Raw genomic sequence first — 72,089 nt, 5'->3', positions numbered from 1 at the left:
GTAGCTGAGTTTTCTGCATAGTTGTATGTACATTTAGGAAATGCCAAGATATGTTATGAGCCATTCCAGATGTATGAGATGTCCTGAGTTTTGTCTACACTTGGTCTGAGAATGGTAGTGCCATCTTCTTGGGTTTGGGATGTTCAGGGTGCTCAGGGACTGCTGAGGCCTTGGGCTACCGTGTGTGTGTGTGTGTTGTGTGTGTGTGTGTGTGTGTGTGTGTGTGTGTGTGTGTGTGTGTGTGTGTTCCTTCGTCTCTCTCTGTCTCCTTCCTGGGTGCCTGTCTGCCTCTTTCTGACCTTGGATGGTGCTCCTCCTCCACACTGACCTTGCCCTTTAGCCCCCTGTCAGGGTCTACAACGAGTCCTAAATTGCCAGAGGCCTGCATTCCAGTTTTTCTTTGGGGCCCAAGTCCGGCCTGTCCAAATCTTTGGGCGCCTCCAGGGGATTCTGGATTCTGGGTCAGCATGGCCAGCTAGCATAGGGTCTCCCCTGCCTCTGGGGGGCCTCAGTCATGCGATGTCCTGTCCTTTTCCTTAGCTAGGTCTCTGGCTGCATGTCCCTCCCTGCACGCTGGCAGTGGAGTGGGGGATGGAAGTTTTCTGGTGGCTCTGGCCAACTCGAGCTTGATAGCTGACGGAAGGCCGCTCAAGCAAGGAGGATCCGGAGCTACATGTGTGGTGAGGCCAAGGTGGCTTGGAAATATCCGTCAGTGTCTAGGAAATGTCAACATACCTTGTTGCAGGAAAGTCTATCTCACCCCCCCCCATGCTTGGCCGCTCAGGCCCTTCTAGACAATTTGGATGCCCAGAATACAGATGCACACACTTTAGATTCTAAGTCCAGGCAACTGGGAGATAAGAGACCAATATGGCCAATACCTCAATGTTCTGGGGCATTAGCCTTGACCTGGCTCTGCTCCCCTTGTTGTACGTTCACTTCTTAATCCAGTGCTGGCCCCACACCGGCCACTTGTGCCAGTGCTGTGAAAGTGGCAGGAGTGGAAGTGAGATCCAGGGTGACCAAAATCTGGATTTATGGCCTAATTGGGGGTGGAGTGGGGGCAAAGGGTGTCTTAAAAAAATTTTAGAGCTGGAACTCAGGGCCTAGGCACTGTCCCTGAGCTTCCATTGCTCAAAGCTAACACTCTACCGCTTGAACCACAGCTCACCTTTCATCTTTTTTAGTAGTTTAGTGGAGAGATGAGTCTCACGGACTTTCCTGCCTGGGCTGGCTTCTTATGTAGCTAGGATTGCTGGTATAAGCCATTGGGATCTGCTAAGGATGTTTTTGTGTGTGCTTTGTGTGTGTGTGTGTGTGTGTTTGTGTTTGTGTTTATGAATTTACTGGGGCTTGAACTCAGAGCCTAGGTGGTACTCTTTAGCTTGGTTACATAAGATTGGTGCTCTACCACTTGAACTACAGTACACTTCAGCTCCCAGAAGCCCCTGACTATGTGGAGAACATAAAGCTCAAACCTGATCATATTTCTTTGTCCTCAGGGAAGGGTATGATCCCTCTGAAGCCTGGAGGAGTAGGGGTGGAGTAGGAGGGGTAACTGTAGATGGGTGCTAGGCTGGTAGAGAGGTACTCTGGTTTTAGCCAAGAAGGATAGTGATGGCTCATGCTCTCATATTCCTAGCTAGTCAGGAGGCTGAGATCTGGGCAAGGAGGGGCAGAAGCTGCAAGATGGCAGGGTAGGTAATGCCCACTCATCTAGGGATCACAAGAGTGCAAATCTGTCAGGCACACCTCGGGTGGGTATTGAGTTGGGCTCATGAAAGACTTGTGTGCTCACAAATCCACAGCTGGCTGGCTGCTGCTTCTAGCAGCACGTGGAGTCCCAGGGCTCAGAGCCCTTCTTTCCTCATCAGTGCTTGGGGGCAAATGAAGGTCTGCAATCATGGGCCAACTACAAAGGCGCATCTGTAGTGTTCTTTCCCTAGGTCCTGTGGCCCCATGCAAGGATGGAGGGGCAGGTTCCCTGGAACTTACTGCCATGGCCCAGACCCCTCAGCCCAAGAAGGACTTAGGGAGAAACCACATGATCTGGCTTGAGAGTTTACTATGACTATGCCTCAGGACTGCCCCCAGTTCTGGCTCAGCTCATCATTACCACCTTCCTGTGTGTGTGGGTGCATCTTGGTACTAGGGCTTGAACTCAGGTCCTGGGCTCTGTCCCTCAGTTTTTTTCATTCAAGGCTAGCACTCTACCACTTGAGTCCCAGAAGAATATGTCTCACCAGGCTCACTTTTTTTTTTGCCAGTCTTGGGGCTTGAACTCAGGGTCTGGGCTTGCCTCTGAGCTTCTTTTGCTCAAGGCTAGCCACAGTGCCACATTTGGCTTTCTCTGTTTCTATGGTACTGAGGAATAGAACCCAAGGCTTTGTGTGTGCTAGGTAAGCACTCTAACGCTAAGCCACATTCGCAGCCCAAGGCTGAATTGTAACAGGAGTTATGAGGGTGGGATTTATTGGCTTACCCCATTCAGCATAGAAATCGCTGACTATGTCATATCTTTGCCGAGATTTGGGACCAGTCTGTGACTCGGCAATGAGGAATGATGAAAGAGTGAGAGCCACCAGGCCCCAGAGGTCTAGGCTCACATACTATGGAGGGATACAGAATATGGATCCAGAACCTTCGACCACTCCTACAGCCTAGGAACTCTGAGGGCTTGTCCCAGCTTGCCCAGCTTGGGTGGGCTGAGCATGGACAACCTGCTGAATGCCCATCATTCATATATCATCCATCCATAAACAGAGACATGGAGTTACTGCTGCCTTTGTTTTTTTGGAGGGGGGGGCAGGTCTGGGGTTGAACTATGAACCTAGGCCCTGTCCCTGAGCTCCTTTTGCTCAAGAGCAGTACTCTGCAACTTGAGTCACGATCCCACTCATATTTTTTTTGTTTTTGTTTTTGTTTTTTTCCTGTGATCTCTTAGAAATAAATGTCACCTACTTTCCTGCCCTGGCTGAATTCAAATTGGCATTCTCTACATCTCAGCCTCCTGAGGAGCTAGGATTACAGGCAGGAGCCGCTGACACCTAGCTTTCTTTTCTTATTCTTTTTTTAACCATGACAATCTGAAATCTTCACCGTGTCATTCCAATGGTTTGCATTTGAAGTAAACTACCCTGGAGCTTGATTGCTAGGACTGTCACCCACAAATGGAGGGAGATCCTGACAAACTCATTCCTATTTGTGTGAATGTTAATGAAATATTAGAAAAATAATAATTAAATTTGCAGTTAATTCATGATTCTATTTTAGAATGCCACACAAATATTATTGGATTTATATCTTCCATTCTAGCACTATGGTATGATTTCCCTAATTGAAGGATATTGACTAATTTTTAATTAATGCTTGTATAAGTATCCAACCATGATACTTCATTAAATGGTGGCATAATGTAATAACTAATAATTGGTAATTATATATATATATAATTTAATATCCTCACATTCCCTCTCTTTCAGTATATATATATATATATATATATATATATATATACACACACACACATATACATATACATATCTATCAATGTATATATTGGGCACTACTGTGGCTTGATCAAAGGTCTTCAGAACTTCCTGGCAGCTCAGTTTTCTGGAGGCTGGTGTGCTAAGACTGTGACCCCCATTTATGGATTGGGCATTGTAGGCCATGAGTTGAAATCCCAGCATGGCCAAAAACTTATTCGTGGAGTATGAAGCCAACTTTGACACATTTTTTTTCCTTCTGCGTGAAAGTCCTGGGTCTCAGTATAATGTATAATCCATATGCAAATATAATCTAGGTGATATGATGTAATAAATGTGTTACATGTGTAACAATACTAAATAAATAAGGGTAGTAAACGTCATACACAGTAAACCCATGTATGTAAATAGATCTCATATGTGAATATTATTTTTTCCAGTGCTGAAGCTTGAATTCAGGCCCTGGGACCTGATCTGAATTTCTTGTTTTAAGGACAATGCCACAGAATTACCCAGACCCTGAGTTCAAATCCCAGGCCTGCCAGAAAAATGGTGCAAATTCCAAGCCAGGGCCTTATTATTTATTTATTTTTTGGCCAAGCATTTAGGTCTTGGCACCTCTGCCACAGCTGACCCTGGGATCCTAGGACCCGAGTTCAAATCTTGGGGCTGGCAAAAAAAAAAAAATAATAAGGAGAAGGATAAAACTGAGAAGTTCAAGGAGGTGGTTTTACTATTTTTTTTCCTTTGTGTTGTGACCATCCTGGGCCTAAATGACAAGGCCCAGAAAGTGCACCTTGCATTGCTGATGTTTGGTGGGCTATTAGGGAAGCCATAGCCAAAACTGGCAACTTAGGCCTGGAGGTCAAATCCCAGGACTACCACTAATGAATGGTGGGAGGTTCTAAGAAACCCATTCTGATGATACATCCATAAAAATGGAATGTTATAAAAGTAACAATTAAATTAGTAGTTAGTGTATGATTTTCATATTATAAAATTATACACTACTATACTACATTAACTAATTTTCAATTACTACTTTATTATGTATTCAATCATGATACTTAAAAAAGGAAGGAATAATTTAGTTGCCAATTGTAGTACTATCGTATATGCAATTTCATAATATATAGACATCTCTCTTGTTTTATACATATACATCTATCTGTCTATCTATCTACCAATCTACACTTTTATTTGTATATATACTTGTCACTGCTGGGGCTCAGTGTAGAGTGCTCCACTAGTACATACAAAGCCCTGGTTTCTATTCCTCACTACCACATGCACAGAAAAATTCGGAAGTCGTGCTGTCTGGCATCAAAAAAAAAAAAAAAAAAAAAAAGAATGTTCTGAGCACAATGATATAAGGATAGGATTGCAAATACCTCATCACAGAGCAAGCTGGGAGTCTGGTACTGACAACTGCCATCTAACCTGACTTAGCCAGAAGTAAACCACTGCAACCCAGCTAGCTCCATGGAACCAGATGCTGCTGGCTCATTCACCCCTGTCATCTAAGATACCTGGGGGCTGAGATCTGACACTGGTGGGTTTAAAACCCAGCCCTGGCAGGAAGTCTGCAAAAGTCTGAGCTGTGGCTCAAAGTTTTAGAGCTCTAGCCTTGAGCTAAAGATCTTAGGACAGTAGCCCCAACTCTAGAGTGCAATACCCATGGCTAACTCCCCCCCCAAAAAAACCCACCCCTCTAAACCATTAGATGTGAACTTTGTGCAGTTTGTGACATGTTTCTGAAAGAATGGTGATACTGATGAAAACACCCTAATTCTAATGACAGCTTGTGGGATACAGCTATGTGATGAGACCTTCATGAGGTGTTTTGTGCTGTCTTTCAGGGGTGCATGCTTTTTTTTTTTTAATTTTATTTTATTTTATTTGAGAACATACTGTACAGAGGGGTTACAATTACATGGGCAGGATAATGCATACATTTCTTACAAGCTTTGCAGCCTCCTCCTTTGTTTACCCTTCACCTCCCTTCCCAGCCTCCCCCCTCCCTCCCGCCCAATAATACCCCCCCTCCCCCCCACCACACCGACATTGTAAAGCTGGTTTTGACATGACATTTTGTACTTCTCATTGTTGCAACAGGTCCACCTGAATCCTTAAACGACTTGTTGGTCCCCGTCTCCTCCACATGTTATACTGACATCAAATATAGTGAAAGCGGGGGTTACACTGTGGGGGAGGGACATACAAAGCAACAAAGAAATAATCTTATAAATGCGTTAGAAACACATGCATGAAAGAAACAAAAACATTAAAATACATATTTGAGGGTTTGTTTTCCTAACATCACATTATCTGACTTTTTCTGCTTGACTCATACATATACTAGATATTGCAAATAAGGGAAACCATGGGAACTATGTTTCTTTGGGCCTGGCTTACTTCACTTAATATAATTTTTTCCAAGCCTTTCCATTTCCTAACAAATGGGGAAATGTCATTCTTTCTGATGGAGGCATAGAATTCCATTGTGTATATATACCACATTTTCTTGATCCATTCATCTACTGAGGGGCATCTGGGTTGGTTCCATATCTTAGCTATGGTAAATAATGCTGCAATAAACATAGTTGTGCTGGTAGCTTTAGTGTGGTCTTGTTTGTGATCATTTGGGTAAATGCCCAAAAGTGGGATTGCTGGGTCATAGAGGAGTTCTATGTGAAGTCTTTTGAGGAACCTCCATACTGCTTTCCAAAGTGGTTGAACAAGTTTACATTCCCACCAACAGTGAAGTAAGGTTCCTTTCTGTCCACATCCCCTCCAGCATCTGTTGTTGTTAGAGTTCTTGATTATTGCTGTTCTAACTGGAGTGAGGTGATATCTCAATGTTGTTTTGATTTGCATTTCTTTTATGGCTAGGGATGTTGAACATTTCTTCATGTGTCTATTGGCCATCCTTCTTTCTTCTTCAGAGAAGCTTCTCTTTAAGTCTTTCGCCCACTTACTTATTGGGCAGTTGTTTCTTTGAGGATTTGTTGTTGGGTGGTTTAATTTTTTGAGTTCCAAGTATATTTTAGATATGAGACCCTTGTCCATTGTATGGCTAGTAAAGATCTTCTCCCAGTCCGTGGGCTTTCTATTGATCTTGCTAGCTATGTCATTTGCCCTGCAGAAGCTCTGCAACCTTATACAATCCCATTTGTCCAGCCTTTCTTTGATTTGTTGTGTTTCCAGGTCTCTATTCAGAAAATTTCGGCCTGAGCCAAGGAGACCCAGGGTTTCTCCTATTCCATCCTGTAATGTTTTCAGAGTGTCTGCTTTGAGTTCAAGGTCTTTGATCCATTTGGAGTTGATTCTGGTGCAGGGTGATATATAAGGATCTAGCTTTAGTTTTCTACATGTAGTTAACCAGTTTTGCCAGCACCATTTACTGAAGAGGCTGTCTGTCTTCCATTCTATTGTTTTAGCTCCCTTATCGAAGATTAGATGGCTATAGGTCTGTAGGTTCATTTCTGGGTTTTCAATTCTATTCCATTGGTCCTGAGGTCTGTTCTTATGCCAATACCAAGCTGTTTTGATTACTATGGCTTTATAGTAGAGTTTGAAATTTGGTATTGATATTCCTCCAGCAGTGTTCTTTCCGTTGAGGAGCGTTTTTGCTATTCGGGGTCTTTTATTGTTCCATATGAATTTTTGGATTGCCTCTTCTATTTCCTTGAAGAATGAGGTTGGAATTTTGATAGGTATTGCGTTGAATTTGTAGATAGCCTTGGGAAGTATTGCCATTTTCACGATGTTAATCTTTCCAATCCAGGAGCATGGGAGGTTTTGCCATTTTTTAAGTTCTGTGTTGATTTCCTTTTTCAAGATTTTAAAGTTTTCATCATAGAGGTCCTTCACTTCTTTAGTTAAGTTAATTCCTAGGTATTTTATTTTTTGTGGGGCTATTACAAATGGAGTTGCTTTCCTAATTTCAGCCACACTTTTCTCATTGTTGGCATACAGAAAAGCCATTGATTTTGGGGGGTTAATTTTATAACCTGCTACTTTGCCAAAGTTTTGAATCAGCTTGAGTAATTTGGGAGTGGAGTCTATGGGATTCTTTAAATACAAGATCATGTCATCTGCAAAGAGGGAGAGTTTTATTTCTTCTTTCCCTATTTGGATCCCCTTTATGTCTGCATCTTGTCTTATTGCTGTAGCTAGGCATTCTAATACTAGATTGAAGAGAAGTGGAGAGAGTGGGCATCCTTATCTTGTTCCTGAGTTAAGAGGAAATGGCTTTAGTTTTTCACCATTGAGTATAATGCTGGCTGTAGGTTTGTCATATACAGCCTTTATTGTATTGAGGAATGTTCCATGGATTCCTAATTTTTCCAAAACCTTCATCATAAAGGGGTGTTAGATCTTGTCGAATGCTTTTTCTGCGTCTATTGAGATAACCATGTGGTTCTTATTCTTGCTCCTGTTGATGTGATGAATAATATTAATTGATTTGCTTATATTGAACCAGCTTTGCATCCCTGAAATGAATCCTGTTTGATCGTGGTGTATGATTTTTTGGATGAATTGTTGAAGTCGGTTGGCCAAAATTTTGTTGAGAAGTTTTGCATCAATGTTCATCAAAGAAATGGGTCTATAGTTCTCTTTCTTTGATGAGTCCCTGCCTGGTTTTGGAATGAGTGTTATGATGGCTTCATAGAATGTGTTCGGTAGTAAGCTTTCTCTTTCGATTTCATTGAAGAGTTGGAGGAGAATTGGTGTGAGCTCTGCTTTGAAGGCCTTGTAAAATTCCGCTGTAAAACCATCTGGTCCTGGACTTTTCTTAGCTGGGAGGTCTCTTATGGCTGTTTCTATTTCAGTGCTTGATATGGGCCTGTTAAGATAGTTTAACTCATCTTGGCTTAGTTTTGACATGTCAATATTTGCTAGGAAGAGGTCCATTTCTGTCAAGTTCTCAAACTTATTAGCAAAAAGTTTTGAGAAGTACTCCCTTATAATGTTCTGAATCTTGGTTGTTTCCGTGGTGATGTTTCCATTCTCATCTCTGAGTTTATTAATTTGGGTGTGTTCTATTCTTTTTCTGATAACATTTGCTAAGGGTCTGTCAATTTTGTTAAGTTTTTCGAAGAACCAACTCTTTGTTTTGTTGATTCTTTCTACAGTTTTTTTGGATTCTAATTAATTTAATTCTGATTTAATTTTTATTATTTCTTTCTGTCTACTCGATTGGGGTTTATCTTGCTGCTCTTTTTCAAGGAGGTTTAGATGTGTCATTAGATTGTTAGTTTCAGATCTCTCCAATTTGTTGATGTAGGAGCTCAGAGCTATAAACTTGCCTGTGAGTACTGCCTTTGCTTTGTCCCAGAGGAGCTGGTAATTTGTGTGTTCATTTTTGTTGAATAGCATGAACATTTGAATTTCCTTTCTAATCTCTTCGATGACCCACTCATGATTCAGCAGTGTGTTGTTCAGCCTCCATGTGATACCGGACTTTCTTTGGTGGCTTTTGGTGTTGAGTTCTAATTTTATTCCCTTGTGGTCAGAGAGAATGCAAAGTATAACTTCAATGTTTCTGAATTTAGACAAGTTTGCTTTGTGGCCTAAAATGTGGTCTATTTTTGAAAACGTTCCATGTGCTGCTGAGAAAAACGTGTATTGTGATGCTGCTGGGTGAAATGTTCGGTAGATGTCTGTTAAGTCTAGTTGATCTATGCAGCTGTTTAGATCTGCGGTTTCTCTGTTGAGTTTTTGCCGACTTGATCTATCTAGTGGGGAGAGTGGTGTGTTAAAATCCCCAACAATTAATGTCTTTGTGTTTATATGGGATTTGAGGGAAAGTAGTGTTTCTTTGATAAATTTGGGTGCTCCATTGTTTGGCGAATAGATATTTAGAATTGTAATATTCTCGTGAAGGAGAGATCCTTTAATTAGTATGTAGCGACCTTCTTTATCTCTTCTCACGAATTTTAATTTGAAGTCTATTTTATCTGATATTAGGATTGCAACTCCCGCCTGTTTATGGGGGCCGTTTGCTTGGTAGATTTTGTTCCAGCCTTTAACATTGAAAATGTGTTTGTTTTTACGGGCAAAATGTGACTCCTGCAGGCAGCAGATAGAATGGTCTTGTTTTTTAATCCAACTAGACAGTCTATGTCGCTTAATTGAAGAGTTCAGTCCATTAACATTAAGAGATAGGACTGAGAGGTATTTGGGAGTTCCTGCCATGTTATCTACCTTCTTGGGGGCTGCGAAAACTGGGTTCTTCCTATGGTTCTTGGATTCTCAGTTTGGGTGCAGTTTCTTGGCCTTTATTGCGGTCTTGTTGGTTTTCTATGTGTAGGACATCTTTAAGAATCTTTTGTAGGGCTGGTTTGGTGTAGATGTATTGTTTCAATTTTTCTTTGCTATGGAAGGTTTTTATTTGGCCTGCAGTTATGAAGGAGAGTTTAGCTGGGTACAGTATTCTTGGTTGATAGTTGTTTGTTTTTAGGGCAAGGCATACATGATTCCAGGCTCTTCTTGCTTTGACTGTCTCTGCTGAGAAATCTGAGGTGATTCTAATTGGTTTCCCTTTATAGGTGATTACCCTTTTCTCCTTGACAGCTTTAAGGATCTTTTCCTTGTTCTGAGTTGATCCTGTGTGGATTATAATGTGGTGGTGGGATGTCCTATTCTGGTCTGGTCTATTTGGGGTTCTAAAGGCTTCTTGTATCTGGACAGGCCTATCTTTTTGCATGTTTGGGAAGTTCTCTGCTAGGATCCTGTTAAACAAATTTCCTAGACCATTAACTTCTGTTTCTAGGTGCTCCTCTACACCCATTTTCCTTAGATTAGGCCTTCTGATGGTGTCTTCCAGGTGTTGGATAGATCTATCATATTTCTTGGACTTGTCTTGGATGGTTGTATGTTCTTTCTCTATAATATCTAGGCTGTCTTCAATCCCTGAGATTCGATCTTCTGCATGGTCTAACCTGCTGTAAAGACTCTCTACTTTGTTTTTTATCTCTTTTCCTTCTAATTGGTCAGCTTTGATGGCTTCAAGTTCTTTGTTGAAGCTCTGTTTTAGGTCTTGTATGAATTTCTTTACTTCCTTAATTTGGTGTTCTGTGTTTGTCCTCAAATCACTTAGTTGATTGGTTATGGTTTCTTTGGGCTCCCATTCCTTCTGTTGAGTTCCATTCATCATTCCCTTTGTGGTCTCCCTGACTTCCTTCAGCTCTTTGTTAATGGATTCCATGAATGCCTTTAGTGATCTTTGTGTGTTCTCTACCTGGTCTCTCAATTCCTGTATTACTCTTTGATTAGCTTCCTCCCGTTCGTGGGATTCCTGCAGTTCTCTTTGAGTGTTCTCAGCCTGCTCACGCCATTCCTCCCTTTCTCTTTGAGTATTCTCAAGTTGTTCACGCAAATCCTGTATCAGTTTTTGAGTAGCTTCCTCACGCTTATGATATTCCTGTATAAACTTCTGGGATGCCTCCTCTCTCTCCCTATCACGCTCATACAGAGTCCTTTGTACGTTGTCAAACTTCTCATTTATCATGTTTGCCAGCATTGTTTGTAGAGCTATTTGGGAACTCTCCTCTGGATTATTCATTATCTGTTCTAACCCCTGATTATCAAGATTGGGAATTGAGATACCCCAATTTGCCATTTTTCTTGTGTTTTTCCGGCTTACTCTGCCCATTTGAGATGAAGATAGCACCAGTTTTGTGCTAGAACACTATCTTAAGGCAACCATCAACCAAAGTTTGCATTTGTACAGTCAATAGTCTACAGATACAATCTAGTTCAACAGATACATCTATTCTACATCAAACAACTATATGTTAAAGGACTTCGAACCGAAGAGAAGAATTTGGAAAACCAGAAATTATTAGGGTTAGGGAGAGATGTGGGTAAAAAATAGGAATAGATTGGTGTGGGGAGGCACAGGGAGAGTTAACTATGTCCTAATCACAATGCAGGAAATAGGTTGGGCAGGATGCAAGTAGAGAGAGAGAAAAAAAGAAGAAAGGGAAAGGGGAATGAAAAGAGACCAGAAAAAAAAATAGAAACGTAAAAATTAATGTTATTATAGAGATTAAAAGACCATCTATTTAGAGAGGAATGTGAATATGTTGAGAGAAAGGGAGGGACATAGAGGAGATGTGAAAAACTTTAAAAATATGCTTAAAATATTATATAGGTATAAAGAGGTAGTACTGCTATTAATGAATTTAAGTCTCAGAGGTTTTGAATTGAGTAATTAGTTTGTGGATTAAGTGTGTACACAATGGGGGATAGGGTCTACTAGTTAACTACGGGTTTATCAGAGGATGTGCAGGACAAGAGTTAAGTCACATAAAGAAGAACAAACGAGGAAAATGTGGAAATGATAGGAAAGTGAGAATAAAAGATCAGAAGTTCAGTAGAGCTAGACAAAAAACAAAAAGATAATTAAGAATGAAAGAAAAAGAGAAAGAAGACAAGAAAAGAAAGGAAAACACACATTCACATATTCCTAAAATAAAAATTATAAGAGGAGAAAAAAAAAAGTTACTGGAAAACAATTATTTTTTCAGAAGAGGCAAAAATTAAAGATTAATAAAAGTTTTAGAAAAGGAAAAAAATTTTTTTATATATGTAAGGTAACAAAAAACGAAAAAAAAAAACAAAACAAAAAAAGAAAAAAAGAAAAGAAGAAGAAGAAGAAAAAAAATTCTTTGATTTTTTTTGGGGGGGAGGGGTGGGAAGAGTCCTGTATCTCCCTTTTGTCTGTAACCAGAGTCTGGTTGGAGTCTCTGGTCAGCTTGAGGTCCTGTGGCTTGATTGGTTTCTTAAGTCAGTTTGTTGGAACAGGCAGAAAAATGCTCTGCTTCACCCAAGATTTTGAGATCCCCCTCCCAGGTTAGTTTACTGGGAGGGTGATCTGCTTTGAGAATCACAAAAGAGGGGGATGCAGTGATGAGGCTAGGTTCTGGGTAGAGTTGAGGCCTTTCAACAAACAGTAGCTTTTCCCTGGGGCTATTTTGTGAAAAAATAACTCACAGCACCCAGCCTGGAGCCATCTCAAGGTTTCTGTTTTTCAATCGATTGTGATGGCTGCTCGAGGGAGGGGCAGCCTCTGGCTCTGGTTACCCGGTGAGGAGAGCCACTCTTATGGCTGGCGCCTGAGCTGGGTGACTTTTCCCTGGATGGAATTGAGTCTGTGAGGTCACTTCGCCGTTAAGTTCTTGTGACCTGCTAAATGACTTGTTTTATTCCAAGTCCTGAGCTGGAGCTAGCCACTCCTCCGAGCTTTGTCGGTATCCAAGATGGAGATCACCGGTGCTGGGGCGGGGGGAGGGTTGGCCTTCCCTCCTCTGCTCCCTGAGAAGGAGTGAGGAAATCGGGCTTCTACTCATGCCGAGTCTTGGATCCTGGGTTGTCTCTGGTCTGCAAAGTGCAGGATGCAGTTGTCCGCTCCTTGTCGGTTCTTGCTGGTGTTGAGTAGAATCCGCTTGTCCACTGCGTCTGGCTCCTTCATCCCGGACTGTGTCTCAGGTATGCCCCCGTGGCGGTGGTCGCCACCGTGACCCTGCCGCTGCAGCGGCAGCTGCTGGCAGGCGCTCAGATGTGTCTGCTTGGCTTCCCCTCTCTTGACTAACTCTCTGTCCTGTGATGGCACACTTGGTGTGATTCTCTGGCTTGGGACTGTTCACTGGAACTCTGAAACTGCTTTCTATGCAAGAGCTTGTTCAGATTCCAGCTGCTCCTTCGCCATCTTCCCAGAACTCTCCACAGGGTGCATTCTTTCATCTGGTCCACAAATAAGATGATTGTGCACATAAGAAAGTTGAAGCTCAAATATGTCCCCATATCAGGGCCAAAATTAAGTATGTATTGAACTCTAATGAGTTGTCTCCTGGCTTATTTTTCTCGGTTGTGACCCTTCCCTGTTGGGCTCATGGCTAGTGCCCTATCACGTGGAACCAAGGACCCTAAGCATCTGTAGCTGAGGTCTGTCATCCTGCCTACTCAGGAAGCTGAGATCTGAGGATCTGGGTTCAAAACTATCCGGGACAAAAAAGGTCCCATGAGACTATTATCTCCTACTCACCACTTAGCAACTTGAAGTGGAAGCCAGCGTTGCTGACTCGTGCCTGTTATCCTAGCTACTCAGGAGGCAGAGAGCTGAGGATCACATTCCAAACCAGCCTGGGCAGGAAATTCCTTGAGATGGTTATCTCCAGTGAACCACCAGAAAGCCTGAAGGAGTGCTGTAGCTCAAGTGGTAGAGCTTGAGCTGAAGAGCTCGGAGACATAAACCAGGCCTGACATGGGAAGTGGCACAAATGAAGGCTTCCTGTCAAAACAGAGCACTGGGGAGAGAAAGAGCTTGGGGTACAAAGAGGCCTTTTTCTCCTGGACTTCAGAGCCCACCCACGTTCATCCTCACCAATTGCCCCCAGATGAATTGCTACAACGCTGTACAGGAGTGAGGCTTTTGTTCTGCCTGTTCCAACAATGAAGCAGACTTCCTCCAGCTGCCTGGGGTGCACAGAAACACTCAGGCTACACTGGGAACAGTGAGGGGAGCCCCGGAACATGCACTGTCTTGAAAGCACTCTCTGTGCTATGAAATCATTCTATTCAAAGCAAATTTCCTAGCTGGGTGCTTTTCTTCATAGAGAATCTGGATGTTCACCAATAGAAATACATGCATACATACACAGACACATGGAGTTACTGGCTTTTTTATTGTGTGGCAGGTCCTGCGGCTTGAACTGTGAACCTAGACATTTTCCCTGTGCTCTTTTTGCTCAAGGAAGCATTTTATTGTGTCTTAAACCATGATTACTCTAGGCTGGGGTGCAGCTTTTACATCCACAGATGATCCAGGGATCCTAGGATCCGAGTTCAACTCCCAGCACTGGCAAAAAAAAAAAAAAAAAAAATCAAACCAACACAAATGGAGGAGGAAAAAACCAGGAAGTTTTACATAACTGTTTTACCTTTGTTTCCTTTGCACTGTGACCATCCTGGGTCTCAATGACTTGGCTTGAAAATTGAACGTGACCTTGCATGGCTGAAAGCTGGTGGGCTATTAGTGAAGCTCAACTGACACATCTAGGCCCTGAGTTGGATTCTGGGACTGGCACCTACACACTGCTGAAGATCCTAGGAAACTTGTTCCTATGTATAGAAACACTAATAGGATGTTTGAAATGTGCTAACTGAATTACTAATTAGCTTGTCATTCTATAAGTTTGTATGCAATAAATACAACTCATTGATAATTTAATATTTATTAAGTCTTGTACTGTGATTAATTAATGGAGGCATAATTTTAGACCAAATAGTTGGTAGTATTAGAATATATAAAAGTAAGATATAGACATCACTTTATATAGAGTTTTACACTAAAATCTACATAAATGTCTATCTGTCTCTGTATACATTTATGGATGCATATACATACGTAAATACACACACACACACTGAAATCTACACATCTATGTGTTTGTATATTGGCCACCCCTAGGGCTTGATCTCAGGTCCTCAAAGTTGCCCGACAGCTTCACTTGCATCAGACTGGTGTGCTAACATTGACTCATTCATGAAGTGGGCCTTCTAGGTCCAGAGTTCAAATAACAGAACTGCCAAAAACTTGATCCTGGTGGAAGAAGCCAATTGTCACACTTATTTTCCTTATCGGTGAAAGTCCTGGGTCTCAGGAATGATGTACAATACATAGGCAAATTTATGTCCTACGAAATAGGATGTAAAAAATGTTATATGTGTAATCATACTCACTAAAATACATAATAAATAAATAAAACAGAATAAAATGAATAACTACACTAGCTGCAATATGCAGTAAACGTGTATGTAAATATAAACCATGGATTTAAAATGTATATGAGTGCTAGGACTTGAATTCCGGCCCTGGAGACAGGTCTGACTTTCTTGTCTTCCAGCATGGTGAGCTTCCCCTTCCCACAATGCTGCAGATTTACCCAGACCCTGAGTTCAAATCCCAGGCCTGGCAGAAAAAATGGCCTGAATTCCAAGCCAAGGAGCCTCAAAATATTTTATATATTTTTAATGTATGTATGTATGCATATATGTATGTATGTATGTATGCATTTTTATTTTGTCAAGCACAAGGCTTGAACTCAGGTCCGTCAACTCTGCCTCAGCTTCTTTTACTCTAGCCACTGGACCCACAGCGGAACCTTGGTTCCTGGGCCCCAAAGGCTGATAGGAAAAAAAATAACACAAGAAAAAAAAAAACCCTGGCAACTTGCATACGGCTGAAAGTTTTACATTTGTTTTCTTTGCAAGGTGACCTTCCTGGGTCGGAATGACACAGTTGAAAAGTGTTGGTAACCTAGCATTGCTGAAGGCTGGCAGACTATCAGGGAAGCCATAGGCCAACATGGCAACATAGGCTCTGGGTGGGAAGCCCGGTCCTGACCTTACCAATGGCAGGAGATCCTAAGAGTCTTGTTCCTATTCATAGGAATACCGATGGAAGGTTATGAATTTCAAGGTTGAATTGGTTGTTCCTGAATGATACTACTATAAAATTAGAGTTATTTTAGGAGGCCGATGGAGTTTAATGAATATTTTTGGCACACTAAATGAATACTATTAATTACATGGACGCAATTATTTTGGGACAGTGGTTGATTTAATTAATAATTCATTAAGGATGAAAACAATATTAATTACATGGAGGCATAATAAGTACCCAATAATTGGTAGGAAGGTAGCATATATAACTGAATATTATACAGACATCTCTGGCACTCTATAAAGATCTATATTTATTTGTGTACTACCATCTGCATGTCAATCTGTTCTTATTTTGTAAAACCCAGGGGCTTGATCTCAGGTGCTGGGAACTACTTGTGGGCTCAATATGCACCAGGCTGGCATGCTGACATTCACCCATTCATGCATTGGGCCTTGTAGGCTGTGAGTTCAGATGTCAGCACTCACAAAAATTGAATCATGGAGTAAGAAGCCCATGGTGACACATGTTTTCCTTTTCTGTGAAAGTCTTGGATGTCAGGTGTGAAGTTTCATACAAAGGTAAATCTATATCCTCTGTAATAAATGTAATAAATTTTCCATGTGTAATAACAGTCAATAAAATAAATGGCAAATAGATGCATAAAAGAAAAAAATTAGTGAATAGATACACTAAGCACAATATGGAGTCAACATATGGGGCTTGATTTCAGGGCCTGGGAACTGCCTAGGAGCTGAATTGGCTGCTGTGCTTACAATCACTCATTCATGAACTTCTAGGCCATGAATTTAGATCCCAGCACTGCCAAAAGTATAATCTTGGAGTGAGAAGCTGAGCATGACACGTTTTCTTTTTCTTTGAAAGTGCTCAGTGTCAGGTAGGATGTATAATTTGGATGCAAATCTATATGCTATGTAATAGGATGTCATAAATGTAATAAATGGCATAGGTGGAATAATTGTCACTACAATAAATGATAAAGGGTTGAATTAGTGAATCATTCTAGATTAAATTAGATGCAACAATTATAGGAAGTGTGTTAAGTTTTATTAATATTTTATTAAGCATTACCAGAATAAAAATTACATGGAGACATAATTAAATACCTAATAATAGGTAGTGACACATGATGCATAATTTAATTATATATAGACATCTGTCTCATTCTATAAAATATGTAAATATATGTATATATGTACATATATAATAAACAATAACAGGATATTGAGTAATTATTAATTAATGCTTTATTAATTGCTCAGCTGGGACGCATCATTAAATGGAGACATAATTTATTTATTTATTTATTTATTTATTTTTATTTTTATTTTTTGGTCGGTCGTGGGGCTTGAACTCTGGGCCTGGACGCTGTCCCTCAGCTCTTCAGCTCAAGGCGAGCGCTCTACCACTTGAGCTACAGCGCCACTTCCGGTTTTCTGGTGGTTTATTGGAGAGAGGAGTCTCACGGTCTTTTCTGCCCGGGCTGGCTTTGAACTGCGATCCTCAGATCTCAGCCTCCTGAGTAGCTAGGCATGAGCCACCAGCGCCCGGCTGGAGACATAATTTAATATCTAATAATTGGCAGTAATTCCTGCAACTACTGCTGCTTCCTTCTTGCCCTCATCACTGGCCTGTCAGTGCCAAAAAAGGCCTCCAGGAGAACCCCTGCACCCCTGCTCCAAATGTATCCTGTACTTCCAGTGTCTCCTGGTGGCCAGTATGATCTACATGACCACAGAAGAGCATGAGGATAAACGTTACACACAGACATGAAGAACTAGTATGATGGCTTGACCTTCACGGCCTCTGAAAATGAAGGTTTAACCTGCATAAATTTTGCTTCACTATGAATTTTCTATTTTCACACTGAACACCATATACTTTCCTTGTGCTTCCTTTATTGGTTTTTGTCTTATTCTCTCCAAACAAGTATATTATCATGGGTTGATACCACGTCTCTGGTGATGGCATCAGCAGATCCAAGTGGAAAAGGAAGTGGGACATAGAGTACCCATCCTTTTCACAAGAGTCCACCACAGGTCAGAAGAGCAAGTATTAGGAGAGTGGGCACAGCTGCTGCTTCCCTCTCTGAAGCATGGCTCAAGTTTGGAGAGGGATTTCAGGACATCTGAAATATTGAATTATTGAAATATTGAATTATCTCCAAGACCAAAGAAACAACCACATCTAGTAATTGAGCTCACAAGTATACCATGGAGATCCAGTGAAAATGATCAATCAGATGAAGATAGGACACTGTTTAAAATACAGAGAAACAATAGGATTGGCACTATTGGCAGGAACAATTTGTGTGCAGAAGATAGGGCCAAGGAAGATGAACTGTAGTTGATTGACTAGAAAATGGTGGCAGAGAAGAAACCAGTAAAGGCAATGAATGTGAAGATGAAGAGGGTGCCATGGAAATCTCAGATGGTGCTTCTACTGCAAGTACTTATTCTTTGGCAAGTGATAGTAGGAAACCTGAGCTTCCTAAGGCAAGACCTGGCTTTATTGCCTAGCTGGACTAAAAGTCAAGATCCTCCTGCCTCACATTGCAGAGTTCTAGGATTACAGTCATGCATAACCACATTTCTGTTTGAAACATTTAACTTTCATGTTAGATTATTTCTTTTTCACCTGTGGCCTTTATAAGCCTGACTTGGACATTTTTGGACCTTGGCATGAACATTTGTCTGGATTATGAGGAAAGAATAATTATTCCAACAGTTTCCCATATTGAAACACCCACTCCTTGGGTACTTGTCAACTCACTGTGTTCATCTGGCCTGTGTGGAGATTGTCCATTCTGCTCTGGTCCTTAAGAGGTCTGCTAGATTCTCAGCTGTGTACCAGAAGAACACAGAGATGGAGGGTTTTAGATAGCAACGAGAAAAAAGAAATTTACTTCACTGAAACTCGGTTATTTGCCTTATTTTTGCCTGTCATATTTACCTTGCTCACAGTTTACATTCTTTTATGGTATAATGAAGTAATAACATTTATTTTCCCCAGCATTTAAGTTTAATTCTTTGTTTTCATTGAGACAAAATTCTGAGAAAGAACAACTAACCTCATGCTCATTTCCACAAATGGATGTTTTTATTTTCATATTCCCTTGTAAGACAATAATTCTTGGTGTGGAAAGTTAGGAAATAGAAATAGATTAAAATTTTAAACATGATACATTTACTTGTGATGTCAGTAGGCTTTGGAATTTTAGTCACTAAAATGTGTGTGACTACTACGCTTACTCTTGCCCACTCTGGTGAGAGCATCCTTAATTACTAAGTTATTAACAAGTGAATGGATTGCCAGGCAAACTTTGAGAGTTTTTGTTTTCTTGGCAAACCATTAAACATTTCTTTAGAGGAAAAAATACCACACTATTTCTTCTCTTCATAGAGTCTACTATACTTCAGTTAATTCATCTGTAACTATTAGTATACAACTGAGTGAATTTGCTTTTGGGTTTATTGGAGCATTCTAGCAGCCACAAATAAGGGAAACCATGAAGCTTGTGTTCTCTGGGTCTGGATTACTTCCCATAATATAATGCTTTCCCAGTCTTTCCACATTATTACAAATGGTAGTGCATCATGCTCTCTGATGGATGAGTGGGATTTCTCTCTGTTTGTGTGTGTGTTTATACATACATTTATATATATGTATATATATGTACATATACACACATATATGTATATATTTATATCTATATATACATATATGTATATAAAATGTGGTATACATGTATGTAACCTCATACATACATACATACATACATATATATATATATGTATATATATATATATATGTAACCTCATACATGTATGCCACATTTTATTGATCCATTCACCATATGAGGGTTTTCTGGGTACTGGAAAGTGAGAGACATGAGCCTTATCCCTCTGTTTGTGGGAAGACATGAGCTCTTGTAGCAGCAGTACTGAGCCTTGTTACCCTTTTTTATGGCCTGAAGTGGTAAAAGCTGATCAACAATTTGTTCATTTTTGCAATTCCTGGGGCCTGAACTCAGTGCCTGTGCACTGTCCCTAAGCATTTTTTGCTTAAAGCTAACATACTAACCTTTGAGCCACAGCAACACTTCCGGCTTTTTCTGGGTATGTGGTTACTGAAGAATCAAACTCAGGGCTTCATGCATGCTAGGCAAGCACTCTACCACTAAGCCACCTTCCCAGCCCAAGATTTTATTTTTTAAATGCTAACATGTAAAAGAACCAAGTACATGAACAACTGTATTACAGGAGGCGAGCTCCATGACTAGAACCATGACTTCCCTGGCCAGAAACCTGGGAGACCAGGCCTTTGCCACAAGTCTCCTGTGTGGTCAGCTTCCAACCACTGAGCATCGTTTCATTGGCCTGAAAGCAAGGAGAGTTTTGAGATGTGAAACATGATGCAAGCAGACAGAGGGGGCCTCATCCCCCACTGTCAACACTGAGGATGGGTACTCACAAACCCCAGACCCTGTGGCACACATGCTAGTAGACACTAATTATGAATTGTGTGGAGTCATGATCCAATGGGCAGATGGGCTGGGCTACTATGAGAAAGGCATAACCTCCTTCAGAATCATATGGACTCCAAAAGTGTGAACTAGAAAAGGTCTACTTTGTGTTTGAGATTATTGTTTTAACTTCCTTTATCTGCACTCTGTCCTCTAAAGCCAGCTCCCATGTGTGAACTCTTCATATGCAGAAAATGAGCCATAAATAAGGCCAAGTAATTGTTAATCTTATGGAAGTCAGCCAGGCATAGAATGGCTGTCTGGGGTTTCTTTTCCTCTCTGAGTTACAAAAAGTGACTTGTTCCTGAGACACAGAGCCCATGTTCTAATGGCTGAGCTATTACTGCTGGATATCACATTTCACCATGTGGATATAACTAAAAGAGACAAAGCAGCCAGGACTTTGATGTTCCCAAAATTATTGCCATGCTGAGTGAGTCTGACACATGACTTCGAATGACTGCATGAAGGAAGTGGACATTCTTTTGTTTTTACAATATGTAATAGTGTATACATCGATACATGCTTATTCACTTTACACTGACTTTAATTTTGTCCCAGGTTTTCATTTTGGTTTCAGAGGAAAGTGTCTGGATTTACCATTCCAGCAACAGGCTCCCAGATGCTCATGCAGGGTGAAGAGGGGAGAATGGGTTGAAATGATGACTTCCTTCTGTGTTTCCCTGGCAGTGCTGAAAACCAGACCCAGAGATTCTGGGCTTCAGGTAAACAAGCAGTGGATAGAGTCTCCCTTCTCAAGAGATGAAATCTTCATGAAAAGTGCCCAGAGGACACTACAGTTTCCACTGCTTTTTTACTTCCACGCAGTGCACAGAGCACACGAGCAAATGCTGGAGGGCACAGGTATGGCTGACTCACCACCCTTCAAGAGAGTCAAAAAAGATGAACACAGTGGCAGGGGACCTGTTCCTCAGCAGAAAGCCTTGCAAGGTTCTGAACATCACCCTAAGTGAGGCTGGCATTTGAGGACAGTCTTGGACAGGTCATGAGCATCTGAAGAGTGTGGAATGTTCTGCTAATCCACAGGTTGACTAAGCAGCCTCTCCTTGGGGGAAAAGGATCTACTATAAGTAAACACTTATCAGAAATCTCACTAAACCTTGTTCTTTATATTAAGTCAGTCCTTCAAGGCAGACAAGTGAGAATGGATAAAGGAGAAGGGCCCTAGGACCACTGAATTTTCCCATCTTAGAGCATCATTTTCTTTCTCAACATACAGTAGGGAAGCCACAGCCTAGTCCAGCTAGCCAATAGAAATATATTCTCAATAGTATATGCCAACATGTTGAGGTCCAGAGAACTCAGTGATAGTGGTTCCACTCTGTTCTCTCAGTAACTTCTCTTCTCTTTTTTGAGATAGGGTCTAATCTAAGTAGGACTTTGGGCTAAGCTCCCTGTGTATGTAGATCATAGGCATGTACCACCATGACTAGCCTAATTACTTCTTTTTGTTTTCTTCCCTTTGAAAGTCAGCCAATAGCTCTAACATCGCTCTCTTCCATTTACATTCTATTCACGTCCTTATCTGGTTCTCTCCATCTGGTCTAACTGGAGCCATCTGTCTCTAGCCAGCACACTGTCATGGTGGTCCATCTTCCTTCTTCCCAGCTAGCTCCATACACATCTGTTTGTTACTAGGGAGTCTTTCCTGACTTGTGCTTTTCACTTTTCCAAATGACTGGATGTGCAAGACAATAAAAGGAGTTCCTGAATTTTGCCAAGAGTGTGAATGACATGGCTGATTCAAGGCTGTTAACTATTTTCCACTTAAACACACAAGCAGTGGGCCAGGATTGGTGGCTCACACCTGTGATCTTAGCTAATAAGTAGGCTTAAATCTGGAGGATGGTGGCTCCTAGACCAGCCTAAGCAGAAAAGTCTTGAGATCCCACCTTCAAAATAATCACAAAAGAAGGGCTGGAAGTATGGCTTACGGTGAGCATACAATCTGAGCAAGAGCTATCATAGTGTAGGTCACCTTGGGCTGCTGGTAGCACAGGCCCTTTAGTCCCAGGTCTGTACTAATAACATCTCTTCAATTCCAACTTTATGTATGAGTGTGTATGTGTACAACTTCACATACTCATGCACTTGTTGTGTACACTGATAATATTAAGTTGCACGTGCTTATGTTGCAGAGACTTCAAACCAATTTGAATCTTTCCAAACACAATGAACCATCAAGAATTCTACCACTGAAACATTCAGTACAAAGATTCCACTTCCAAAATGCCATTTGGTTAGATGGTGTTTACCTATCCATATTTACTTAGTCTTTCCTCTAGTTGACCCTCATCCTCCCATACCATTGCACCTCCACACATTCCCCCAGATTATTGTTTACAATGATCTTAACAGTTTCCTGGAAATAAAGATTCTTTAGTGGTAGAATTAGCATTTAATTGTTAGCAAGTCACCTTCTTCAGTAATAACTCACAATGAGCTTAAAGATCTACCCTTAATCAGGTAGGGATAGGTGGACACAGCATAGTAAAATGGACAAAACAGCATTTCAATGCCAGGTGGAGCACTATGGGACCTGACCCAATACCATCATGTGCTAAACATGGACCTCCAAGGTGAGGGCAGAATACCCTCTTGTACTTATGGGACTCCTGGATATCAGGAAAGTAGGAGGCTGAGACCTGAGTCCAACCCTTACTCTTCTCAAATTGCTGGCGAAGTTTCAGAAAAACTCAGTAATCTGCCCAAGGAAGGTATGCTAGGCTACAGGTGAAGAAAGACAGGAGCCTAAAACGTAGCATGCAATTTCTGAAAAGACACCTTCATACTTACTAAGAACTTATGAGCTTATAGAAATGGATTGGTTGTGGTCAGACAGTGTGGGTATGCAAGCCAAGGAGGGGACTGACCACTTCCTTACAGTATCATCCTATAGTGACAAGAAGAGGAAAATAACCCCAAATGGGACTGCACTGGTCATCTACTTGATGTCAAAGTATTAGGGCTGAAAAATACTGAGTGTTAACCTGGACTGCTGGTCAGAGAGCTGGAAAAGTAGGGAGTAGGATGTGAATTGAATGATAGAGGGATGAGTTGATGGAAAGAATTGTCAACTGCAACATCACATTCAGATCTACCAGAGATCTCTCATAAAGGGCCAATACAGTCAACCATGTGAACCCATTAGCACTGGTCATTCTTGTTTGCTAGCCAATCACTTTCTGACTTATCAGACATACACACACACCACAAATGGCCATGGTTTGGTGGACACAGAGGGCTAGAATATAAATGTCAGTAAATGCCTACATGTTAGCAGAGAGAATCAAGGTTTAGCCACCCTGCACTGTTCATTTCCAAGATTCTCAGCCTGTTAGGTCCTTGTGGCAAACTCAGTGCTCCAATGGGAATAGATGCTGCCTCCAGGCCTCCCTTTCGTATTCTCCAGGTCTCAGAAGTCCCCAAAAGGCTGGTCTGGAAGTGTGGGGGAATAATGCAGGCAAAGCCCAAGTGTTGGAGGCTCCAATTCATAGCAATGATAGGGTGATGCAGAGCTCTGGATTGTGTTGTGCCTCCAAGGGAAGGAGGCACTGTTGGCACATGAGTGCATCAGGGCTTCCTGATCCTCCCTGCCCATCAGCAGCTGTTCTGGATTGAGCAGCACACTGGGATGGGGTATGAGGCACCCTGGGGACAAGTACCCACCAGTAGAGGGATGGATAGGGCAGGTAAATCTACAGACAACAGTGCCAGTACTGGGGAGCTGTGCTCTTTTATCAACTTCTCCACATTTCAGTTTTCAAAAACAACTTAGACGTTAGAGTAAGTTTCAACCTATGGAAAATTTACACAAGTGTGTTTCCCTCACTGCCCTAGCTCTCCCTTGATTCACATGTCATAAAACATATTATTCAAAGTCAGAACATTTCCACTGAAGCCATATTAGTCATTAAACACAAACCTCATACCAACCTCAACATTGCCTCCTTCTGCCCTTCTCTCACTCAGGAGGCCATCTGGTCCTGCAGATCATTGCTCTCCTCCCCTTTGAGGGGCCAAAGTTCCAACCAAACCTCCATCCTTGGCCATTGTGAGGGGTTCTGCTCAGCATTTGCTGTCTTGGTAGACATAGATTGAGGGATGTCGACGGACTGTTCCTCTTTGGCAGGAGCCTACAGAGCAACAGATGCTGCAGCCATCTCAGTGAATCACACTGGGGCACCGAGATCACCATGCTTACCCTTGTTCATGGTACTCGTGTTAGAACTCAGAGTACTGTACTTGCTAGGTAGGTGAGCTATATGCTTATTTTGTGCTGGTCATTTTTTAGTTATGGTCTTGCTTCTTATCCAGGTACATGCCTGGGCCTGGACTCACCTATTTTAAGCTTCCTGTTGTAGTGAAGTTGATATTCATTGCTAGCTTAAGAGGAGATGTCACCCAGTTTTTGGCCTGGGCTGGCCCTGAATAATGATCATCCAAATCTCAGCATCTTAAATAGTTAGGAATACACATGTGACTTCCAGCTCCAATGTGCCTTCCTTCTCAACCCTACCAACTCAGCAGTGACTGACAGCTTGCTCTCCTCAGTTACTCTTACCCTCTGGAATTTCAGAGAGGAGTCACGCATTTTCTTTTTCATTGTACCCTAATTGCTCCCAAGATTGCTCCTGAAATTGTACTATCTCCCCTCATTGTAGGCTCCCCAAGGAAGTGATACCTTTGGATACTGGATATTTCTACATGAGGAGGTAAACTTAGCTGTGAACCCCAAAGGGAGATCCTGTTATTTCAGTTGTGGGCTGTCAGTTCCTTCTGCAACTCCCTCAGCTACAGTCATTTTCCATGACACAATGGTCTTCCTACACTCCCCACACTGATGGGTACAAAGACAGCATCATGCCAATTGGCCAGGTCAAACTATGGGACACTCAGTGGTGGAGCTGGAGGAGTTGCACTTGTCCCCTATCCAATCTGACATCCAGTCCCTCCCTTCAACAGAATTCAATCTCTGTGCATTCTCCTCTCTGCCAACACTCTCAGTCTGTCTCTAGAACTAAGGAACAAGGTATATGTAATTGAGAAACCACAAACACAATCTCTCATCATGAATGGACCAATTTAAATAGTGAAAAAAATGAACCACAAAATTATACTGAACCCCTCTCCCCGCTTCTTTTATTTGTGCAAGTTTGCTCCCTAATTGCTCTTGTGTGTTTGTTGGGGAAGGTGTGTGGGTACGGGTGTGGGGGACATTGTGTATAATAGGATTGAACTCAGGGCCTTTGGCTCTTAACCTGGCTCTTTTTGTTCAAAGCTGGCACTCTACCATTCCAGCCACTGATCCCTAGTGGCTTTTTCCAAGCTAATTGCAATAAGAATCTCTTGGGTTTCTCTGCCTACACTGGCTTCAAACTGCAATTCTGGTATCAGCCTCCCAAAAGGCTAGTATTACAGGTGTGTGTGAGCAACTAGTGCATGGCCTCCCACTGCCACTTTAAAAGGGCAGCTTTTAAAGTGAAGTAAAAGAAAATTCTTGATTGAAAACTGGATATCAGTGTGATTTAGGTAAATCTGGAGGCTCCTCATGGGAGGAAAGGCCTTCTCCTTGGAAGTATTACAGCACTACATGAACCAAGTAGGTTTGATGAAATGTCCCCAGAGAACACACAAGATACCCTGAGTGGAACAACACCCAAAGCACAGGTTCTTAGGACATTGTCTAAAATAAGTTTTTAACCAAGGTACTCACAGATGTGCCTCCTATATCCTTGGGAAAGATACCAGTAGAGCAGCCATCTGAATCCTGTCCTACGGGTGTACAGGGTATTTGGAACCAAGCCTTTTCCTTAGTCCAAACCACATCACAAAGAGACAATATGGATGCTTCTAGTCCAATGGCTGGGCCCTTTACTGCTACAAAATTAGGCTTCTTAGACTGGATGAAAGTATTCACTAAGTTTCTAAAGTTAAAAACAATACACAGGGAACAAGTAAAAACATTGCATATGTGAGCAGATGACAAAAATATATTCTAGATTGGAAGTTGCCAAGCAGAAACTGTGCAAATCATAAAAACTAAGATTTCTTAAAAAGCCTCCTCCCAGAAAAGGTAGACTGTGGATCTACCTGCTGCAGGTTGTAAAGGCTTACCTACAGCCTGGATATTACACAGGTGTGGCTGCTGCCACCGGTTGTAGGTGACATAGCCAGAACGGCTTTCGTATTTACAGTGGCTCTTGGCCACTCTGACTATTGCATATAGCCTTTCCAACTTTTTCTCTTTGAAGACCCAAAGATCATACTGATTTCAGGGAGTTCTTTTTTTTTTTTAGGGAGTTCTTGTATCCAAGAAAAAGGAAAATTCAGAGTGAACTTGGCACTAAGATTGTCTGGTACTGACTGAAGGGTTATTGACCAAGGGATATAACCTGCCCCTGCAAGGAGACTTTACACATTGAATTGGAAACACGTATTTTCTAAGGTCTTATAAACTGGACTAAATTAACTTATGGACATGGAGATAAGCTAATTTAAGACATAAGGTTGGAAAGAAAGATCAGCAAGCATCTCAATGCCTGTATCCCATTATGTGTTGGTGGATGCTACTGCCACAGGAAATTGGAGAGCAAAGCAGACATGGGAGAGGGTGGCCTTTGCAGGGGACAAGCACTTGCCATAAAACACAGCCAATGCTGTGCTGGAATTTGTTTTATAGGCTTTGTAGTTCCAGGGAGGTTGATGCTATACTATATAGGGAATCTGCTTCTTCCTCCCTACCATACAGCTGATTCTGTTTTCAGAGGTAGTTTCTTGTTCTGATTTCACACAGTAGATCAAAGCATAAACTTATACCTACATACATATAAAGTTATTCTTTATAGGTAGTTTGAGCCTGACCATTGAAGAATAACTACAACTTTTCATATGCAGAGTTCTAAGCCAGGGCTTGACTGACAACAGCTATTGAAGCACTTGCTACTAGTTCCTCATCCTCTGAATACTATCAGATGGAATATAGTGCTGCATCTCCCCTCCCCCCTCCCTCTCCCCACCCCACCCCTCTGCAAGTCCTGCAGTTGAACTCAGGGTCTTCTGCTTAGTTGGCTGGCACTTGACTACTTGAATCACACTTTCAGTTCTGTTTGTACTAATCATTGGAGGCCCAATTTTAACAGACTTTTCTAATTGATCTGGTCTTAACACAAATCCTCTGGATGTATCTCAGACTTTTGAGTAGCTAGAATTACAAGTGTGAGTCAATGCTTCCAGCTAGATTATATTGTAAGGAGGGAGGTTGGGAGGTTTGTAAGGAACACAGGAGAACAGGGCTTACAGATGCAGATTCCAGCAATTGGTGTGAGATGTTGTCTGTTAGGTGAGGCCGACCTCATCTCAGCCTTGCCAATTGCCCCCAAGGTAAGTAATGTTTTGCATTATGCAAGAATTGATCCTTTAAAAGAACAAGCTGCACTAATATCTAAGGTTTCTAAATGAGATGGCCCAAGGCATTATTCGAAAGCTCACAATGGAGTTTAACGATAAAGCTCTGGTACATGAACACATAAGAATCAAAAACTGTCCACGATTCCATGCTTCTCCCATGATATATTTGTACATATATAAAAAATTCTCATCTCAAGCCCAAAGAAACACAGGTCCCATGGTTTCCCTTATTTGCAATGACTAGTATATGTCTGAGACAAGCAGAAATGTTCAGAGGTGAAATGAACCCCAAGATAAGGACTCACATTTTTTTTCTTTCTTGCTATTGTTTTAAACATATTTATAAGATGATTGCTTTGTGGTTTTTTATGTCCCTCCTCCTCAGTATAAACCCTGTTTTCACTGTATTTGATGTTGCTATAATTTGTGGAGGGGAAGGGAAAAAACAAATTGTTTAAACAGGGATACAGATGGACCCATTGCAACAATGAGATGTACAAGACGTTATGTCGAAAAACAAACTTTACAACTCTGGTGTGGTATGGGGAGGGAGATGGGAAGGGATGGTAAGGGGAAACAAAGGAGGAGGGAACAATGCTTGATAAGAAATGTACTCATTTGGGCTGGGAAGGTGGCTCAGTGGTACAGTGCTTGCCTTGCATGCATGAGGCCCTGGTTTGATTCCTCAGCACCACAGAAGCAGAAATAAAAAGCTGGAAGTGGTGCTGTGGCTCAAGAGGTTGAGCGCTAGCCTTGAGGGGAAGAGCGGAGGGACAGTGACCAGGCCCAGAGTTCAGGCCCACGACCGGACTCCCCAACCCCCAAAAAAGAAATGTACTCATTACCTTGCTCATGTAATTGTAACCCCTCTGTACTACATTTTCAAGATTAAAAAAAAAATTCTGGTTTCAAAGTCTTTGAGGAAAATCAATACGAGGATTTCAATAGGATTGATATATTGTTTTATAACTGGAATTTCAATTTTTGCCTGGAATGGTAATAATGTCAAATGAAATTATGTCTCTATTTCAGAGGTCCATGCTAAATTCACCAGCAGCCCTGCTCAGAGGAAGGGTGCAATGATGATGTGTAAACTCATTTGTAAACATGAGTTGAACAGAAACTCAGTTTGTTAAAACACAGCCACCCACCAATCTTTGTAGAAATGACCTGTCAGGAGAGACCTCTCCGGTCCACAAAGCTGTACGATCATGTACTACAAAAGTCCAGCGGCAGTGTGGCTAGTGGTAGGAGATCATGATGGACCTAAAGAGGAAATGTGTACAGTTTTGTTAAGTAAGTATACATGTGGTTGTGTTTGCTAGCCATGGGGCTTGAACATAGGGCCTGTGCACTGTCTCTCAGCCTCTTTGTGCTCAAGGCTAGTGTTCTACCAACTAAATCCCAACACCACTTCCAGCTTTTTCTTAGTAGTTTATTGGAGATAAGGGTCTCATGGACTTTCTTGTCTCAGCTGGCTTCAAACTGCAATCCTCAGATTTCAGCCCCCTGAGTAGCTAGGATTACAGGCATGAACCAGCAGGCTCCTGGTTTTTATACTTATCCTTTAAAACTTAAAATGAAAGCCCATAAACATTAAGAGGTGTACAATGCAGCATACTCAATTTGTATTTGTTCCCACTGGATCATCTGTGAACTGAGTTAAAGGCTGTCTTAGATATGGAAGGGAAGGAAAGATTTTCCACAAAGTTAGTTTTTGAAGACATTATTATTCAATAGAATTCCTTCTGAGAAGACACTTGACAAGATCAGATGTTAGGTCAAACCCTCATGGAATGGTGTAGGAATTGTCTGGGGAAACCAGGCAACAAAATTTGAATTAGGAGGTAATGTGCTTCCTTCCTCAGCTTACTCAGCTTTATTATCTGAAGAAGAAAGGAATGAGTAGGAAGAGGTCAAGTTCTAGGGCCAGTTTATGGGTTTGTTTTGTTCTCTCTCCAAATCCTGTAAGATAGGAGTGCTGAGTAATAGGCTCTTCCTTTGGAAAGTCCCCACATTATCTCACTCTATCATGAGAGGAGACCTCACTTCTGTGGAGATAAGCTTGCTCTTGGGTCCTTCAGACACATAGTATGCAGACATCAAAAGTCCAATGCTATAAAGGGAACCCAAGATACTCAGTTTTATCAATGATGTAAGGGCCATTTCATGACAATGAATCTGCAAACTGGGTATCATCAATTCCAATAGTGGAAATAGCAGCCCTGGACAGTGGATGATGTAAGATGTTAATTGATCTCCATTCTCACTTCCCTTTCCTTCCATTCTGAATATTTGCCACAATGAAGAGTTTTGCCTCAAAAAGTTTAAGGAATTTGAGTCATGATACCACAGAAACAGGCAAAAATATAATACATAGAAAGATTGTTTTGTGTAATGTCCCTCATAGGCATATGAAGTTAATTTAAATAAACTGAGTAAGAGAAAGGTTAAGTGAAACAGCTTTAAATAAGTAGTTTTTTCTGATTCTCCCATATTCCATTAAGCAAAATTATCACTGATAAAAATGCATTTACTCAAAGCAGCAGCAATGCAGGTTTCACAGAAGCACAATGTTTCGGTTTCCTATAATATCAGTTGAGCCTTCTGTGGGATCTAGGAGAAGGACATGGCATTGTGAGGCTGGGAGAAATAATAGGAGTGAGGATCTAATGAAAACAAGCATCTAAAATCACCTAAAAGTGCAAGAGATGAAGTTTCTACTTAAATATCTGTATCTATCTTTTCTCTTTCTCTAACACTAGTACTATAAGCCTCAGCCACTGTCAAGGGCAGAGACTGGATACCTGAGGAGGGAGCAGACTGGAGAGCAGCAAGATTGGTAAAAAAAAAAAAAAGCTCTAAGATGCACAGGAGAGGACTCAGGTGGTCTCACAGAAGATGTACAAAGTCACCACTGAAAACAATGGCATGTGTGTGTGTTTGTGTATGTGTGTGTGTGTGTGTGTGTGTGTGTGTAAAAAGTGAGGCTTAAAGTCATGCAACATATCCTGAACTATGATTTAACAATGAGCAGTGTCACACATTGATATGAGGTTCTGATAATCTAGAGCAGAATTATGTCCACTGATGAAGGTTTGTAATTTCAAGTCAAGTAAGAAAGCAGTGCCTTCTAGCACCACAAAACTCCAATCTGAGAACTCAGAATAATAATGGGATTATAATATTTAATGGGATTATAATATTTCAGACCATAGGTATGTTATTCTGGGGAATAACAGAGATGGGGGGGATTGAGATCCAAGGCTAGTCTAGGCAATGTGTTAGCAAGCAGACCTTATCTCAACAAATTCTTCTGGCTAGGTGGTTCATTCCTGAAATCCCAGCTCTGTGGGAGGTGTACGTGAGGGAAGAGCAAAGCCCAAAAATTACTTAAAATACTTAAAGCAAGAAGGGGGCAGGAGGTGGTAGAATGCATGCTAGCATGTATGAGGCTTTGAGTCCAATCAAACGATAATACTATTAAAACAACCCAACAGATGTAAGATGTGCTCATTAGCTGGATTCAGCTTTTTTCCTCTCTACTAGAAATATTTAGAATTTGGGGAAGCATAGGAGAAGTGTACAGCACAAGTACCATGCAGCTGTACATTATCTATACAGCACTCTTAGCCAACATGCTGAGCACTTGCTGGGTTTCAGTTGTTGGCCTCTGATAAGCAGTCATTAATATCAGACTCACAGAAAGAGCAGATGAGTTAATCGAGTCAACTGACTTAAATGACTGACATTGAAGCCTATGCAGGGCTGTGATCTTCAGTTCTAGTACTTGGAAAACTAACCCCAACCCTGATGCAAACACATTGGCTCTGCAAACCTGATTGCATCTGCCATCTTGGTGCCTTTTCTCTTTCTATCATCTGTGAGATGGTCTATGAAGTAAGTTAAATCCAGGCCACAATAGAAGACGCTGCCCAGTGCACTGAGATACACCTGCTGTCATCGGCAGTGGCTGTTTTCAGGGCACTCTGGACTTCTTTTATCACCTGGAAGTCACCATAAGTTCCAATGATAAGAACCACTTTGGGTACAGACTACTATAAGCGTTTTACTAGTCGACAAACTAGACTACAGAAAACTCATGCCCAGACTGATGTGCTTTGCTTTGCATAGAACAGCAATAAACAGTCTGTACATTGCTTATTTTCTGGAAGGAGAGACATATGTGCTGGGGACAAAATACACTGTAACTATGAAACAAGAGGAATAGCATAGGAAAAGAAAGACCCATCTGTACGGTATTTTCACAATAATAATAAGAAGAAGAAGAAGAAGAAGAAGAAAGCCTTTGTTTCTCTGAAGGTTACAAGAAATGGGTATTTCTGCAGTTTGAACAGCAGGTGGCACTTTTAACTACTTTACAAGTGAGTCCAGTCTGTTTGTTGTTGTTTTTGTTATTGTTGTTGCTGATTTAGCTTAGGATAGAAACCTAAGTGATATGGTGAGAGGGCACAAAATCATTTAAAATGATCTTGGAAACATTAAAAAACCTCACCAGTGAACAGATTGCAGTCTAAAAATGTACCAAAAATCAAGCCCTGAACTTGTTCTGTATGAGTGTAGCTAGCACACAGACCTTCTGTAGGTAGCTTTCCTTGTCTGGAACAACCTACTCAAGCTGTGTACAAAGGAAAAGAAACAACACTAGAACTTAAAATTTGGAAATGCCCAGTGCAAGTTGAGATGTATGCATTTCTAGAGTCTTCCTAGCACTAAGGGCTTTTGAACAACAATCTCTCCAACAACAATCTCCTTGGCCTTTGCAAGCTGCCTTTTCAGGTATTAGTCAATATGCATGCATAGAAAGCCCCCTTGCTGTGTGCTCTGCCACAACACTAAGACCATCAGTGTTGTAGGATGATGGGGAAACTTCTCCCAGGACAGAATGTGGCCATTGTTATGTTTAGCAAATAATTAACCTGTCAAACTGGGCACCAGTGGCCCTTGACTGTAAACCTAGCTACACAGGAGGCAGAGATATGAGTATGCCAGTAAAAAACCAGCTTGGGCAGGAAAGGCCTTGAGACACTTATCTCCAAGAAACCACCAGAAAACTGGAAGTGGCACTGTGGCTCAAGTGATAGAGAGCTAGACTTGAGCTGAAGAACAGAGAGACAGCCCCTAGGCCTAGAGTTCAAGTCCCATGACTGACAAAATAAAGGAAAAAAAAGTAAAAGAAAGAAAGAAAGAAAGGGAAAAAGGAAAGAGAGAAAGAGAGAGAGAGAGAGAAAGAAAGAAAGAAAGAAAGAAAGAAAGAAAGAAAGAAAGAAAGAAAGAAAGAAAGAAAGAAAGAAAGAAAGAAAGAAAGAAAGAAAGAAAGAAAGAAAGAAAAAGAAAGAAAGAAAGAAAGAAAAAAGAAAAAGTCGAAAGAAAAAAACCTGTCATGATGAGAGATATGGCAAAGCTCCAGCCTCTGCAGATAAAGACATCCTGACCTGGGAGATGGCTCAAAAACAGAGGCACTGTTATCTTCTCCTGGTAAGAACCAAAGCTCCCACTGGAGCCCATACCATTAGAATGGAGCAGATTCCCAGCACATGCCTACAGCCCCAAGTCAGTGTGGCCAGAGTGATTAGCAGCCAAGCTTCCAAGTCCCCTTTGATTCCTGCCTCCTGGGCACATTGTGGGCCAGCTCAGAAGGAGGTTTCAGAAGAGCATAAAGAGCCATGAAGCAAAGCAGTCGTGTAGAAACACAAAGCACATGACTCTCACCCCTGGTCTTCCAGAGTTATTCTCAGATTATTTTGTGGATAAGAAGATGTGAGTGAATCATCTTGCTTCCTGAAAAATATCTCTGTATAGGTAGGCATTCTTTGCCTCACACTGAAAGGCAACCACTTGTCCAAAGGCTGGTCTCATCTGTGGCCAATAAATTTCCTTTTCCCGGCCATCATCCCTTTAACAGACATCTGTATGTTGGCTGATAGCACATCCATGAATGGAGATGTACCTGCGAAGGTTTTGAAACCATAGTGGTCCATGATGTCCTATCACCATTTCTCTCCCACTGTCATCTCAGAATTAGACCAGAAGCTGGTTGCAATCACAGCACATATCAACACAAGACTGTCAATACCTGAACCTTGTCAAAGTCTACTTCAAAGATACCTTTCAGTTTCAATCTATGTCTGACAGAGTATCTACCCCCTACTTTTTTGGTCTAGGATATATGGAGCTATAAACTGGGAGACTTAGAGAATAAGATTAGAGAGAATGGGTCTCCTGGACAGGATCTGCTATAGGTATGACAAGTTGGAAGGAAAAAGAAGCAGCATAAGGAAATATTAACATGGCCAAAGTGGTCAAAAGACATCTTTCCAATGCAAGAATGTGTTTCTGACAAACTTGTTCTTGTTGGGCCATGACCTGGTATGGTGGTGCCACTTTACACTCTGGTCCCAATAGAGTAACATACATGTCATGGCTTCTTCCTTCCACGGCCTAGGCTGACTACCAGAGGTTCATTCCCTGTTTTTACCTCTGCTTTCTAAAAGGGTACACACATCAAGGGGCTCTCTTCTTTCCCCCTACAAATATTCTACCAATGTTCCCTCATTTCACAACTCCTCATTGCCAATCTAGGTGCTGCTGTTCTATGAGTCCTAATGTATCCTCTCCTGAGCCTAACATTTGTTGCCTTTCCTCCTTTTGGTGCTAGGGACTGAACTGAGAGTCATGTGCATGCCAGGGATGTACTCTACTACTGAGCTGCATCTTCACCTCTGAACTTTGTTTATCATACTTGTCAAGAACTCTATTAAGTATTTGATACAATTACTAAGGTACATGAGAATAAGGGAGATGCTGCACTTAGCAATTGGACAAAAAATCACTGATCTATAGGAATCACCTCCACATTAGCTTGTGTGGCAATGAATGCAGAGCTCTGGCTAGGAGAAAACAAAAGTCATGCCTGAGAAATACATGGTGGTCTACTGGTAAAATTATCAACAGGAGTTTTCTAAGGAGTGAGGCATGAGTCATTAATTATGAACCAAGAACTACTTCTTCAAAAGTGTAAAGAAATAAGCCAAAGCCACCAGAAAAGACTCATGAAAAGACTCATAAATGGGTACTTAAGAGAAAACAAAAATGTTCTTAGTCAAACACTGGTAGATAGGATGGGTGGTGCCTCCATCACAGCTTGGCCTCAATCCTTAACCCACTGAGGAATGAGAGTGCCTTGGCCAGGCCTGCCTTCAGTTCTGACCCAGCAGCCTTAGAAGATTTGGGTTCATCCAACCTGGTCAGTTCTAGGACTAGAGACCCAGGGGTATCAGTACTTACTCCATAGGACTCCCACAATGGAAGCTATTTGCACTTTGATCTCCCTGGGGCAAGGACACAAAATAACCTGCTTCTAGTCACAGATCACTCTCTGGGACAGTTTACTTTCTAATGAGTGAGACCAGCTTGGCTTAAAGATCTCTATCCCACCCCTCCCTACCCTACCCCAACCTCAGGCCTGGTAGAGGAAAACTTACGGAACTTACCATCTCCCAACTTTACTAGCAACAAGGTACTTGCACCTCACCCAGAAGTACCTTTTCCTTAGAGCTTTCTATAAGTTGCAGTATTCCCATAGCCCTTTTTCTGAAGAAAAAGGTACTCTTACAGGTTATTGGTGGCCATGGAGGAATGCTTGGCACAGACAACCTGCCTGGAGCCTCACTGAAAGAAGAGTGAAAGATTCTGGCAAAAAGAACCAGTGATTGATTTGGCCTCCAGTGAAAACAGAAGTGTTCACCCTCTTCCTGGCCATTGTAGGTTCTAAGCAATTGAGATTTCTGTTTCACTCATGTAAAGTAAACATACCCAACAGGCTAGATCCATCCATCCCTTATATCCTTACAACACCCTGTGGGCCTCAGACAGCTTTGACTGCTGGAAAAATGAACATGAGAATGGGTCATTGGGAGAGGCCATGTCTCCCCTCCTCTGTTTGACTTGGAAGTACTGTGTCAAGCAGTTCTTGATACACTATGGGATTGGTCAGCTTCTCAGCCTCTCACTCCCTCAAACAGCTAGAATCACTTCTGTACTTAAAGCTGCCAGACACCTTGAGAAACTACCCTGGCAACCAGGAACTTGCACTCATCCTGTGAGTGCTGCTTCATTGCCAACTGAACTCTAAACACAGGGATCAGTGTTCCTGATACTGTTTCTGGGGAATGTGACTGAAATCCCTCTGATGGGACATGAGACAAGAACCTGTGGTTGTCTGAAGGAGAAGTAGCATCTGGATCTAGTTTTCTTTCTCTTCAAACTGCTTTTTTGCTACTTGCATGCTTTTGAGAGATTGAAAACTATAAAACTGGGCCAGGGGGAAAAACAACAACTTGGCACTTGTCATCCTCCTCTTCAAAATAGCAGAAAAACCATGAATTTAATACTCCTCTTGAGCACCAGTCCTATATTGCTAAGATTAAATCCTTCTGGCCAAATTTATATTTCAAATACACTGAAAGAATAAAAAGGATTCTAAAGAAGAATAAGGGCTCAGGGTATAAAATGTATACTTCTTTATTTATACAAATAGGGTTTTAAAACAATCATATTTAAAAGAAATCTGCATTTTTACATTCACTGTCAGTGAGTTCCTGACAGAGAAGGCTGAGCATGATGATACATAGCAAGGTCCCACTGCAGGACAACAGTAGCTCAGGAAAGCACCATTTATTTGAGAAGCAGTAGGCAGGCTCTGGCATTCCTGTTGCACTGCTAGCAATGGGAAGTCTTAAACCTCTTCTTCCACAAGACTTCTTCAAATTTCCCCTGTTCATCAGCAGTGGCATCTTTGATTTGCTGGTACTTGGACACCGGGTCCTTGATGTTGCTTTCAACCTCAGTGAACTCCATCTCATCCATGCCCTCACCTGTATACCAGTGCAAGAATGCCTTGTGCTGCAACATGGCACTGAACTGCTCTGAGGTGTGCTTGAAGGGTTCCTGGATGGCCGTGTTGTTGCCAATGAATGTGGCCAACATCGTGAGGCCATGTGTGGGGATGTCACACACAAGTGTCTTCACGTTGTTGGGGATCCATTCTGCAAAGTAGCTGCTGTTCTTGTTCTGCAAGTTGAGCATCTGCTCATCCACCTCCTTCATGGACATGCGGCCTCGGAAGATGGCAGCCGCTGTCAGGTAGAAGCCATGGCGGGGATCACAGGTGACCATCGTGTTCTTGGTGTAAACATCTGCTGGGTGAGCTTGGGCACTGAGAGAGCATTGTATTGCTGCCTGGCACGGCTAGTCAGGGGTGCAAGGCCAGGCATGAAGAAGCGCAGGCAGGGCAAGGACACCGTGTTCACAGCCAGCTTGCGCAGGTCTGCATTCAGCTGGGCAGGGAAGCGCAGGCAGGTGATGACCTTGATCATGGTAGCCAACACCAGGTGGTTCAGTTCTCCATAGGTGGGCATGGGCAGCTTCAGAGTGCAAAAGCAGATGTCATACAGGGCCTTGTTGTCAATGCAGAACGTTTCATCTGCATTTTCCACCAACTGGTGGAAAGACAAGATGGTGTTGTAGGGTTAGGTGAGGATGATAGGGTTAGGTGGATAAAGGCTCAGCCCAGCACTGGGAACTAGAGTGTCTGGATGTTAGGGAGGAGGGGTGCCCGTTAGCCATCTCCCATGGACTATGATGACGTATCAAATATGAAGTTGTCTGGTCTGAAACACTGGCCAAATGGTTCCAATCTCACTGAGTCTAAGGTGCCAGTGTCCAACATCTTGGGCAAGGGCATGACACTGAAGGTGTTCATGATGCTGTCTGGGAACTCCTCTCGGATCTTGTTGAGAATCAGGGTGCCCATGCCTGACCTGGTGCCACCTCCCAGGGAGTAGGCCAGCTAGAAACCCTGGAGACAGACACACCTTTCTGCTCACCACTTCCAGCACTGACTCCACCAGCTCGGTTCCCTCTGTGTAGTGGCCCTTGGCCCAGTTATTGCCTGCTCTGTTCTGGCCTATCAGACACAAAGACATGATGAGACACATACTCCAGGAATAATGACTTTGCTATATGCATTGTGAAGACTATAGGCTCCTCTGAGCAACTTTGGCTATTATTTTAGATACACTGGTGAAATAAAGGAAATGTTTTCTTTTTTGGGGTCCAGTCGTGGGCCTGAACTCTGGGCCTGGGAGCTGTCCCTCAGCTCTTCAGCTCAAGGCTAGTGCTCTACCACTTAAGCCACAGCACCACTTCTGGCTTTTTTTCCTGATTAATGGTGCTGAGGAATCGAACCCAGGGCCTCATGCATGCAAGGCAAGCACGGTACTGCTGAGCCACCTTCCTAGCCCCCAGGAAATGTTTTCAATGTATCTGGGACCCTACAAATCAACCAGGTTCTAAAGAAAGTAAAGACAATGTGGAGGATGATACATTTTAACCCAAACCACGTACTTCTAAAAATGAACAGAGCCTGGTGATGAGAAGGGGTCTTAATGGTAGAGTGCTTGCCTCACATGCACAAGGCCCTGGGATCGATTCCTCAACACCACATAAACAGAAAAAGCCACAAGGGATGCTGTGGTTCAAGCGGTAGAGTGCTTGCCTTGAGCTGAAGAGCTGAGGTACAGTGCTCAGGCCCAGAGTTGAAGCCCCACGACCGACCAAAAAAAATGAACAGAGCCTGCATCAATACTGGAAAAGTACTTACTTTCACAGGAGGAACAGGAGAACAGAATGGTCAGAGGGAAGCTAAGCTGAAGGCACTTGTCTGCACCTTGCTCACATATAGCTGTGCTTTGATTTCTGGTGTCCTGAAATGGTTCCCTGTTATTGCCAGGTATTTGAAAGGGCCAGCAGCGCTGAAACCTTGTTGGAGGCATTCCCTGCTCGCTGTTCATTCCCTTCAGAGGCTGTTTGCAGACTGGTATTTATCTGTGCTGATTGAGTGGACAGGGACATGACTCCCGTGGACTGAAATAGGTGGGTTAGGTGAGGATGTTATCTAGATGAATAAAGGCTCAGCTCAGCTCTGGGAACTGGAGTGTCTGGATGTTACGAAGGAGGGGTGCCTGTTAGCCATCTTCTATGGACCATGCTGACGTACTAAATATGAAGTGTCTGGTCTGAAACTCTATGGTTCCGATCCTACTAAGTCTAAGGTGCCAGGCTCTAGGTCCACCATGATGGCCCAAGGAACATATTTGTTGCCTGTGGGAACAAGAGTTGACTTGGGCCTATACTTGACAAGGAACTTAGGAGCAGAGCTTATGATTCTAAGTGGCTCTCAGCATTCATTATAGAAATTACAGCATTTCAGACATGGAAACAGAAAAGATATCTTGAGAATGAATCACCATGCAAGAGGCTTCAGCAACTTTAAGGACGTTTGCAGTTGTCTATTTCCATGCATTTTATTCCTTTGCTTTGGGCATGGTGGCTGAAATCTCAGCTACTCAGGAGGCAAAGATGAGCATCAGGCTTTGAGTCTAATGGGGCAAAAGAAAGATGACAACACCTTTTTTTTGTTGTTGTTGTTCATGGTGGGGCTTGAACTCTGGGCCTGGGCACTGTCCCTCAGCTCTTCAGCTCAAGGCTAGCACTCTATCACTTGAGGCACAGTCCCACTTTCAGTTTTCTGAGTTGTTTATTAGAGATAAAGGTCTCAGGGACTTTCCTGCCCAGGCTGGATTTGAACGATGATTCTCATTTCTCAGCCTCCTGAGTAGCTAGGATTATTGGTGTGAGTCATCATTGCCTATCAGCAAGAAGCTTTCTCTTTTTTGTTAATTTTATTTTTATTGTAAAGGTGCTGTATAGAGGAGTTACAGTTACATGAGTAAGGAAATGAGAACATTTATTGTCGAACATTGTTACCCACTCCTTTGTTGTTCTCCCACTATCCCTTCCATTCCCCAATTAAAAGTAGCTAGGTGCAGAGCACCAGTGGCTCATGCCTATAATCTTAGCAACTATGGAGTTGGAGATCATCACTGTTCAAAGCCAGCCTGGGCAGGAAAGTCTGTGAGACTCTTATCTCCAATAAACTGATAGAAAACCAGAAATGGCACTGTGGCTTAAGTGGTAGAGCTGCTTGTCTTGAACAGAAGAGTTGGGGCACAGTGCATAGGCCCAGAGTTTAAGTGCCACTGCCGACAAAAAAACAAACAAATAAAACAAAAGAGCCAGGTGTGGCTCTTCAGCAAGTAGATGTAGGGGAAATTCAAGTATAATGCTTTCCTGGGGAAAATACATAAAATTCATATTTCTTGTGTTATAATTTTTCAATAATTGTTATCAAATAGCACATTTCCCTGTATTCAAATACTCAGAGCAACCTTGGGCAATTACTTGCAATTTGCCATTTAACCTGATTTTTCAAAAGGGATATCAGTTAAAATGATATAAGCATGAGTTTGAGACTGCCCCCTTCCTAAACAATGACATGAAGAAAACTGGCCATCCTGCCTGATATACAGGATCTAATAAAGACACAACATAAAATACTGTTCATAGCAGTGATACAATTCCACACAACGACTCTCAACCAAGGAACCACAAGATTAAAGTCTTATATCTTACTTAAGCAATATCACCACAAAATACGAAGGTGAGGACATCCCCAAATGTAGATCTATAAAACTCAAATACATTAAATAGCTCTGTCCTTTTGTTTGCACTTTTTCATTGGTTTATTACACAGGAAAACCAATTATCTACGATTCTGTTTGTATACAATGATGTAGAATGGAAACTCTTTATATAAAATTAAATGAATTTCACATTGACAGTTACAAAAACTGACAATCTACTCTGTAGACTTCAGTAAGGTTGTTTGTGTTAGGAAAGACAATATATATCACTTAAAAGCAGTGTTTACACATTATTATTGGGTTTTTCTACATCACAACAATGTTTTTTACTTTAAAAACCTTAAAAAGAATTTATTGTTGGCTAAGTATTCATATTCAAAATGCTAAAGTCCAGAAGTGTTATAGATTTCAGGGTGAGACACTTTATTTATGCTTTATGATTTGGACTATTCACATATATATTAGTGACTGAACATCCCTCTTTAAAATTTTAAAATTTTCAATTTCAAAATTTTTTTTTAGAAATTTAATCTGTATTTTAAAGAGGGCAATGCAACTGGGCTCTGGTTGCTGAAGGGTGAAATTCTAGCTACTCAAAAGTCTGAGATCTTAGGATCGCAGATTGAAGCCAGCTGGGGCAGGAAATTCTGGGAGACTCTCATTTCCAAGAAACTACCTGAAATAGTTGGTGTCATGCCACCTCCTGCGGAGTCTGCATGAGATCGCGTTAGACAAAGAGCTTTAAGGAAGCATGCCTGCAGGAAGGGGGTGTTGGTTCAAGGCTTCCCATACACTTGGCTGCACCTTTATAGCCTCTACCTTTATTCTATATTCTTCTTGGCTGTACATTCATTGCTTTTATTCTCGTTTTGGCTATTTTTCTATTGATCCGTGAACAGAGCATGTTGTTTCTTTCCAGTCCAATAGAGATGACTTCTCTAAATAATAAAGACTAGGACCAAAGATTAAATGTGGGCGATGCCCCAATCAATCATCTGATGTGACGCTGCCTCCAAAAACTCCTACAACTTCACAAGCGGTTTTGCGGCTCACGCATAGTAAACATAAAAACTTAAAATTTCCAAATATGTTACAACAAGCAGAATTAATGAATTAAACTAAGCTAGAAGGAGTTATCCCAGAAGCCCAGAGAGTTCTAAAAAAAGGAACCCCTGGTAATAAAAGGAAAAGAAAGATTGAAGAGATGAAGGACAATGCCTATGCCCAGAGTTGAAGCCCCATGACAAAAAAAAAAAAATCCAGGTGTGGCTAGTCAGCAAGTTCAGGTAGGGGGAATTCAGTAAAAGGCTTTCCTGAGGAAATTCACAAGTGTATACTCAAAAATTAAAACAAAATATATGGTGGAGGGGCTCAGGTGGATACAGCACTTGACTTACAAGATTGAGGCCCCAAATTCGAACTACAATACCACCCTAAGAAAGGCAGGAACTCCTTCCTTGTCATTAGTATTCCCCAGGGACCTATTCTGCCACAGTATTGGAAGCCAGACAGGAGACACTCACTAGCTGCCTCGTTGTAATATACCTCGATTCTCTAAGCTGCTGTCTACATAATAGTTGCCAGTGCAGTCAATGTTGTGCTCATCGCTTAGCATTTCCCAAAACTGAGATGGAACTAGAAGTGTATTATGGCCTAGAATGTTAACTGTCCAAACAATGGATTTTAAAATAACTATAAGAAATCCAAGTCCTGTTGACACAAATATTTTTGTAAAAAAATTAATTTTTTAAATTAAAAAAAGCACAAAAATTGATGGTATTTTAGTTTTGTTAATCTCTTTGCTATCTGGCTGAATAGAAGACATCTGGGTTCTCCTATGTTTATTCTATCTTACGGGATACAATATTCTGTTTGGATTCTATGATGAGAACCTGGCCTTATATGGACATGAAATTGCCAAAGCAGTAACTTGAAGACTCAGCTAGAAGGGTCTCCAGAACCCCAAGGGTCCTCAGAGCATACACCGACAACCACGGATTTAGAAAACACCCAACTTAAGGGAACTGAGATAGGGCATGAAAACTCAGAGAAATTTGCATTAAGGTTGATGAACTGTTCTCAATTATCTAATACTCATCAGTTGACAAAAAGGGAATCCTCTGTATCTGTCAGCTCAAAGACACTGCACTCCTTTCTTTCAAATCAGACCAAAAATGCATTAGTCTATTCCCAGGAAACTAAGTACAATGACTTGAGTCTCAGGTAAGACTAAGACATGCAAGGGATTTGAAACCACCCCAGCCTTGCTTAAAAAACCACACCCACCTGGGCCACACAAATTAGGGAAATTGGGGAAACTATCTGGGGGACTTGATTTCTAGGAGGTTAGGGACTACTATGGAGCCCCACCTACCTCAGCCTAGACATGACCACCACCACCTGCACCCTCCAACCCCGTCCTCTTCCTCCTTATCCCCCTAAATTTGAGACTAGGATCCTAGGCCAGTGTCATGCTCCCCTTTGAGCCAATCTGGTTGCCACAGTGGCTTGCCTGTATGTACACGATCTCCCTCACGGTGTAGGGCTGCAAAGCAGTTGGATGCGTGTCCTCAGCAGTGGTGTACACCGAGGAAAACAGGTAGGGCTGGGGAGCAGGAATCTGACACAGCCAACTCAGATCCCCATTTAAACCTCTGGTTGTTATGGGGCAGAGGAGATGGGGTGGACTTGATAGGCAGAGCCAGCAGGTGCTCCAACTCAGTCTGCCTACTGCTGGGTAATCAGAGATAGCTACCTGTTATCACTTAGCCCTGGCATCCAGCTGTCAGCCTCAAGTCAATTAGCACAGCTGCCACTCTATTTGGAACCTCTTGCCACACTGCCATCCACCTCCCACCCTGACTCACAAGAGAGGCTGAACCCTGGGATCCAGGAAGCAAGAGGAGGGGCTTCCTCTACACAAGGTACTTGTGCCAGAAGCCAAGAACAAGCCTACCATCTATTTTTGATAGGAGGGCCTAGAACTGAAGGGGCACGTTCTGTTGGATTCCATGACTGATTTCCATTCTGGGAAGAGTCAGGGGCTTAGGGCCTTGCCTTCATACTCAAGTTTTCTTTTCTTTTCTCTTAAAAGCAGCTTGCTTTATTACTTAAGCCATAGGTCTACTACAGTCTACTTTTTGTTTCATTTGGCTTCTGCTCCAAGAGTGAGAACTCAGCTCCTGCTCTGTGTGTGTGTGTGTGTGTGTGTGTGTGTGTGTGTGTGTGTGTGTTTGGCTGGAGTTAGGCACGTTGGTGTTAGGGCTTGAAATTAAGGCCTGGTGACTCTTTCTGAGATTTTTACTATTATTGAGATTAGGTGATTACCTAAATTTCTCTTATTTCAGAATATTGTGGAATAGTGATATTTAGTTGAAGTCACAAACATACTTTAACCTTCACAATGCAAATTGTCATTATTATGGTCGATAAAGTTTGTGAATTCTATAAGCTTTGACAATACAATTCTATAAGCTTTGACAATACAATTATTTCTTCCAGGTGATATATACATTTCTTTCCTTTTGCTTATTGTAAGATGTTCTGTCTTTCACTCTCATTCCTCTCCTCTCTTTCTGAGGTTTTATTGATTTACTTAGTTAACTGAAGGGTAGATGGCTCTACTACTTGAGCCACAGCTAAACTTCTGCCTTTTTTAAGTGATTAATATGAGGCAAGAATTCCATGGGTAGTCCAGGGCAGTACAGAGAGGCTTGAAATCTGAGGATCAGAGTTCAAAGTCAACCTGGGCAGGAAAGTCAATGAGCCTCTTATCTCCAGTCAACCTAATAGGTGGAAGATAGTAGAGCTGTAGCCTTGAGCAAAACACTTCAATTTTAAATCCCTCGACTGAACATACTGAAGCAAGTTTCATGGACTTTGCTGTCCAGTATGGCTTTGAACCATGACCTACAGATTTCTGTTTCCTTAGCATTCAGAATTATAAGTGTGAGTCAACATTTACAAATCTTTAATTACCTCTTCTTTCACCTTTTCAGTTATTTATTATTTCTTTCTTTTTGGCATTTGTTATTAGGCACTAGCTATTATGCTGATTTTTTGTTTCCCTTGAAACTACCATGACCTACAACTTTGACCACAGGTAAACTACAGGCTGTTTTTCTTTTTTGCAGCTGTTTTTCTAGGGCTTAAACTCAGGTCACAGTGACTGAGGTTCTATTTTTTTTTAATTGAGTGGTGGTTCTTAGGTCTTGAAATTAAGTCATGATGACTTTCCTTGAGGTTTATTTATTTTTACCTTAATAGTAGCTGGTTTCACTACTTGAGCCACAGCTCAACTTTTGCATTTTTTTATGGTTAATAGGAGATTAGAATATCAATAGAAAGTCAAGAGCATTACAGAAAGGACTGAAATCTGAGAATCATGTTTCAATGCCAGTCTTGGGCAAGAAAGTCAATGAGACAATTATCTCTAATAACCACCTAGAGGTTGGAAGAAGTAGACCTGTAGCCATGAGCAAAACATAGCAAGTTCAAGCCCCCATACTGAACACAGTAAAATATGTCTCCTGTACTTTCCTGCCTGGGCTGGCTTGAACCAAAGTCCTCAGTTTTCAGTAATCTGAGCAGGTAGAATTACAGTTTTGATTTAGAAGGCCTTAATATGCTCCCTTTCCACCTTTTCATTTATTTGATTGTCCCTTCCCCCTTTTTCAAAGTTCATGTCCTTTATTATTAGGGCCTACTCATTTATGCTCAGTATTTAATTAATCAATTTATTGATATTGTCAGTTTTGGGGCTTGAACTCAATGCCTAGGAACTGTCCATCAGGGACACAGCAGGCACACTACTATTTTCAGACATAGTGCCACTTCTACTTAGTTGGAAAAAACAGTCACCAGGGGACCTTTTAGCCGAGGCTGGCTTCCAAATGTGATTCTCAGATCTAAGCTTCCTGAGTAGCAAGGATTACAGGCATGAGCCAGAGGCACCTGGCTTGTTTTTTTTAGATCAAAACTAGCAGGCTCTATATTTAGGCCACACTACTTCACTGTCCATGAGATTTTTGGCCTTTTGTTTTTTGCTCAAAGCTAGCAGGAACAAAAACTCAACTCCTGAGGTCTTTTTTTGGGGGGAGAGGAGGCTTGAATTCAAGGCCTAGTGACTCTTGCTGAGGGTTGTTTTGTTTTGTTGTGGGTATTTTGTTTTTCATTTCAAAGCTAGCAGGCTCTACTACTTGAGCCTCAGCTCAACTTCCGCCTCTATTTTTCTTTTAGTGGTTAATAGTAAATAAGAGTCCCATGGGAACCAAGGCACTACACAGTATCCTAAAATCTAAGGATTACAGATTAAAGCCAGCCTGGGCTAGAAAGTCCATCAGTCTCATCTCCAATTCAGCACATGATACAGGAAGTAGTATTTTTAAACTTGAGTAAAAACCCTCAAGTTCAAGCCCATGTCTAGCACACTCAAAAAGAAGTTAGTTGGACTTTCCTGCCCAGGCTGGATTCGAACTGTGATCTTTACATTTCAGCTTGGATTAAAGATATGAGTCTATATTATAAAAAACTAATTGGCTCTTTTCTTCTTCAAATACATTTATTTATTTGTTGGTTCTCTGTCTTGTTTTTAGGGCCTCACCAATCCTGCTGAAGGATAGAATGCTCTAAAACTTTAGTAACAGTTGCAATTTGGTTCATTTTTTGGTTTTGGTGGTTAGTAGGAGGTAAGTATAGACACTCCCACAAAGTCCTGACTTATACTGATTGCGGTTCATTGTCAGGAGACAAGGAAAGTTCATGAGACTCTTATCTCAAATTAACCTCCAAAAGATTGGAAATGGTCAAGCAAAAACTTGTAGATCATATCCCAGAAAGGAACACACACACACTCATACACACACACACACACACACACACACACACACACACACACACACACACACACAATGGGCTTTCCTGTCCTGGTTGGCTTGGAATAGTAATGCTCAATTTCAGTGTTTTGAGTAGCTAGAATTTCAAGTGTGAGCCACCAGTTTCTTGTTAATTTTTATCATTTTTAAGACTCTTTGTGCTCTCTTGCACTTTTTAAAAAAATTTATTTTGTGGTTGTCTTAATGCTAGATCTGTTTTTCACTTACCTTTTTTAAAACTTTTTTTCTTAGCTTTTTCTTAGCTTTTTTTATGCTCAAGGTTGCTGCTCTACCACTTCAGCCACAGTTCCACTTCTTTTTGCTGATTAGTTGGGAATAGGAGGCTCATTGATTTTCCTGCCCAGGCTGGCTGTGAACCACAGTCTTCAGGTTTGAGGATACTGTGTAGTGCCCTTGGCTTCCTGTGGGAAACTTCTGTCCTGTTTACCACCAGAAGATAAAGAGTGTGGGGCAGAAGTTGATCTGTGGTTCAAATAAGAGAGCCTGCTAGCTTTGAATTAAAAAAAAATACTTGGAAGTCTAATTCTGGTACTAATTGTACACTATTCAAACAAAACAAAACAAAAAAACAAAAACAACTTATGCACAGTGACCAGGTAATAAGGATTCCTAACTGATAACCTGAACTCATTTCCCAAAGCCTTTTTTAGATATATGTGGTCATTTGTGTCAGCTGAGGAGAGATTAAAGAACAAGGCTTTACAGGCCAGTTACTCAGGACTTGGAAATCAGGATCCATTGGCAGGGCTTTTCAGAAAATGACTAAAAACTCACTCTTCACAATTCCAAATGGTTCTTCCCTCTGTGCAAGGGAAAGAGGGATGAGAAGGAAGAAATATGGGAACTAAGAACCCTCAAACAAGGTAAGTTATGTTAACTTTATTAGATAAAGTAAAACATAGGTGTACGGTGTGCAATCCAGAAAAGGACATGTCACCTCTGTGTGGATCCCAGTTAATTTAGTTAATCGATGGTAAGGAGTAAAACCCACTATTGTATTTATAGAAAGGAGGTACATGGCAGGCAAGTCAGTTCACTAACCTCAAGGATTTTGAACATAAAGGAATGAAAATGTTGACTCTGTTTGGGTAACAGGAAGGAACAGAGCTGAGGAGGACTGAGATGTGCAGACATTCCCCAAGAAAGATCTCACTGACATCAAGTCTTCAGATGCATGCTGGTTGCCAGTGGCTTATGCCTGTAATCCTACTCAGAAGGCTTAGATCTGAGGATTGTGGTTTGAAGCCATCTGGGATAAGAAAGTTTGTAAGTCCTTTATGTTTTACAACTCAAGAATATTCATATTTGTTGCTAATTGCAACCCAAGGCAGTGCAATAGGATACCAAGCTGAAGAAAATTAGAAAATACACGGACAGGTATAGAGAAAAAGAAAAAAAAATCAATGAGGACCTGGGGTCCCAAGGCTTACTGGCACTTGGGCCCCAGGTCATACAAGCAATCATATTTATTTGGATTCACACTGGGAAGGTTACCATGGATACATGCAAAAATGAAGCTTCTATATTGCAATCAGAACCACCACAGTGAGTGAGAAACACTGGTTCCCTTTTTGTTTTGAGAAAGGAGAATGCAACCTAGAGAAAATCCAGACATTTGGTCTATTTTATCTAGCTTCCTAGGTTAAGTTGTCAATTCTTTTACCTCCCAGGCTTCAAGGCCTTTAAAGCACTATGGAAGGGGGCAATAGCTTAACACTCTCCACAGCTGTGCTTTTTTTTTAAATTGTGAAAATACCATACAGAGGAGTTACAATTACATTGACAAGATAGTGAGTACATTTCTTATCAAGCATTGTTGCCTCCTCCTTTGTTTCCCCTTACCATCCCTTCCCCTCTCAACCCCCCTTCCTTACCCCCACGCCCTACCGAAGTTGTAAAGTTCATTTTTCAACATAACATCTTATACATTTCATTGTTTTAATGGGGTCACCTGTAACCCTATTTATATATTTGTTTTTTTTTTTTTATTGTGAAAATACCATACAGAGGAGTTACAATTGCATGGGCAAGATAATGAGTACATTTCTTATCAAGCATTGCTGCCTCCTCCTTTGTTTTCCCTTCCTATCCCTTCCCATCTCCCATCCCTCCCCATGTCGCGCCCCCCACCCCTCCCTCCAGCTCTTCCTACCTCCCCCTCAAAGTTGTAAAGTTCGCTTTTCGACATAACGTGTTGTACATCTCATTCATGCAATGGGTCCACCAGTATCCCTATTTAAACAATTTGTTTTTTTTCCTTCCTTTCCACAAATTATACCAACATCAACTACAGTGAAAGCAGGGCTAATTCCATGGGGAGGTACATACAAAGCAACAAAGAAATCATTTTATAAATATGTTGGAAACAATCTCAAGAAAGAAAAAAAAAACATTTGAATCCTTATCTTGGGGTTCATTTCACCTAACATCAACTTGTCTGACAGTTTCTGTTTGTCTCAGACATATACTAGTTATTTCAAATAAGGGAAACCATGGGACTTATATTTCTTTGGGCCTGGCTTACTTCACAGAGCTGTGTTTTAACCTTTGCATAGTCAGCTCTCAGCTTTCTGAGTACTATTCAGGTGATGTTCCAACCTCTCAAACCTTTTCCAGGTTCAACAGCTAAGCTTGAGTCTCCTACACCTATTAATATTAATAGTATGGATTACAAACAGTAAAAAGAGAAAAATAACATTATACATTTAAACAGAAATAACTGACTTCATTCATTTATACAGGACAAAAAATTTAGCACTGCTGTTTAAGTCACTAATAACACTTTTTTAAGATATACTTTCATGGCTTTCATAAAACTTCCTATATAGTCCTTAGAGTGTCTTTTTACCTCCTATTTTTATTTATTGCATTTGCATAGTAGTATATCATCCTTAAAATCATATCACCTCATAATTAAAGTTTATCTTGTAAGTAAATACTTGTGAGACTTCAATAAAATATCAAAAAAGCTGAAAGTGGAGCTGTGGCTTAAGAGCTATAGTACAAGCCTTGAGCAAAAGAGGCTCAGGGGCACTGTCCAGACCCAAAGTTGAATCTCTAGTGTCCACACATACACCCCCCCCACCCCAGACCCCACACACAATCAGATGATAATGTCTACGAAGTTCTTCCTTAGGATGATCTTGGTGACGTCAGCAACTGTATCAAGTTTCTCTCTCTTACATGCCTTTGTGGTAGTAGACAGCAGAGTCACTGTAGTATAACACATGTCTAAGACCTGGCATTAGCAAAGGCTATCATGTAACATATCCAACATATAGTCCAGCTCTCTTGATGGTAGATCTGCACATCTTGGGACTTGATGGGACCCATGTATTCTTCAACTAGCTTTCCCATCCTCTGTGCCACCTGCTGCAATGATTCATTATCCACACCAAATAGGCTTTCGTAACCTTTCCCTAATTATCTGAATACTGGATGCCAGAGATGTCACGGAGACACTCTGTGGCTATTCCCCTCCCTGACAGTCCATTTTACCTCCTATGCTCTCCTCACAGATGTGGGCAATGGTCTCTGAGAGACTTCATGCCTGATCTTGGAGAGATTTAGTTTTATTGTATCCATAAGCTTTGGGAAATCATGCAGTGAAGGTCCAGGTTAGGAACATAGCTCCTCCTTCTGGAGGTTTTCCTGTATGTTCTCTTGGCCATTGAACAGAAGTGGGGTCTCTGAAAGGGAACTTATATGGTGTTCTCTGTCTGTCTTGGTCCATATAACATAGAACCACTTTCCCATCCCTTTAATGATTTAGACATGCTCCATGTGATTTGTGCTGCACTGCTCTCAATGTAGTAACAATGTAGAGGACACAACTGGATGTTGTGTGGATAGCTGTCCATACTTGGGCATGAGTCCCCTTCCAGGCAGGACCCATAACTCCATGCTGGGAAAGTGAGAGGAAGATTAGCTGGCTTATATCTGTGTAATCTGAATGACCCCAGGAGGCATTGAGGCCTCCTCTTCATGCCCATGGCCCCTCAGCATATTGATAAAGAATGACACACCATGCCCAATCATCACCAAAATGCTCACCTGGTCCTGGGCATTATCACCACTGTCTCACCCACTTCTAGCAAATTCTCTTTTTCAAGGCCTTGCCAATCCTCCTCCTTGCATTCTCAGTTAAAATACTGCTGTCAATGAATAAAGAGCAGAAGACAAGGAAACAGGTACCCTAGGGAAAGTAAATACTGGACCTCTTCCATGGTGAGAAGATAATGCAACCTGCAACTATAGAATAGCGAAGGAGTTAAGATGGTTGTGCACACAGTTTGTGCAGAAAAAATGCCAGACCTAGTATGCCCTGTTCAGAGTTTCAGTCCATAATCGTCTCTAACAAGGACATCTCAGGTACAGATAAACCAAGTTCATAGTGTCTTTCCTTCTTTTATTCTGTGCCTTTCTGGGGCTTGCACTCAGGAAATGGATACTATCCCTGTAGTTTATGTTTTTCCCCTCAAGGCTACTGCTTTACCACTGGAGCCACACCTCTACTTCTAGGTTTTTTTGTACATAATTGGAGATAAAAGTCGTATAGGCTTTCCAACCCAAGTTGGCTTCAATCACTGATCCTCAGCCTCATGAATAGCTAGGATTACAGGCTTGGCCACTGAGCCTGGCAGCAATACTCTTCCTTTTTTATTTCCTTTTCTTTATTTTTTTTGTAAGTTATGGGCCTGAATTCTGGGCTTGGGCACTGTCCCTCATCTCTTCAGATCAAGGCTAGTGCTCTACCACTTGAGCCACAGTGTGCCTTCCAGCTTTCTTTCTGCTTATATGGTACTGAAGAATTGAATTCAGGGCCTCATGAATGCAAGGAAAGCACTCTACCATTGAGCCACCTTCCCAGACTCATCTTTCCTTTTCTTAAAAAAATATTATTAGGAATATGACGTTCAGAGGGGTAACAGTTAAGTCAGTTAAATTAAACAGTTGTCAGGTAATGAATACATTTTTTGGGGACAATTACACCCCTTCCCTTGCTCTCAGTTTATCCCTTCCACTGTGGCTTTTTTGTGGTTAACTGGAGATAAGAGTCTTCCAGACTTTGCTGCCCAGGGTGACTTTGAACCACAATCCTCAGACATCAGTCTGCTGATGTGCTAGGATTAGAGGCTTGAACTTTAAAGTCAGGATGACTGTTCTGAAGATTGTTCTATATTGCCTATGGGCTGTGGGCCTGAATGGACTTAGGCAGTGAATGCCAGGCAGGTCTGTCATCCGGAAGCATGTGTCCTACTTAAGCCTGACTGGCTCTCAGAACAGATAGGTGATGCTTTCAGAGCAAGAACCAGTGTGTACTAGCTCAACAGAAGTCCTCACTATATTTATCTCATTCAACAACTACTGGGTTGCTTATATTATCAACACTTTCTTTCTTAAGAACATTTGTATTGTAAGATTGAAGTAACTACAGATTTGTAATGGCCTAGGAATATATGTGTGTTATCAGATTTAATATCCAAACTACATAACTGCTCTGAATCATGTTTTATTTATCTTAAAGTAGTTCTTGAATAATACCCTTTATTAGTAATGATATTATTAATATAAGTATTAAAGTTCTTCAAACAAGTTTCTCTTATTAGATGAATCCTTACAGTGACATTGATATTACTTTCTTTTTTTTGGGGGGGGGGGTCCAGTCGTGGGGCCTGAACTCTGGGACTGGGCGCTGTCCCTCAGCTCTTCAGCTCAAGGCTAGTGCTCTACCACTTGAGCCATAGCGCCACTTCCAGCTTTTTTCTTATGTGGTGCTGAGGAATCGAACCCAGGGCCGCGGGCATGCAAGGCAAGTGCTCTACCACTGAGCCACCTTCCCAGCCCCAAAGATTCTTTTTTTTTTTTTTGGCTGGCCGTGGGGCTTGAACTCTGGGCCTGGGCGCTGTCCCTCAGCTCTTCAGCTCAAGGCGAGCGCTCTACCACTTGAGCTACAGCGCCACTTCTTACAGTGACATTGAAAGCATCTTCTGGAGTAGCAATGGAAAAGATACTTGGTGAATACTAAGAATGAGGGATGAGAAGTGTGAAAAACAGAACTAAGAGACTTACAAGTGTGACTGGAAAACATCTTCCACAGAGCAGAATCCCAGACTTTTGAAGGTTAGTCAGTCTGAGAATAGGTCTTCAACCAGTTCAAGTGACCACATGGGTGAGTCTCAATGTTGCCACATGGATATTATTTTGATTCCTATATGAAACACTCATGTCTGATGGGCTTTCACAACACCAGATTTATGAAAGTTTGCTGTCTTCTTTCCTTCAATATTACTTCAATATTTCCTTCAATATTACTTCACACTTCAATATTGAGTGCATTTTTTCCTTTAAAACATGAAAACGCAACACCATCTTTTGGACTGAGGTGTTTCCTGTCTCCCTAAAAATAGCTCTGTTATTTAAGAGGCTTCCTGACAGGTTCCAGTGCCTCACTTCTTTAATACTAGCTACTCATGAGGCTGGGATTTGAAGATCAGAGTTGAAGCCTGCCATGGTAGGAGAGTCCATCAGAATCTCATCTCCAATCAATTAACAAAAAAGCCAGAAGTGGAGCTATGGATGAAGTGGTAGAGCAGCAAAAAAGGCATAAGGGCAGGTTGCACTCAGCCTCAGCCTGAGCCCCAGCCCAGCCTTCAGGCACACACACACACACACACACACACACACACACACACACACACACACACGTGTCTTCCTGCCAGGCTTGTCCATGGGGTCCCATTAAATCGTTGGAGACCTGTCTTCAAATGGACTCACCCTTGTATTCACATTAATGTGGAAATTGGCTCTCAGTCACCTATAGATCTATTGGTTCAGGTTGTGTATTTTGCATCCCACTTCCTCTGCTTGTTTTCTGAGGTGAGTTTTGTAGCTCAAAACAGCTGTCCATACACTTCAAGATGCTGCTTATGGTCCCAGGGCCTGCATTCACACTCCAAATGGAAAAATAAAATATAACCTGAGACACTCTGCTTACTTTGAGGACCATCTATCCAGGCAAAGGCAGCTCCCTATGAATGGCATACTGGAAGCCAGGCTCAGGGTGTTCAAACAGACAGAAGCGAGGTGTGGAGGGCTTGAGTTGTTCTGAGGAAAAGCAGAGAATGGAGGAAGACAGAGAAACTGGGAAAAGACAATCTACCTTCCCATGTTTCCTTGCAGTTCCTGATCAATAGTATAACCTTTGCTAATTGTTCTTCTGTGTGTGTGTGTGTGTGTGTGTGTGTGTCTCCGTGAATGTTTGCATGTACACAGTAGTTCTGGGCCTTGAATTCAAGGGCTGGGCACTGGGATGTCAGGATGAATGTGAGCAAGTATATCATATGCGTGTGTGGAAGTAACTCCATCAAACCTCTCAGTGTGTGCAACTAGTATATACTAATGAAAGTGAAAAAATGATTAAGCAATGCTCAAACTCCTTCCTAAGCTATTTAGAGATAACTTTAAAAAGTATGAGAAAGCATTGTTGGTAGGGGATATGAAAACAGCTAGTTAAAACTATGGGATTATTCAAGCCAGGTCCTAGTGGCTCATACTTGTACTCCTAGATGCTCAGGAAGCTGAGAACTAAGGATCATTATTTGAAACCTGCCTAAGCTGGAAAGTTATGACACTCTATATAAGATATACTACTCAGAAAAAGCTCAAAGTGGTGCTCTGTGACTCAAGCGGTAGAGTGCCCTAAGTTCAAACCACAGGCTGGCAGAAAAAAAAGAAACAGTCCAAACTTAAGATGTCTAGGGAGTTTTAGAATAAATATCCTATAAAAACAAATTACTATATCTTGGGGTTCATTTGTTGTTGTTGTTTTAGATTTATTATGTAAGTGTTTGGTTTCCTTTGTATATTCTTCCCCCTGTGGTATATCCCCTGTTGTCACTGTGCTTGACTTTGATACCCTGCATCTTGTAGATACATTTTTCTAATTTGGGGAGGGGAAGGGAAATAACAAAATGCTAAAACAAGGACACAGGATGACCCGTTGCAACAATGACACCCATAAGACAGTATGTTGGAAATGAACTTTACAACTTCGGGTGGGGAGGGGAGGAGTGTGGGAGGTGGGGGAGGTAAGGGATAGTGGAAGATAAACAAGGGAAGGGGTAACAATGCTTGACCAGAAATGTACTCATTGCCTTATTTATGTAACTCTAACCCCTCTATAGACTCTTTACAATAAAATAAAATTTAAAAAATGAAAAATAACTAGTTACAGCTAAAGTAGGAAAGGAAAAAAAAACCTTTCACCCACTGGCCTGTGGCAACAGTAATTAGAAATATACAGTCAGTACAAATAAATTGCAATCCCCCTACAGATTCATGCCTATGGCTACTTCACCTTCTTTGTCCCCAGGGGAAAGTCAGGAGAAATCAGTACAAGCTTCCTATCCTGTGACTACTCAATACCTGTACCAAGATTGTCATCTGTAGGATATCAGATGGAAAAAGTCAACATTCCTTCCAAAAGGGTCTCAAATGAGTCTTATAAACCATAGCCTCCTACTGTCCTGATTTAAATCTTATTTCCCTTCCCAAGCTACAAATACATATAAACTTGTGGAGGCCTCTAGAGAGATGGACAAAGACTTATAAAATATATACTATATTTCACACCTGTAGAAAACTAAAACTAGATCCTTATATAGCACCCTGCAACAGAATCAACTCCAAATGGATCAAAGACCTTGGAGTCAAAGCAGATAGCCTGAAAACATTTCAGGAAGGAAGAGGAAAACCTCTAGGTCTCCTTGGCACATGCCGAAAATTTCTTAATAAAGGCCCAGAAACACATAAAATCATAGAAAGGTTGGACAAATGGAATTGCGTGAAACTGCAGAGCTTCTGCATGGCAAAGGACATAGCTAGCAAGATCAATAGAAAGCCCAAGTACTGGGAGAAGATCTTCACTAGCCATACAATGGACAAGGGTCTCATATCTAAAATATATTTAGAACTCAAAAAATTAAATTCCCCAAAAACCAATCCTCAAAGAAACAACTGCCCCATGAATAAGTGGGCTAAAGACTTAAAGAGAAAGGTCTCTGAAGAGGAAATAGGAATGGCCAATAGACACATGAAGAATAAAAATGAAAATCAAGACAATGTTGAGATTCCACCTCACCCCAGTTAGAATGGCTATAATCAAGAACTCTAATAATAACAGATGATAGAGGGGATGTGGTCAAAAAGGAACCTTACTGCATTGTTGGTGGGAGTGTAAACTTGTTCATCCACTTTGGAAAGCAGTATGGATATTCTTCAATAGACTCCACATAGAGCTTCCCTATGACCCAGAAATCCCACTTTTGAGCATTTACCCAAATGATCGCAAACAAGGCTATATTAAAGCTACCAGCACAATTGTTTATTGCAGCATTATTTACCATAGCTAGGATATGGAACCAACCCAGGTGTCCCTCAGTAGATAAATGGATCAAGAAAATGTGACATATATATGTATATATACATATATATATACATATATGTATATATACATATATATATATAATACACACACACACACACACACACACACACAAACACACACATACACACGTACACAATGGAATTCTATGCCTCCATTAGAATTACATCACCCCACTTGTTAGGAAATAGAAAGACTTGGAAAAAATTATATTAAGTGAAGTAGGCCAGGCCCCCCCAAAACGTAGGTCTTATAGTTTCCCTTTTTTCAATATCTAGTATATGTCTAGGACAAGAAGAAAAAATCAAAAGCTATGTACATATGACCATATAGGATGATGTTAAGTGAAATAAACCTCAAGATAGTAACTCAAGTGCTTTTTTCTTTCTTGCTATTGTTTTTAACATATTTATGATGTACTATGTGATTTTTTTTTGTTTCTCTGGTATGTTCTTCCTCCAGGGTATTACTCTGTATTCACTGTATTTGTTTCTGGTGACCTGCGTCTTATATGTACATAACAAGATGTTTAAATAAGGATACAGTTTAACCATTGTAACAATGAGATGTACAAAACACTATGTTGAAAACAAACTTTACAACATTTGTGGTGGATGGGAGGTGTTGGGAAGGTGGGGAGGGAAGGGATGTTTGGGGAAAAAGAAAGGAGGAGGTGACAATGCTCACTAGGAAATGTGCCCACTACTTTACTCATGTAACTGTAAACCTTCTGTACAATATTTTTACACTAAAAATATTTTAAAAACAGCTTAAAGAATATATACTATGTTTCAATAAATTGAAAGAAGATTCATAAAAGGCATGTTTTGAATTTTATTTTTAAAATAAAATGAGGGCTGGGAAGGTTGCTTAGGGGTAGAGTGATTGTCATGCATGCATAAGGCCCTGAGTTCCATTACTCATCACCACATAAGTCGGAAAAAGCCAGAAGTGGTGCTGTGGCTCAAATGGTAAAGCACTATCCTTCATCTAAAGAGCTGAGGGACAGTGACCAGGCCCAGATTTCAGAGTTCAGGCCCCATGACTGACAAAATGAAAGAGAGAAAGAAAGAAAGAAAGAAAGAAAGAAAGAAAGAAAGAAAGAAAGAAAGAAAGAAAGAAAGAAAGAAAGAAAGAAAGAAAGAAAGAAAGAAAGAAAGAAAGAAAGAAAGAAAGGAAGGAAGGAAGGAAGGAAGGAAGGAAGGAAGAAAGGAAGGGAGGAAGGGAGGGAGGGAGGGAGGAAGGAAGGGAGGGAGGGAGGGAGGAAGAAAGTTGAGATAGTGTCCAGGGCCAAAGTTCAAGCCCTGAAAAAGTACCCCCTCACCAAACATAAAATCATACACAGGGCTGAGATTCAGCTTAGCAACTTACCATGCATGAGTTTTGATCCCTAAAACAAGGAAAGGGAGGGATTGGGTGAGGGAAGAGAGAGGGAGGGAGAAAAGTATAGGGAGAAATAACAGCATATAGAAAAGAGGGTAGCTCTGCATAATAAATGATATTCACTAGGGTACATGGTCAGGCAAACATTTTCTGTAAAGGAACAGAGTAAGTACATCCAGGCCTTGGGAGTCACATGATATGCCTTAAGTATTCCATTCTTCTGTGGCAGTGTGACAGGGGACACATAAAATGAATGCATTATAACTTTACTAACATTCACTGAAACTTGAATTCTATTTTTATTTGAAATATGGCTAGTGGAAATGTGTGTCTGAATTTTTAATTTTATGTAATTTTGCTTACTGTAAGTATTGTCACTTACAACTTTGTGGCTGGCTACTCCACTGAGTAGAACAAGTCTGGCCTCTGATGAAGTCTTAGAGCACCTCCAAAGTAATCCAGGAATACAAGCCACGGAAGTCACTCAGCTTTTTGGTAGTCACAGTAAGAAACAGTAAAATAAGAAAATAAATAAAATCTTCAATTAAAAACACCAAAGGAGCTTTAATAAAAATTCAGCAAAATTTATCTAGTATTTAAAGCTTAATCCTCAGATTTCAGCATTCTGAGTAGCTAGGATTACAAATGTGAACTACTCTCATGTGTTTGTTAGTTTTTTAAATACCAAGTCAGCCTTGTTACTTACCTGGCACTTGTTACTTACCTGGCAGGGGAGATACTATGATCATGAAGATGGTTTTCCCAGGGCCAGGCTTATCTATTGCACTTCAGATGTGCTGACCCCTGAGATTTCCCCAAATGTGGGAAATTCGACTGTATAATTTGTGGTAGTGGGGGACTGTGTTAGTTCTCTCCACTGGATAGATAGATAGATAGATAGATAGATAGATAGATAGATAGATAGATAGATAGATAGATAGATAGATAGCATTGTATTTTATATTGGCCTCATCTGCTTTCCTGCACTCAGCAGTCACTTGGTCCTAAGGACTACTATAAAGGATGAGGTACCTCTAGGACTACTTTGTAGTTGCTAGGAACTACAAGGAGTAGGGAAATCAGCTACAACTCACCATGAGAAAATAAATGAGGAAGTTGGGTGCAGGTGGCTTACACATGTAATCCTGAGATCTGAGGATTGCAGTTCAAAGCCAGCCCATATAGGAAAGCTCATGAGATTCTTATCCTCAATTAACCACCAGAAAACCAGAAGTGGGCTCTGGCTCAAGTGGTAGAGCACTTCACTTGAGCTGAAGAGCTCAGGGACAGTACCCAGAGTTCAAGTCCTATGACTTACAAATAAAAAGAAAGAAAACAAATGAGTGACCAGAGCCAATGGCTCATACCTGTAATTCTAGCTAGTTAGAAGGCTGAGATCTGAGGATCAAGGTTCAACACCAGCCTAGGAAGGAAAATCTATGAGATTCTTATTTCCAATTAACCACTGAAAACCGTAAGTGACAATGTAACTCAAAATGGTAGAGCACTATCCTTGAGCACAAAAGATCAGGGACAGGATCCAGGACCTGAGTTCAAGCCCCACAACCGACCAAAAAACAAAAAAAAAGGAATGAGAAGCCACCTTAATGAAATAGCTAGGCAAGTACAATATACAGAATAACTTTTCCCTTCCTTCTTTTCTTCCTTCTATTCCTTCACATCCTTTCCCCCTTTCTATCCTAGAACTTAAACTCAGGGCCTCATGCATTTTAGGTAGGTACTTTACCAGATGAGCCATACACCTGCTTTTTTTGGCTTTAGTTATTTTTCTTTCTTTCTTTCTTTTTTTTTGGGGGGGAGTCCAGTCGTGGAGCCTGAACTCTGGGCCTGGGCACTGTCCCTCAACTCTTCACTTGAGCCACAGCGCCACTTCTGGCTTTTTTCTTTTTGCTTATGTGGTGCTGAGGAATCGAACCCAGGGCCTCAGGCATGCAAGGCAAGCACTCTACCACTGACCGCCTTCCCAGCCCTCATTTTTCTTTTGTTGGTTATGTAACTTGAACTCTGTGCCTGGGAGTTGTCCCTGAGTTCTTCAGCCCAAGGTGAAAGCTCTATTGTTTGAGCCACAGTACCACTTCTGGTTTTCTAGTGGTTTATTGGAGATATGAGTCTCACTGGGCTGCCTGGCCTGGCTTTGATCTGTGATCTTCAGATTTCGGCCTCCTGCGTGGCTAAGATTACAGGCATGAGCCACCTGCGCCTGGCTTGGCTTTAGCTATTTTTGTGGTAGGGTTTTATGTCTATGACCAGACCAGCATGGACCATAATCCTTCTTTTTACCCTTTCTGAGTAGATGAAATAAGAAGCACAATGCATTGGGTTCAATATTGATTGAGATCCAATATTTTGAATGTTTTTCCTGGGCTAACATCAAATCATAATCCTCTCTGTATCTGTCAAGACCCAGCAGCTAGCATTACAAGTGTGAGCTCCCATCCCTGGCTCAAATTTCTGATGACTAAAACATCTGAACAGAGTTTTAATAATTTTAAATGTTGAATTTGGGGGCAATGGGTGCTCTTACTTGCCTAGTTGCAAATTGCACCAAAAATTCCAAATATTAACTTTTGATTTCCTAGAGTACATTAAATAAGCAGATAAACTTTAAAAAGCAATTAACTAAAGAAAAAAGCTAAACAGAATACATCCTTACCATTGTAACTTTGGACTAACACCTTGTCAATCATTGCTTCCATCATAGGTTTTTGTCTGGGCAGTATATGGCATACACGGATCATGCCACCCCCAAGGTTGTGGGCTAAACAGCCTATATCCACAGGAGTGAAAGCCAGGCTCTAGGCAAACACACCAAAGGAAGGCAGGGTCCAGCAGCATTGTACGTGGCAATGTCCCAACATATGACCCAAAGTTTTAAGCCAGCTTAAATAAAGCTTTTTCCTTAGGAATAATACTGTATTAAGGCATACCTCTTCTTCTGGGCTTATCACTGCTTAATTGGAGACAAGTCTCATGGACTTTCTGCTTGGGCTGGCCTGAAATCATGTTCCTCAGATCTCAGCCTCCTAAGCAGCAAGGATTATAGGCATGAGCTACCAATGTCTAAATTGATTATTCCTTTAATACAAATCAAAATGGCTACAGTATGGTTTAACAGAGAGCTTGAATCCTTTTCTGAGCCTTATAAATTTTCTGACTAGAAGCAGAATGACAAACTGACATATGGGAAACATTGTACCATATTAAACCATTTTTCAGAAGAGTATCTGGCTCATCAGTTTGGCTCTTGCCCTCCTATTCTAATGTTGACTTTTCTGCCGGGGCAGGATTCAAAACACAATCCTTACATCTCAGCCTCTTGAGTAAGATTATAGGCATGAGCCACCTGTCCCTGGCACCATCCACATTTCTGTACAAGTGAATAAAACTCAGTGATATAGTGTCTACCTCTTTAACCCAAAGCAGGTAAGAAACCAAAATTGAATTTGAAATTCAGTTGAATATGAGTCTATATTCTTAACAACAGGGTTGTAAATTATTTGGTCTTTGCACAAGTCTCTTAGTAGATACAGCGCACATGTCATGATTTTTCTATTTCAAATGGTCCATGAGAGATAGCTCGGCATGGTATGGTAAGCCTGTAATTCCATCACTTGGGAAGCTGAAGCAGAAGCAAAATAAGTTCAAGGCCATCTTGGCTATGTAGTGAGATGCCATTTCAGAAGGGCAGGAAGTAAATGGCTCCTGATTATATAAGCCTTGGCAATTACTTTCCCATCTTCTGTGTCTACAAAGAGAAGCCTAAGACTCCAAGGCCAAACAGAAAACATGACCCAAAGACTAACACAAAACAACTGGATACCAGCTGTGTCGACTCATTCTTGGGCCAATAGTGTCAACCAAAGGCACTCTTGAACAGTTGAGTCTATGTCCCCTCCTCTTCTCTTCAGAAAGGGTCATTTCAAAATCATCATTCCTAGAAATTAAAAGACATCAGTGATATTAGGATTTCCATTCCAGCATATTTACAAGTCAGTGAACACTTAAGACATTGGCAACTATACAATTAAGTGACTAGCAAGTGGAACATGGTACATGAAGACACTAATAGTTCATAGTATATGGTCTGTGAATTAGAACTTATTAAATTTGCTACCATAGCTGCAGCAGGTGGAGTAACAGGAGGCAGCAGCAACCTTGGCTCCAGCCCCTTGACCTCCGGAGTGCATCATGGAACCTAGCAGCCCTTCACAAAGGCTGGGAGAGAAGAGAGCTGCCATGGAATGCTAGGATCATGCCTCTGGTGTGGCATGCGACCATCACCTCACTTCTGCTTCCTGGCTAGATGAATAGGGGCCGCATGCCTGTGTCACCTCACTCCTGCTTCTGGTCTGGGTGGGTAGGAGCCGTGTGCCTGCACCACCTCACTCCCACTTCCAGTCTGGGTGAGTGTGGGCTGCATGCCTGTTTCACCTCACTCCTGCTTCCACTCTAGGTGAGTGGGGGCCACGTGCCTGTGTCGCCTCACTCCTGCTTCTGGTCTGCATGAGTGGGGGAGTAAGGGCCATGCTGCCTGTGTCACCTCACGACAACCTCCGGTCTGGGTGGGTAGGGGCCATGTCCCTGCATCACCTCACTACTGCTTCCTGGCTGGATAAGTCTGGGCTTGGTGCCCTTGTCACCTTACTCTGTCTTCCGGTCTTGGTGAGTGGGGGCTGCTTGCCTGTGTCACCTCACTCCTGATTCCAGTCTGGGTGAATAAGGAATAGGGGCCATGTGCCTGTACCAACTCAATCTTGCTTCCGGTCTGGGTTGGTCTGACTGGCTGTGAGCTAATTACTATGTCCAGATGCTGTTTACCAGCCCACGCCAGACGTTAGACTTTTCCAGTTCTCATAACAAAGCATGACATTAATGGATTAGGATGGCACCTTGCTAGGTTTGAGAACCATGTTATTAAATTGTGTGTGTTTGCATGTGCACTGGTCTTGGGCCTTGAACTCAGGGCCTGAGGTCTATCCCTGAGGTATTTGATCAAGGTAGAGCTCTACTTCTTGAGCCACAACTCAACATATGGCATTTTTTTGTGGTTAATTGGGACTAAAAGTCTCCCAGATTTTCCTATCTGGGCTGGCCTTGAACCACTATCCTCATATCTCAGACTTTTCAGTAGCTAGGATTTACAGGTGTGAGCTACTGGTGCCTCAGTATTTGCTTGATTACCATCGAGAGAGAACTGTGCTTGGTAAGTGTTCTGGAGGAAAAAGAATTGAACTCTTCTAATGAGCAAAGGTGAAAATACTCAGGTTCTAGCCCGGCATTGGTGGATCAGGCCTCTAATTCTACCAATTCAGGAATGTGAAATCTGAGAATTGCAGTTAGAAATCAGTGTGTGGAGGACAGAGTTCTTGAGACTCTTTATCTCCAACAAACTATCACAAACCTGGAAGTGGCACTGTATCTAAGTGGTAGAGCACCAACCTTGAGGGAAAATGCACACAGACAGCACTCAGGCCATGAGTTCAAGTCCAAAGACCACAAAAAAACAAAACAAGAAAAAGTTGGGTTCTTCAGTAGAAGTTTATCATTATAAATATCTCTTTCCCATTACATTTAGATCTGTCATAGATGTATGAATCTTAGGGGAATAAGAAACTTGGCTAAAAAATATAGTAAGCATTGTGTGTGTGTGTGTGTGTGTGTGTGTGTGTGTGTGTGTGTGTGTGTGTGTGTTGCCAGTCCTGAGGCTTGAACCTAGGACATTAATCTCTTGATTGGTTTCCTTCCATCAAGGCTGGTACTCTGCGACTTGGTACACAGTCCTACTCCCAGATTTTTAATTGTTAATTGGAGATAACAGTTTTACACACTTTTCTGCCTGTGGTGGCCAATTTTGGAATGTGATTATTTTGAATCATGCTGTAAAAAATGTGTGTGCAAATAGCTGTACTATAAGGCTGACTTACATTTCTTCAGGTGTATATGTAGGATTTCTTGTGTGGAACTTCCACACTGATTTCTGTTGGGGCTGCAATGATTCACTTAATTGCCATCATTGTGTAGGGTATCTTTCCCCACCTCCTTGCAAGTATTTCTGTTTTCTTTTTTAATAGGCATTCTGATTAGGCAGACATGAACTTCAACATAGATTTGATTTGCATTTCCTTGATTACTAACGGTGTTGAATATTTTCATGTATTCCTTAGACACCTACATCAGTTTTGGGGAACTATCTAGTCAATTCACTTGCCTATTTATTGATTAGATTATTTGTTCTTAGGGTGTTTCATTTTTTGTCTATATATTCTAGATATTAGGATTTCTTCTGTTACTCAAAAGGCAGGAGTTTAGGCTTATTTTACTTAATCTTAACAAAAGATGCCTGTGAGCTTCAAATTATTTAAATGATGATTGATTTAAAAATGAGAAGGATGTGGCTCACAGAATAGAGTGTCTGTCAACATGTACAAGTTCTGAACTCAGAGTACAGTGTCTACAAAAAAAGAGATTCTATTATTTTAGAACAATAAAAGCTAATAAGCTACATTTTCTCAAAATATGTAATTCTAAATATTTCACTATTCTTCGTGGTAAAACTATTGCAAATTTTAGCACAAAATAATAATTTTAGGTTCTATTTTTTCCTTGGTAATCATTCAAGCCAGCAAAACTGAAGAAAATACAAGTTTGGCTAGGTGCTGATGTCTCATGTCTGTATTCCTATCTACTCAGGAGGCTGGGACATGAAGATTGCAGTTCAAAGCCAGCCTGTGCAGGAAACTCCATGAAGCTTATCTACAAATAACCACCAGAAAACCAGAAGTTGTGCTGTGGCTCGAGTGCTAGAGTGCTTTCCTTGAGCTGAATAGCTAAGGGACTGCCCCTCGGCCCAGAGTTCAAGCCCCACGACTGACAAAAAACAACAAAAAAACAACTTTGTATAAAGAGTAGAATCTCCAAGTTTTTATTCAAGTTTTTTAATTCTTGTGGCAAATGTTTTCATTGGATAGAAAGTGGACAGATTATATGTCATTGTGATAAACTTGCTACTATGTGGTTGCTTTTCTCCCATTTATAATTTCATCCATCTAACATTGTTGAAGATGAAAAATCCATCAAGGACAAGACATACTATTTGGAAAAACTGTTAAGTTGAAATGACTATTACTTTCTAGTTTGGCAAAGAAGCTGTGATTTTCCTTCCCTCCCCAGGATTTAAACAATGAAAAAAAAATTGTCTTGGTTTTTCCAAAAAGTGAGGAATACAGCTCATATTCAAATAATTAGAAGATAATGAAATGAATGTTTAGGATACATAATATGCTTAATTTTGAACCTTCCTCTCAAGAAACTTCCAAGAAACTTAGCACACATTGGTTAGATATTGATATCAAAGAGCCCACTGCAGGTACTTCATACCTATAATTGTCTACTCAGAAGGATGAGATCTGGGATTGAGATTGGTGCCAGCATGGATGAAGTCCCCTGCTGTTAGATCATATGTCTCTTCCTCCCATCCTCAATGTGAAGTTGTCTCCCCAGATTACCATCTTTCTGATTCATTGATATTATCATTGGGATTTCTGGTTTTCTCCTTCAGCATGAAATTTGCATGGAGAAGGCCATTTATAGCTGCATTCACATGTTTCTCCAGTTGCCTACGGCTTAGTAGCTTTGTGTAGAGATGAGCCTTAGTGCTTAGTACTCTTGTATAGAGGTGAGCCTGCTCTGCTCATGTAATATCAGAATTCAGTCAGGAAAACTCATCAAGCTGTGGTCTTGTAGTTAATAGTCATTTCTTCTAATTATTTTTTTCCTCCTTGTGTATCTAAGTCCACATAAGGGTGAGATCAGTGGCTGACACCTATCCGTTGTGATGGAAAAAGAGGTTGTGACATCATAGAAGTTATTGTGAAGCTGCAGGATGACCCCACCATGAAAGCACCCAAAATGGCAGGTTCCCACATTCACGAATACATTAAACAAACCGTCATTCACTCTCTGCTAGGTTTAGACTCAGCGTTTCCCTTTCCTATTTAAATTAAAGAAAATTCAAGACATGCCTTTTTTGATTTGTCATTGAATTATTGATATGTCCCTCCAAACAAAAGAAGTAAGAATGCCATTTAATGGAATGTAAATGTAAGGCATGGAAAAAAACAACATAAAAGTTCCTAGGGAAAACATCAAAAGTGGCAGCTGCTACAAAAGTTGGTTCTTAAAACCAACTGGTGTCTCACACCAGTAATCCTAGTATAATATAAGTTAATGAAAGTTTTCTTTTTGTGCCAGTCCAAGGGTTTGAACTTGAGACCTGGGCTCTGAGTTTTTTGCTCAAGTCTAGCAATTTACTACTTCAGTAATATCTTCACTTCTAGTACATTTGGTAGTGTAGTGGAGATAAGAATTTCCAAGATTTTTCTGCCTGTGCTGGCTTCAAACTGTGATCCTCGATGTCAGCCTCCTGAGTAAGATAACAGGCATGAGCCACCAGCTAAACGTTACTTTTGTGAGATATAAAAATTTACTTATGTAAGATATAAAAAGCAATATAAACAAATGAAACATTAGAACAAAACTGGAACAAGTTATATAGAAGACATAAAAAGACCAACACCAAAGCCCCAAGTTAAAGCCTAAGGACCACCACAAAAGAAATAAAGAAGTGTAGAAGAAAAGTAATAGACAGTGACAGAGTTTTAAATTAATCAATCACATGTGGCTTACACATGTTATATTAACTACATAGGGGATTAAAGTCAGAAAATACCATTTAAAAGGCAAGCCCAAGCAGGGAAACCCATTGGCCATTTTTCTGTGTGTGCCAGTCATGAGAGTTGAATTTGTTCTACTTTATTCAAGGCTGGAGTTCTATCAATCTCAGCTTTTTGGTGGGATCACTACCAGCTAACTGGAGATAAAGAGAATCATGGAATTTCCTTTGCAGGCTGGCTTCAAAACTGTGATCCTCAGATTTCAGCTTCCTGAGGTATTCTGTGCATTGCATGAGACTCTTATCTCCAATGAACCACCAAAAAAATAAAGAAAAGAACAAAAAAAAACAGCTGGAGGTTGAGCTGTGGCTCCAATGGCAGAAATGAGACTGATTTCTGGGACAGCACCCACATCTTGAGATAAGCTTCAGGACCAGTACAAACAAGAATAAAATAAATAAATGAAAAGAAAGGTAGAAGAAGAAAAGGGAGAGCAAATTTCAGAGGATAAAATAAAAACTGAGGTAGCTTACACTTGTTATTAAAGTTACTCAAGGGTCACACATCTGAGACTCAGTGTTCAAGGCCAGCCAAGGCAGGTGAGTCCATGGACTCATCTCTAATTAGTCAACTACAGTTTTTAAAAAAATCCACAAATTGTGCTGTGGCTCACGTATTAGCATGCTAGTATTAAAAATGTACTGGGACGGGGCTGGGAAGTTGCCTCAGTAGTAGAGTGCTGCCTTGCATGCATGAGGCCCTGGGTTCAATTCCTCAGCAAAAAATAAGAAAAAAAGCCAGAAGTGGCACTGTGGAACAAGTGGTAGGGCTCTAGCCTCAAGCTGAAGAGTTGAGAGAGAGTGCCCAAGCCCAGAGTTCAGGCCCCATGACCGGCAAAAACAAAAAGTACTGGGACAATACCCAGGCTCTGATTTATAGCCCTAAGCCCAGCATACATATAGAAATAAAAAATAGAAATTAAAAAATGTATTGGAAAATCCAATTAAATTTTCCAAATGAGCCATGAGTTTTTGTTTCATGTGTGTAATCCTAGAAACTAAGATAGATGAAATCTGAGGATTATGGTGTCTCATCATCAAATCACCAACAAAACAAACAAACAAGAAAAGAGAAGTGAGGCTGTGATTGGAGTTGTAAGGCACCAGCCTTGAGTGAGAAAGCTACAAAACAGTGCCCTGAGTGCCTCAGAGATCCAGCCTCTGGATCACAAAAAAAAAGATAAGAAAAATAGAACCCAGGGCTGGTGACTCATGCCTGTAATTCTAGAACCTCAGGAGGCAGAAATATGGGGATCCAGTGTAAAGACCAAACTTAGCAAGAAAGCCCAGAAGACAGTTCTTTGTGGCACATCCTAGGGCTGGAACTGTACTACTCCCAGATTTGTGGCAGTTAATTGGAGGTAAGGATCTTAGACTTTCTGCTCAGCGTGGCTTTGAACCATGATGGTCAGACTTCAGCCTCCTGAAACAGGCCAAGCCTTGCATGAGTTCTAGCTCCAGGACCATCACCCACAAAACAATGAAATGAATAAATGTAAAGAAGGGTAGAAGAAGAACCAATAACCGAGGCTTCAATGAGCCAATCAGCCAATCATTGGTGGCTCATAACTGTAATTCTAGTTACTCAGGAGGCTAAAATATGAGGATAATATTTAAAGACCAGACCAATTAGGAAAGTCCATAAGACACGTGTGTGTGTGTGTGTGTGTGTGTGTGTGTGTGTGTGTGTGTGTGTGTGTGTCTGTATGTCTGTGTGAGAGTCCTGTTGCTTGAACTTGTACTGTTTTTCTCAAGGCTCTATTATTCTCAGCTTTTTAGTTGTTATAATTGGAGATATCATGGACTTTCCTGCCCAGGCTGGTACAAACGTTGATCCTCAGATTTCAGCCTCATGAATGTGGACTGGCTCTACTCATTTCTAATTAACCACCAAAACAGAAAAAAAAAAAAAAAACCCTGGAATTGAGCTGTGGTCAACTGGCAGAACTGGGCAATAGTATCTGGTACAGCACTCAGACCCTGAGTTCAAGCTGCAGGACAAACACAGAAGAAATAAAAGAAAAGGAGGATAGAAGTACAAAACCTCTATCAGTGATAGAGGTTGAAATGAATCAAACATTGGTTGCTCACACATGTTATACGAGGTACTCAGGAGGATGAAATCTAAGGATCACAGTTCATGACCAGCCAAGGCAGGAGAGTCCATGAGACCCATGAGACTCATCTATCTAATTTGCCACCAAAAATAAGCTACAAGCTGTACTTTGGCTCATGCGGTTGAGTGGTAGTCTTAAACAGTAAGCTTGGAACAGCACCTAAGCACTAAGTTGAAATCCTAGACACATATTTCAAAAAACAAAAAAAAAAAACACAAACTAAAAATGATGGGAAAAGAGAAAGCCAGTTTCAAAATGAGCATTGGTTTTGGTTCATATGTGTATTCCTAGCTATTCAAGGTTCAAAGCTAGACTGGGCAAGAAAGTACATGAGACTCTTATACCCAACTACCCAGTGTAGATATCATTGTAGTTGTAAAACATTGTATTTGTTGAAAAAGCTAAAAAAAAAAATTGTTTATTGATCCAGGGATCAATTCCTGGTGCTAAAAAAATGTAGGAGAAGAGAAGAAAGGCCAATTGTAAATTGAAACATAAGCCTGGTGCTTGTTGATCGTGGGGGCAGAAATCTGAGGATCAACTTTCTTTTTTTCTTTTTCTTTTTTTTTTTTGGGTCCAGACGTGGGGCCTGAACTCTGGGCCTGGGCACTGTCCCTTAGCTCTTCAGCTCAAGGCTAGTGCTCTACCACTTGAGCCACAGCGCCACTTCTGGCTTTTTTCTTTTTGCTTATGTGGTGCTGAGGAATTGAACCCAGGGCTTCATGCATGCAAGGCAAGCGCTCTACCTCTGAGCCATCTTCCCAACCCCTGAGGATCAACTTTCAAGGCCAGGTCAAGAAGCAAAATCCAGGAAACTTTGGGTGTATGTGTGTGTGTGTGTGTGTGTATGTTTGTTTGTGTGTGTGTGTGTTTGTATTTGTGATGTGTGTGTTTGTGTACCATACTTTGCTAGTACCCTAGCATTATCAGATTTTGGGTGGTGAATTGGAGATAAGAGTGTCATCGATTTTCTGCCCAGGCTAGCTTTGAAACGTGGTCCTCAGATTTCAGCCACCTAATTCATCTGGAATTTGAGCTATGACTTAAGTGGCAGAACTGGGAAAATATTTTCTGGGACTCCACCTAAACCCTGAGTTGAAGCCCCAGGACATGCACAGAAGAAATAAAGAAGAGTAGAAGTAACCAAGGAAGAGTGAGTGACAAAGGCTTAAATGAATCAAGCATTGGTGGTTCATACATGTTCTACTAGCTATACAAGTGGCTAAAATCTGAGGATGATGGTTTATGTCCAGCCCTGGCAGGAGAGTTCATGAAAATCTTGTCTGTAATTAATCACCCTCCCCAAAAAAGGGACAAAAAGTTATAGTGTGTCTCATGTAATAGAGGATAGCCTTGAATAAAAACTTCTGGGACAGAATATGAGCCCCAATTTGTAGACCCAGTAACAACACACACATGCAAAAAAAGAGTAAACAACAGTAGATAGTGGAAAGCACATATTAAAGTTTTAAAATGACACAAGGGTTGTTGGTCCTGTGTATAATCCTAACTCCACAAGAGGCTGACATCTGAGGATTGTGATATCAAGTCAGCCTGGGCATAAACGTGCTTGAGATGCTTATCCAAGCTACCTAGCACAAAGCCCTGAGCTGAAGCTGAGGTGATAAAGTAGCAGCCTTTGTTTAAAAAGCTAAGAAATAGTCCCCAGAGCCAGAGGTCAAGCTGTAGGACCACTAAAAATTACAAATAAAAACAATAAATAAAAAGGACAGTGGAAGAAGAGAGACTGAAATCTGAGGATCAGAGTTCAAAGCTAACACAAGCAAGAAAATCCATGAGACTTTGTGTGTGTGCATCTCGGTGCCATCCTGCAGCTTGTGCGTGCCATCCTTGAACTTGTGCTGGTTTGGTCAAGGATAGAGTTCTACCACTCCCAACTATTCAGTGGTTAATTGGAGGTCATAGTCTCATGGACTTTCCTTCCCAGGCTAGCTTGATTTATGCTAGGCTTTGTCTCAGACTCTTATCTCCAATTAATTGTCAAAAATAAAAGAAAAAAAAACCTGGGAATTGAGTTATGGCTCAAGTGGCAGAATTGGGCAATCAGTTTCTAGGACAGCAACCAAGCACTGAGTTCAAGCCCCAGGATAATCACAGAAGAATTAAAGGAGGGTAGAAGTGCAGAAGGAAGATCCAATGACAGAGTTCAATGACAGATCCAATGACATTGGTAGCTCACTGATGTTCTATCAGCTACTCAGGAGAATGAAAGCCTAGGATCACAGTTGAAGGCTAGCCCAGGTAGGAGAATCCCTGAGATTCTTATGTCTCACTTGTCACCAAAAATATGCCACTAGCTGTGCTCTAGCACATGTGGTAGAGTGCTAGTCTTAAACAGAAAGCTCTGGGACAGCACACAGACCCTGGTGCTGATGCCCTAGCACAGACACTTACAAAGAAAAGAAAAAAAAGCACAAATTATAAAAGATGGGAGAATGAGAAAATTATAGTTTCAAAATGAGTCATGAGTTATTGGTTTATGTGTGTATTCCTAGCTACTCAGAAAGATGAAATATGAGGATCACCGCTAAAAGCCAGCCTGGGCAGGAAAGTGATTGAAATTCTTTTCTCCCACTACCCAGTAAAAGCTGGAAATGAAGGTGTGATAGTAGTTGTAAAGTACTGAAATTTCATGAAAAAAAAAACTGGGAAATAGTTCCCTGGTCCATAATTCAGCCCAAAGTCGACCAAAAACAAAACTGAAAGAAGAGGAGAAATGGCCATTTGAGATTTGAAAATAAGCCTGGGGCTGGTGGTTCCTGCTTATTATTTTAGCTATTCATGGAGCTGAAGTCTGAAGATACATTTTAAGACCAGTCCAAACAGGAAAGTCCATGGGGCTTTTTTACTGTGTGCCTAGGGCTTGAATTTGAGTATTTAGTTGATGCAAATAGTCTCATGGACTTTCCTATCCAGGATAGCTTCAACTTCAATCCTCAGATTTCTGCCTCCTGTGTCTTGCTGGGCTTTACATGATACTCTTATCTCCAATTAACCACCAAAAGGAAGAAAAATAAAACCTGGTGATTGAGCTGTGGCTTCAATGGCAGAAATGAGAAAATAATTTCTGGGACAGCACCCAGATCTTGATATTAACTTCAGGACCAACATACACACAAACAATAAAATAAATAATTGCAGAAAAGTTAGGAGAATAAATGACCAATTCCAGAGCTTAAAATGAGCCAAGCATAGGTGGCACACATCTGTGATGGTAGCCACACGGGAGGCTCAAATCTGAGGATCACAGTTGAAAGCCAGCCCCGGTAGGAGAATTCATTGACTCAAATCTAAGTAGCTACTTAAAACAAAACAAAAACTAATAGCCACAAGTTATGCTGTGGTTCATGTCTTAGTGTGCTAGTTTTGAATAAAAACTTCTGGGACTGCAACTGGGCTGATTTTTAGACCCAGGACCAGCATACACAAGAAAATAAAAATACAAATAGAAAGGTGTAAGAATGGCTGGGAATGTGGCTTAGTGACAGAGTGCTTGCCTACCATGTTTTAATCCCTGGATTTGTATCCTCAGTACCTCATAAATAAAAAAGGCTAGCAGTGGCACAGTGGCTCAAGTAGTAGAGTTCTTACCTTGAGTAACAGAAGTTCAAGGACAGTGCCCAAGGCCTGAGTTCAAGCCCCAGGATTAGGAAAACGAACCCCCCCCCCCCCCGTGAGAAAATCCAATTAAATTTTCAAAATGATCCATGTAAGAATATTTGGTCGATATGTGTAATCCTACTGACTCATAAGAATGAAATCTGAAGGTTGTTGTTCATAGCCAGCCTGGACAGGGAAGTGCATAAGTCTCCAACTAACCAGCAAAAAACGCCAGAAATAAAGCTGTGGTTGTAGTTGTAAAGCACCAGCCTTGAAAGAATAACTTATTGAAACAGTGCCCTGGCTCAGAGATTCAGCCTCAGGATCACAATAAGAAAATTAAATGCTTGGAAGTAGAGAACCAAGAACTGTTGGCTCATGTCTGTAATTCT

At 41.3% G+C, this 72,089-nt stretch overlaps 1 non-coding gene and 1 pseudogene across 1 annotated transcript; one reads left to right on the top strand and one right to left on the bottom strand.

Annotated features, from left to right (window-relative positions):
* Positions 1–35,685: 35,685 nt before the first annotated feature.
* On the bottom strand, positions 35,686–61,754 carry LOC122095801 (annotated as a pseudogene).
* On the top strand, positions 57,924–58,087 carry LOC122095822. Its single transcript, XR_006145215.1, has one exon. It is a non-coding gene; the product is annotated as a U1 spliceosomal RNA (small nuclear RNA).
* Positions 61,755–72,089: the final 10,335 nt, after the last annotated feature.

The sequence above is a fragment of the Dipodomys spectabilis genome, unplaced genomic scaffold (genome assembly GCF_019054845.1).
Source record: "Dipodomys spectabilis isolate Male_0828 unplaced genomic scaffold, ASM1905484v1 ptg000362l, whole genome shotgun sequence".
Classification (NCBI taxonomy): Eukaryota; Metazoa; Chordata; class Mammalia; order Rodentia; family Heteromyidae; genus Dipodomys; species Dipodomys spectabilis.
Note: the sequence above shows the minus strand (reverse complement) of the source record. Positions and strands in the feature narration are given on the sequence as shown.